At 31.1% G+C, this 71409-nt stretch overlaps 6 protein-coding genes, 3 long non-coding RNA genes and 1 pseudogene across 16 annotated transcripts; 7 read left to right on the top strand and 3 right to left on the bottom strand.

Moving 5' to 3' along the window:
- The first annotated feature begins 11009 nt into the window (after nt 1-11009).
- On the top strand, nt 11010-14464 carry LOC107608125 (protein BTR1-like). The gene is made up of 4 exons (XM_016310012.3): nt 11010-11454; nt 13264-13502; nt 13599-13705; nt 13990-14464. The coding sequence occupies exons 2-4, from the start codon at nt 13434-13436 to the stop codon at nt 14114-14116; spliced, it is 303 nt and encodes a 100-aa protein (XP_016165498.1). The 5' UTR covers nt 11010-11454; nt 13264-13433; the 3' UTR covers nt 14117-14464.
- Nucleotides 14465-17738: 3274 nt separating this feature from the next.
- LOC148550402 (uncharacterized) lies at nt 17739-18619 on the top strand. The gene is made up of 5 exons (XM_088494480.1): nt 17739-17768; nt 17898-18035; nt 18127-18251; nt 18329-18398; nt 18485-18619. The coding sequence occupies exons 1-5, from the start codon at nt 17739-17741 to the stop codon at nt 18617-18619; spliced, it is 498 nt and encodes a 165-aa protein (XP_088350606.1).
- A 996-nt stretch (nt 18620-19615) lies between these two features.
- Nucleotides 19616-24036, top strand: LOC107609334 (proteasome activator subunit 4). Of its 5 annotated transcripts, none has more exons than XM_088493709.1 (8): nt 19616-19878; nt 21063-21134; nt 22354-22430; nt 22752-22783; nt 22877-22919; nt 23006-23157; nt 23404-23498; nt 23587-24036. In XM_088493709.1, the coding sequence occupies exons 4-8, from the start codon at nt 22767-22769 to the stop codon at nt 23661-23663; spliced, it is 384 nt and encodes a 127-aa protein (XP_088349835.1). In that variant the 5' UTR covers nt 19616-19878; nt 21063-21134; nt 22354-22430; nt 22752-22766; the 3' UTR covers nt 23664-24036. The 5 variants fall into 5 exon arrangements, with proteins under 5 accessions (XP_088349835.1, XP_088349834.1, XP_088349836.1 ...); XM_088493708.1 differs by having other exon boundaries at nt 22253-22430; XM_088493710.1 differs by lacking the exon at nt 22354-22430.
- LOC148550401 (uncharacterized) lies at nt 21273-21856 on the bottom strand. The gene is made up of 2 exons (XR_015892246.1): nt 21729-21856; nt 21273-21644 (listed from the first exon to the last, which is right to left on the bottom strand). It is a non-coding gene; the product is annotated as an uncharacterized LOC148550401 (long non-coding RNA).
- A 482-nt stretch (nt 24037-24518) lies between the features above and the next one.
- On the bottom strand, nt 24519-26857 carry LOC107609967 (uncharacterized). Its single transcript, XR_001613347.3, has 2 exons — nt 26383-26857; nt 24519-25096 (listed from the first exon to the last, which is right to left on the bottom strand). It is a non-coding gene; the product is annotated as an uncharacterized LOC107609967 (long non-coding RNA).
- A 13283-nt stretch (nt 26858-40140) lies between these two features.
- LOC107608750 (glucan endo-1,3-beta-glucosidase 2) lies at nt 40141-43434 on the top strand. The gene is made up of 4 exons (XM_016310474.3): nt 40141-40469; nt 41273-42526; nt 42921-42948; nt 43043-43434. The coding sequence occupies exons 1-4, from the start codon at nt 40403-40405 to the stop codon at nt 43203-43205; spliced, it is 1512 nt and encodes a 503-aa protein (XP_016165960.1). The 5' UTR covers nt 40141-40402; the 3' UTR covers nt 43206-43434.
- A 562-nt stretch (nt 43435-43996) lies between these two features.
- Nucleotides 43997-46060, top strand: LOC107608753 (uncharacterized). The gene is made up of 2 exons (XR_015892113.1): nt 43997-44105; nt 45616-46060. It is a non-coding gene; the product is annotated as an uncharacterized LOC107608753 (long non-coding RNA).
- Nucleotides 44201-47774, bottom strand: LOC107608751 (SGNH hydrolase-type esterase superfamily protein). The gene is made up of 6 exons (XM_016310475.3): nt 47513-47774; nt 46981-47108; nt 46767-46893; nt 46566-46678; nt 45909-46158; nt 44201-45798 (listed from the first exon to the last, which is right to left on the bottom strand). The coding sequence occupies exons 1-6, from the start codon at nt 47760-47762 to the stop codon at nt 45587-45589; spliced, it is 1080 nt and encodes a 359-aa protein (XP_016165961.2). The 5' UTR covers nt 47763-47774; the 3' UTR covers nt 44201-45586.
- Nucleotides 47775-50450: 2676 nt separating this feature from the next.
- Nucleotides 50451-54794, top strand: LOC107608752 (DNA-directed RNA polymerases II and IV subunit 5A). Of its 3 annotated transcripts, XM_088493303.1 has the most exons (6): nt 50451-50809; nt 51649-51871; nt 52016-52412; nt 53435-53548; nt 53657-53814; nt 54659-54794. In XM_088493303.1, the coding sequence occupies exons 3-5, from the start codon at nt 52032-52034 to the stop codon at nt 53780-53782; spliced, it is 621 nt and encodes a 206-aa protein (XP_088349429.1). In that variant the 5' UTR covers nt 50451-50809; nt 51649-51871; nt 52016-52031; the 3' UTR covers nt 53783-53814; nt 54659-54794. The 3 variants fall into 3 exon arrangements, with proteins under 3 accessions (XP_088349429.1, XP_016165963.1, XP_016165962.1); XM_016310477.3 differs by lacking the exon at nt 54659-54794 and having other exon boundaries at nt 51787-51871; nt 53657-53994; XM_016310476.3 differs by lacking the exon at nt 54659-54794 and having other exon boundaries at nt 53657-53994.
- On the top strand, nt 54665-61733 carry LOC107606761 (xanthine dehydrogenase 1-like; annotated as a pseudogene). The gene is made up of 12 exons (XR_015892150.1): nt 54665-55949; nt 56447-56688; nt 57097-57415; nt 58084-58323; nt 58554-58838; nt 58947-59165; nt 59432-59592; nt 59787-59921; nt 60244-60350; nt 60568-60697; nt 60885-61055; nt 61317-61733. The product of XR_015892150.1 is annotated as a xanthine dehydrogenase 1-like (transcript).
- Nucleotides 61734-71409: the final 9676 nt, after the last annotated feature.

Below are 71409 nucleotides of genomic sequence, written 5' to 3'. Positions count from 1 at the left end.
CACTTTTCATTTTCTCTACAAAAAGAAAGATAAACATCAACAAACAAGTCGTAGAAGCAAACGAGTTATCTGGAAAATAATGTTAAAAACTACCTAGTTCAGTAAGAACAAAACTTGGAGTCTCGAGAAGGAACTTTTTAGTGTCAAGGTGGTGCACAAAACTAGCTCCGTACATTTTGCACAGATAGACCAGGCAAGTATACCGGATCGTCCAAGTAATACCTCAGGTGAGTGAGGGTCGATCCCACAGAGATTGTTGGTTTGAGCAAGCAGTGGTTATCTTGCAGATCTTAGTTAAGCGAATAGAAAAATATAATTTGTCATGGAAAACGTATAAAACAGAATAAAGAAATAAAACGTTACTAGATAGATGAGAATTCAATGGTGATAAAATGGTTGAGGCTTTGGAGATGCTTTGTCTTTTTTAATTAACTTTTCTTACTGTCTTCTTCAATAACCTTCTGATTCCTTCAATGGCAGCCGTAAGTGATTAACTCATGTCCTCTCATGAAGTTAACCTCCTCTACTGTAGCAATCTACCACGTTGAGATGACTCATTGATGCGTGAGCATCTTTCCTATCTTTTCCTAGTGAATTTGCATCTAAATTGTTGAGTTTAATAAAGAATTAATTATCTTTTAACCACTATGGATGCTACTTTGAGTTTTGTGCAATTTTATTTATTTTAGGTAGCATTCGGCTGGATTTGATGGAGTTTCTGCAGCACAAGAATCAAAGGAGATCGCAGCGAGGAGCGACGCGTACGCGTGATTGACGCGTGTGCGTGATTTGGAGCTTTCCATGGCGACGCGTGTGCGTGACTGACGCGTACGCGTGATTTGAAGATTTGCTCAGTGACGCATATGCGTGACTGACGCGTACGCGTGACACGTAAAGAAGACCATCGACGCGTACGCGTGACATGCGCCACGTGCAGAAAACAAAGAAAATACTAGGGGCGATTTCTGGGCCCCATTTTGGCACTCAAGTAAGGTGCAGCTCTTTGCAGAATTAGGCGTGGATCCAGTGAAGCAAGTGGTCCCACCCATCAATTGAAGACTTGCTGATTGCTATAATTAATTCTGATTTAAATTCAAATTTAAATTTTAAAATAGGAAAAGATATTATTTTAATTTTAGAAATTAGATTTTAAATTAATTAGGATTAGATATAAAAGACATGGGATTCTATTCAAATTAACATTCCGTATCCCATTCCATTCCATAACATTCCACTTTACAATTTTACCCGAATCCTTATTTTCTTTCTGAACTATGAGCAACTAAACCTCCACTGTTAAGGTTAGGAGCTCTGTCTATTTGTATGGATTGATTTTATTGCTTTTTCTATTTTAATTCATGTATGGATTTATAATTTAAGAATTGTTTTTGCTCTTTATCTTATGAATTTGGGTGGAACGGAAGTATGACCCTCTTTCTATTTGAGTTCTTATATAACTTGGAAAGCTCTTTACTTGAACAACAGCTTGAAAACACATTCTCCTAAATTTTGATTATCTGGACTTAATGGGATACGTGACATATAATCCTTTTATTTTTGAGTAATTAGAGTTTTGTGGCATATAAACTGAAATTTGATCATCACCCTCTAATTGGAATTAATTGACCAAGGAATTGGCAGTTGATGAATTTTAGGGGAGACTAGAAAGGTCTAAGGAATTAGGGTCTAGTCACTTATAGTTTGCCATAAATTAAATCCTACATGATTAAAATAGTTAGTAAGAAAAGTTAATCCGGAAAAATAGATAACTCTAAAGCCTTAACGGTTTCTCAATATTTTATTTTCAACTTAATTACTCGCATGCCTGCCTTCTGATATTTTAAAGTCACTTTTTAAACCTTTTGAACATCTCAAAACCATTTTATGCTTGCCTAACTAAGTAAATCATTTAACCATTGTTGCTTAGTCCATCAATCCTCGTGGGATCGACCCTCACTCACCTGAGGTATTACTTGGTACGACCCGGTGCACTTGCCGGTTAGTTTGTGGGTTATAAATTCCCCACCATCATATCCTCTCATCAAGCCACCTCTAGGTTTCTCACTATAGTAGAAGATGAAGCTCTAAGCAATCCACTCCCCTTCACGATCCTACTCAAGGTGCCACAGACAAGGCAGGTATTCCAGATCAGGAAACGCTGCTTCTCATACTCTAGCCTTAATGCCACAAAGATCTCACGCACCCATAGTCAACGGGATTTCATGTCATGTATCCAAAGTTGCTCAGATGCTCTATTGGAATCCGCAATGCAATCTCTAGCTTTAGTTCAACGCTATCTGGGTCAGGACTCGCACGAAACCCAAGTAGAACAAGGGTGATTGTCACATGTCACCCTCAATTCATAAGATAAAGAACAAGGTTGCATAAGAGAATAGAATCAGACATATTGAGATAGAACAGTAATATTATTATTCCATGAAACTCAGCAGAGCTCCTAACCTTAACCTTAGGAGGTTAGTGACTCATACTATACACAAAACACTATGAAAGGTTCGAATGGGCAAAGATCTCTAACAAGGGTGATCTTTGTTATATATATACTAATCTAATAACTAAGGATTACAAAAACATGATAGAATGGTCTTGTAGTGCAAAAATCCACTTCTAGGTCTCACTTTGTGAGTGTTTGGGCTGAGTTAAGAGTGTCTCCCACGAGCTTGCTCCCCTTTGGGTGTCCAGCGCCAGCTTTGGACTCCTGAATGGACGTTGGACGCCAGCTACTCCCCTTTGGGCGTTGGATGCCAGTAATGGGGCTGGTGGCTGGCGTTAAACGCCAGTTTTGGGCCTTCATTTTCGAAACAAAGTATAGAATATTATCTATTTCTGGAAAGCCCTAGATGTTAGCTTTCCATAGCCGTTGAAAGTGCACCATTTAGACTTCTGTAGCTCCAAAAAAGCTCCTTCGAGTGCATGGAGGTCAGATCCTGATAGCATCTGTAGTGCTTTCTCTGTCTCTGAATCAGACTTTTGCTCAAACTCCTCAATTTCAACCAGAAAATACCTGAAATCACCATAAAACTTACAAACTCAAAGCAAAATTTAAAAATGTGAATTTTACACTAAAGAATATCAAAATAAAATAAAATAATATCCAATATATCAAAAAATAATAATCTTGAAATGATACCTTAAACAAACTAATTACAGAATTTTCAATAATAAAAAAATTTAAAAATATTATTTATTTTCAAAATTTAATTTAAAATTTATTTTTAATTAAATAATATATTTATCCTTTAATTAGAGTATATCTATTTAATTATAATACTTTTAAAATTAAAAAATAAATTATTAATTAATAATATATTAATTTAATTCTCTAATTTAAAAACAAATAGTTTTTCACAATTATAATATAATTTGTATAATTTACGTTTACTATAATTAGTAATAAATTAAAATATTATATTTTTTCTAATAATATCATCATATATATTGCAAGCATTAATTAATTTAAAATATTAATACTTTAATAACATATAAATATTATCTTTTGTATAATTATATAATAATATTCACATTCTTTTCGTAAGTATAGTTCTTTTAATATTAGAATAGAAATTATTAATTAATGGTATAATAAAATGTTAATGTTGGCCCAACATAAAAAACATCAAAATAAAATTATACCCAATAGATCAATACATTAAAAAATAAAGGTTTAATTATTCTATTAGTTTTTATAATTTTGTGAAATTTTCAATTAAGTCCCTATACTTTTTTTTCTTTTAATTGGGTCCCTGCACTATTTTTTTTTTTCACTTAAGTCCTTCTTAGTAGTAATTGACTTAATTTTATAGGGACCTAACTAAAAAAAAAGAATTGGTATAGGGACCTAAATAAAAGGAAAAAAAAGTGTAAGGACCCAATTTAAAAAAAAAATTGGTGCAAGGACTCAATTAAAAGGAAAAAAAGTATAGGGACCTAATTGAAAATTTTGCGAAACTATAAGGACCAACAGAGTAATTAAACCAAAAATAAAATCTCAAACTAATTACCTAAAACAAACTAATTCCCTTAAAAAATAAATTATGATTAATAGACTAATTCCTTTAATTAAAGTATATGTATTTAACTAATATTGTTAAAATTAAAAAATAAATTATTAATTAATGATATAATAATTTGATCTTTAGTTTAAGAACAAATAATTATGTACAATTGTAGTACTATAATAATTTGATATAATAACTTGATCGTTAGTTTAAGAACAAGAAAATTTGTCTGTAATTACTGACAAAAAATTTGTCGAAAAATTCATCTATAATTACCGACAGAAAATCCGTCGAAAAGTTCGACATTTTAAGAAAATGGAGGGAAGAATTTACCGAAGAAAAATCTGTCGGTAACTGGTAAAAATTTGTCGATAATTTTTCAACGGAAAAAAAATCCGTCGGTAAATAATTTTCGACAAGGCTTTTATAGAGGAACAAAATCCGTCGGTAATTTCGTCGGTAACCAAAAATTTATCTATAATATAGATCAAATTTATCTGTAAATCTATTTGTATTAAGCAATTTTCTAATTGTAAATATAATTTGTATTATTTATATATAATATAATTAATATAAATTAAAATATTATCTTTTTTCTAATAATATAATTATATATATTCCTGTTCTTAATTGATTTGAAATATTAATATACATATTTTAATTTTAATAATAATATAATATTATCTTTCTCATAATAATATATTAATATCTATATTTATTAAATAACATTAGTTATTAATATTATATAATATATTAATATGCGTAAAGTATTATATAGAACACTGTATTTAAAAACATTTTTTTCTTATACATGTTTATTATTATTGACAAAGAAATACTATTATTATTTTAAATGATTTAATTTTTAATTATTGGTAGATTAAAAGTGTATAAAAATTATATGACATATTATTATATTAGTAGTATTTTTCAGTAAATTATTTGGATATATTACTGATAAAATAAACTAATAAAAATATAAAATTAAAAATTAATAAATTAAGTATTATATATCTAAATTAAATAAACTTAACTAATAAAATGAGATCAACTTTCAAATTCTTTTTGAAGCTAAAATCAAGTTCTAATATTATAATTAAATTATTTTAATAATATCTATAACATTCAATTTTAGACTTTAGATTCATATACATTAAAATTATTTTTATAATAATAACTAGCAAAAATAGTTTGATCAGATTGAATATGTAATTTATGCAAATTCAGACTTTTCTCTTTTTAAATAAGTTCAATCATTTGTTAGCCATATAATACAACAAGACAAGAATAATCACATTTAGCTCAATAATAAATTCAGCTTTCCTATGAAAGATAACTTCAACATTTTATTATGTTGGTTATAATATATAAGAAGATCTAACTAGGGGCGTGCATGAGTCGGGTGAAACCGGGTTTGATGTGACACAGACCCGACCTGAAATATATACCGGGTCTATTTATCATATCCGAACCCGGCCCTAAACCCGATGAAATCTATACACTTTCGGGCCACAATTATACCGGATAAAAATCGGGTCGTTAACATTACATTACCTTAATACCTTCTTGTAAGTTAGCATGTGAAAATATCAAAATTTTCAAGACTCCAACAATTATTTGATATGGTAAAATTCACTTAGAAAAATATAATAAAAATCAACTCTTCTCTAAAATTAAAGCATAACCACAATCAATACTATATTGTCTAATAACACCCAAGTCACCAAATATTTAAATCAATACAAATAACACAGTATTATGCATTAGTCTAAAGTCTTATGCATTTTAAATATAAAACATTAACTTATAGTCTTATAATGACTAATAACACAAAATATTAAAGTTTACAATACTTAAATTCCACATAAGAATAGCCATCATTCATCACTAATAACACAAAATATTAATTGTGTATGATGACCGGACCACCGGGCCGAGTTCGGGTGACCCGAGTTATGGCCCAGACCCGACCCGAAATAATAACCGGGTCTAGTTTTTAGACCCTTACCCGACCCTAGATTCGGTGAAATCACACCAAATTAGTTCGGAATCGAGCCGAGTCTTCGGATCGGACCGGACCATATACACCCTCTAAATCTAACCATCTTTTAGCAAAATGAAGTTCATTGCTTCTACTGTATTGAAGTCTTACATCCATATATAATTAACACCCCAATCAACAAAACAACTTGAGATCGAACATGATGGGGTGATGCATTATAAATCATTACAGTAAAAGACAATTTTGTTGCAAGGACAAAAAGAAAACAAATTAAGTAAAAACACTCGTTATATAATTAAAAGAACAAAAGTAAGATTGGATTTATAAAAAATGGATAAAATTTTAATTTATACTTTAAAAAAATTAATTTCAATAAAAAAAATTAAAGAATATATTATTATTGTATGAAAATAACAAAAGAAAATTCAAAAACAAAACAAAAAATTTTGACTCTAATTAACCTATAAATTTAATTTTACAAAATTATCCCCAATTAAACGAGAGGCCAGTTTGTAAGCAGAGTTATGAAGACAAAATAATTGAAGCGAAGGAATTTGGAAATAATAAAGAATTAAGAAAGGTAAGAAGGCAGAGGAAGTTGGTTAGTTTGTTAAGCTTGGCGGGAGAGTTAGTTGGAGATATTTTATGATTGGTTATTGATGAGAATGAAGTAGTACTAGTATATAAGGTGGTAGTGGAGTCAGAGTGTGTGTATTTTGCGCTCTCTTGAAATAATTCTAATTTCTCTCTCTCTCTCTTCTCCAATTCATTCTCATTCCATTTCTTCGATCTTTCTCTGTTTCTTCAATCATGGAGGCCAAGTATGTGGCGTTTGCAGCTTTGATTCTCATTTATCTCGGCTGGTACGGCTATCAAAAATTAAAGAGTTGGGCACGGCAACGGGAAGATGACCGGCGATGGGGCGGTGGCGGTGGCGGCAACCGCAACCGAGCAGGTGATCATCCATGTGATATGAATTTGGGTGAAACGAGAGTATGATCTTTATTCTACATGAGTTCTTGTGATTTTTGAAAGAGTTATTTCGCTTGAACAACAGGTTGAAAATAAATTTCTCCTAAATTGCTAATTACATGAATTAATTGGGATATGTGACGTATATGTAATCCTGTTAGCTTTGGATAATTAGGGTTTTTGTGGCCATAAACTAGTTTTTGAACTTAACCCTCTAATAGGAATTAAGTGACCACGAGAGTAGCGGTTAAGGAAGGTTAGAGGAGGCTAAATCATTAAGAGATTAGGGTTTAGACATTTACAGTTTGCCATGGAATGAATCATGCATTGTTAAAATAGTTGGTAAGAACTTTTAATTTGGAAAAATAAACATCTCCGAAACCTTAACTGTTTTCTCTTATTATTTTTACACCAAACATTTTATTTGCTTTCTTTACTCTCTTGTCTATTGTTTTATATGAATTTCAACCATCAAAACCCCTTTTTGTTCGCCTAACTAAGCCAGTTGGATAACCATTGTTGCTTAGTCCGACAATCCTCGTAGGATCGACCCTCACTCATCTAAAGTATTACTTAGATGACCCGATGCACTTGTCGATTAAGCTGTGCGAGTTTCTAATTCGCGCACCATTTATCCACTGAAAATTATTTTGAAGATAAAGCAATTCTTGCACCAACTCTAGACTGTGTCACTGATGTCAACAACAAGATGATTGCAGGGTTACCTGAAGAAGAAAAAGTATACTTAAGTTCTAACTCTATTTGTGCGGAGGATGAAAAATATAAAATTCGAGTTAGATTCCTTCTCACTAAATATTCTAAATGGAAAAAATTATTCAGATCTACCACCACACAAATTGATTATAAAAGAAGGCGCCCCTGTCATGTTACTGCAAAATATAGACCAAACTAATGGTTTGTGCAATGGAACGTGAATGCAAAACCATGTGATAAAATGCAAGACTTTAACCGATAACAAAGCTAGAAGTATTATTCTTATCCCAAGACTAAATCTAATTCCAAATAACGAAATATTACCGGTCAGATTTAAAAGAAGACAATTTTCAATTATTATATCATTTGCAATGACAATAAATAAATTTCAAGGGCAAATTCTATCAAAAGTTGAAATATACCTTTTAAGGTAAGTTTTCACCCATGGTCAATTATATGTTGCATTATTAAGAGTAAAGAGTAAAGATGGTTTACGAGTGCTATTGCAAGATCACAAACACTTGGAAGAAAACTATACGATGAATGTGGTATATAGAGAGATTTTTGAGAGCTTATAATGAAAAAGGTAATTTTTTAATTTCTTAGTCAAATTTATTAAAATTTATTAATAAAAATCTATATTATTTTATTCTCTTGATAAACTATTCTAAAATTATATTAACCATAGAATTTTATATACTAATATTGAGATATAGATATTTCAAATACATATTTTGCACACATTAAAGGGGATGTTAAGTTATTTTTTAGTGAATTTAAAATTTTTACTTTTTATTAGAGATATTTGTACATTAGAAATTCTTAAATTTATTGTTGTTTATCTTAAACTCTCTTTAATTTGTTCTTATTTCACAGTAAAATAACATACAAATATTTGTTGGTGAGTTAAATGTTACTCAAATATTTAATTTAACATTGAATATATATGTCTAGCTTATTGAACAAAGTAAATTAACAAAAAGATTAATATAACTACATTCGAGTTGATATACTTAATACCAAATTAAAAAATAAAAAAACGAACAACGTACATCATGTTACGTATTTATTAATTAAATTATTATAATTTAAATTAATTTTAATAAAATAACTTAAAACTATAATTTTAATCTTCATATGCATCGCACTTATTATTACATTTGGTGTAATATAATTATAATAAAAATAATTTTTTTAAAAATAAATTTAGAAAAAAGAGATTTGCATAGTAACACTAAAATACGTCACATCAGTAATTTTAGCGCTAGAATGCTACTTATTGTAGAATATTATAATAATTACTCTATTTAGTCATCTTAATTTTTTTTAAAAAAAAATCATGTATGTTTGTATTACAATAATGTTTAGAATACAATAGAAAATAAATTTAAACAATTAAAAAATATTTTTTAGTATTTATTAATTATTATTAAAATAATTATTTAATTTTATGAATAATAAATATATAATTACCAATATTATATATAAAATTATGAATATTATGTTATATATAATTTTAGATATGATCTCTTTTATCGTTTTTATTATATTAAATATACACTCTCATTGTGGACTTCAAAGTCCAAAACGACACATTTTTTTACTAATATGCCACTCTCTTAAACTTATTATTAACATATCATTATTTTTAAATTATTTATTTCATAATTTTAAAAACCGGACAAAACAATTTATCGAACCAATCATATGACCAATTTAACTCGGGCCAAAAAAAAAACACAAAAAATTAATTGGTCAAAAAATCAGTTATTGTCTTTCATTCAAAAAACTATATGAAAAGTGTCTTTAACTAAAATGATGTCCAAAGGCATAATTATTCAAAATGGCATAATTTATATATTATTTATATTAGTTTTGTAGTTCATTCTTTATATTTGAATATAATATATTTAATAATTTGAAAAGTTTATATAAATATTATAATAATATAAAAATATACATGTATACAAATTATAAAAATAATATCATGATAATTTTAGTTCAATTAGAGGAGCGAGAATGATGTATCTCTGCCTACTCTACTTAGTCATCTTAATTTTTAAACAAAGAAAAAAATATTATGTTTTTATTATATTAAATACACACTCTCAGTATTGACTTTAAAGTACAAAATAACACATTTTCTTTTACTAATAGTATATCACTTTCTTAAACTTATTATTAACAATTCATTATTTTCAAATTATTTATTTAAATTTTAAAAATCAGACAAGATAGTCGACCGATTCAATTGAAAATCGACGATGACCAATCCAATTTCAACCAAAAAAATAAAATATTATAAAAAATTAGTCAAAGAGTCAATTAACACCTTTCATTCTAGAGATGTTATTATAAAAAGTGTCTTTAACTAAAATTATGTCGTTTAAACGTATAATTATTAAAAATAGCATAATTTATGTATTATTCATATTACTTTTGTAATTATTTTTTATAGTTGATTAAAATATATTTATATTATTTGAAAAGTTTATATAAATATTATTTTATAATATAAAAGTATACATGTATACAAACTATAGGAAGTATAAAAATAAAAATTATAAATTGTTATAAAAACATTAAAAATAAGTTATTATGTATTATATTTTTGTATAAATATATGTATTATTTAACTCAATTTTAATTATATTTATATTTTAATATATATTATCTACCTACTTAATATACTAAAACTAAGTTTTTCCCCGGCTATTAAAGGTGACGTGTCGATCTCTCATGCCTCCGTTTTTCTCCAAAACGAATAAATTTTTTTCTATTCTAAATTATTTTATTGTAATTATATTATAATTAATACAAATAAATAATATATAATTATACTAATTTAGCAACATATCTTCATTATAATTATATCAAATCAATATTTAATGCACTATTAAACTACTTATCAATTATCAATTAAAAATACTTTTAATAATTTTAATGATAATAATAATATCAATAATAGTAATAATAATAATAATAATAAATCTTTGTTACCCGATTCACGTATATCAAATAATTTTTTTAAATTATTTTATAAAAAAGGTGTTTGCTACGGTACGATAATAAATTTATACGTATCAATACGTTTAAAATATGGACAAATAACAATAAGACATGTGGAATTTATTTTCCACGTCAGCATTTAATTTTTTTTTTTAAATATATAATATATCATCATTTTTACTAAAATAACCTTTTAATTAAATAAAAATAAAAAATATTTATTTATTTAATTTTATAAAAAAACTTAAACATCCTTCCTTTATTTGATTAGACAAAAATACCTTTTGAATACCCCTATCTTAACAGTTTCTCCCCAAATCAAAAAAGGAAATTGAAACAGAAACCCTAGCTTCTCCACCACCGCCGCAAGGACTGTCGCCGTCCGTCGCTCTCAGGCACTACCATCGTCGTCTGGTCATCCGTGCTTCCTCCTTCTTCAAGAATCGCAGCTTCTTCTTCCTCGACCTCGGCGCGTCAGTTCCTGGTATTCATCTGCTCCATCGCGCTCCTGCCGCCGTCCGTCGGGCGCTCAGTCACCATCGTCTTCGTCTGGTCGTCGCAGATTCTTCCAACCCACCACCGTCTTCTGAGTTGTGTTCGTCGCCTGGCCTCTGTCTCCGTCATGATTCTGCCCCCCTCTTCTCAGACTGCTCAGAAGAAAAACCCATCTCCATTCCAGTTTCCTTCCTTCGAGTTCAGAGAGCAGAAGCTCAACCAAGAAAAAAACCTTAGACTTCGACGGTCAGTTCACTGCTAACTTCTTCTGCGTTTTTTATTTATGCCATTTTCAATGATTATTTGATTACTGAATATTTGAATGTTTTGTGTTTTAATTTTTATTGAATGATTATTTGATTACTAATGAGCTCTAGTTCTACTGTGTTGCTATTTTTGTGTGTTGTGATATTTTTTTGAATGAGCTTCTGCTGTGGTGCTGTTTTGTGTGTTGCTGTGTTGCTTTTTTACGTGTTCTTTATTTTTTATTGACATGCATCTGAGTGATATCACCACTGTAACTTAAGTACTAAGTATTGTAGTACTTGATTTTAGTTATGATTTTTAAATTTCTTGATTCTTGGTTGGCATATTTTCTGCAGTTCTCTAATATTCTCTTGGTTGCTATTCTTGATTCTTGATTATTGTTATAATTTTTTAATGCTTCTATTTTTTCCTGTTCTGTACTTGACTTGATTCTGTTCTTTGATTTTTTATTCTTGATTCTTGATTTTTCACTGCATCTATTATGATTCACCATAGCACGCTATTTGATGTTATTTCATATACGAGTGTTTCATTTATATCATAATTAGTAATACAACTAAATCTTTGAAGTTTGGCTAATTATAATTCATAGAGCATGTTACAAATCATTTTTATAAAACTCATAAGAAAATTGAAAAGCTGCATGCCTATTGAAAGTTGAAACCAAATTAATAGTACTGTTTTAACTCTTTCCTAGTAGTCAATAGCAGAAATAGGCATTTGGTTTAAATATGCATGTAATGTTACAAAGAATTTGATCCTTGTTACTTATCTAGCTTAAATTTGTATTGTTTTTACCTTCTTGACTAAACAGATTTTTGTCTCTCTTAATGACTTTTTGTTTATCACTGTAAAATTGATGAGCAAACCAGAGAGTTTTAAGGAACTAAGACAGCGATGAAAGAAGGAAATACTTGCTATTTAATTCTTTGTTGATTGTCATTATCAATCTTATATTTGGTTTAATATTTCTTCAATGTCATTATCACATGTTCTCTTAGGTTTTGAGTGGATGTGATTTTGGGTTTTACTTATTTGTTATCTCTCTGCTTTGGTCTTTAGATTTCAGTGGATATGCTTATATTCAGTTGCATAGAAAGATAATATGCTGTTGCTTACCAACTTTTATTGATGGCAGAAACTAGGAGAGCTTATTTATTTATTTGTTTATTCATTTAATTTTTGTTCCTTTGCTCATTTTGTTTTCATTCATTTAAGTTTAAATTTCGAGGGAGCTAATGAAGGTTTCCCAAATATACTCCATTTTGGTCAAATTTGGATCTCTTTTGGTTTGAATCTAGTTAGGCCACTTTCGGCATCTCATTACCGATTTAGCACACAACTGGAACTAACTTTTACTAGGCAGTATTGTATACCCTTAACATAAGTGTTCGAAAATTCTCTGGGTTTATTCATTTATTTTTAGCTTAACTTTTTCTTTAATAAACCGGATATTCTGGTCCTGGTTGTTATTATTTTGGCTAACGTTGATTGAAGATTTGGTTTCCTTTTATTATTCTCATTATGCAAGTGGGATGTAGTTTTGAATTTTTTGCAGTGATTTTGTACATAGTGGTAGTTGAAGAGAAGAATTGTTGTTTTTTTTTTCCCTCATAAGATGAGGCAAGTTGTTTCATATATAGAATCTGGTCAATTGAAGCTTAAAATTATGTTCAATAGTTATTCTGTCTTGTTGTATCCAAAAGTTATACTCTTATTTGTAAATATGTAAATGTCTTAATTGTTTATTTATTTAATATTATATGACATTATGTTGATCACTTGCAGATTCTGCAGAGAAGCCAACATATGTTAGGTTTCTTGTATCAAACTCTGCAGCTGGTTCTGTTATTGGAAAGGGTGGTTCAACCATCACTGATTTTCAGTCACAATCTGGGGCACGAATCCAGTTATCACACAACCATGAATTCTTTCCTGGGACTACTGATAGGATTATCATGGTATCTGGTGGAATAAATGAAATCCTAAGAGCTGTTGAACTTATTCTGTCTAAGTTGCTCAGTGAGGTAATTTATGATGTCAATTTGATTGGTAATGAAGAAAATGAAAACATGTATTACAATTTCCTGTTTTCCTGAAAGTTATTTACCTTGTGTCATTAGCTTCAAAGTGAGGATGAAAATGATGCTGAGCCAAAAACAAAAGTGAGACTCATCGTTCCAAATGGTTCTTGTGGTGGTATAATTGGCAAGGGAGGTGCTACCATTAGGTACTATTGCTTTTCCTCATTAAGTTATCTATTTACAATTTTTTGAAATATGTACAGATAAAAGTAGTTGTTGATACTATCATACTACTATGTCTTAATTTATGATTCTGGGTGTATTGTGATTTCATGTGGTTCTTTGGTGTTTCAACTTTTATTTCCCCTTGCTTCCCCTAAATTATGTCAGAAAAGAGAGAGTTCTTAATTGTAGGACCCTTTCTCTTTGTTTTTAAATTACACATGATTGGTGATGAAAGCTTAGAGCATAAATTCTTGCCTTTGGTCAGGTCATTCATTGAAGAAGCTCAGGCTGGAATTAAGATATCTCCTCAGGATAATAATTATTACGGACTGAATGATAGGCTAGTGACACTGACAGGAACTCTTGATGATAACAAATGCTTCAATACGTGATGTACAGTTAGATTCTGCTCATGTTCAGTTTTATAATTCTAGTGATGCTCAGACTTTACTTGAAAAGGAAGAAGAAAATACTAATTCTAATATCCTTCCTACAAGTGTTGATAGAACTGAAGTATCGCCATCACAAGGTGAGTATGAAGATCTTGAAAGGGTGCTATCTCGAGATCTTTCAGGCCTAGATTTGTCTGACCAAAACAATGAAGTTACTGATGAAAATGGTTTTACTTTTAACCCAAGCCAATTGACTGGGAAAAACTATGCCCCTTGCTCGACTTATGTTCATGGTTTTTGATTGTATTGGCTGATATTGATCTATACAAAGTTATTCTTTTTCTTTCACTTTTCAGTTCTTGACTAGATAATTAATAAAAAAAATGACATTCTGCAAAGATGTTGAATGATTGCAATTTAAAATAGTGTTAATTGAACTGCAATTATCATATAACCATTTAAGTATCTAAATCATTGCTGATAAATTAACAGAGAATACCATAACAAATTTTGGTCAGGACAATCATTCATTGTGGGGTGGCTATAAAAGCCTAAACATAAAAGCAACTCTAGGAAGGCAAGAAATGATTATCAATGGTTAAAGAAATTGAATCATGCATGACCTGATTTGAAATAATTAACACTACTTTATGAAGGATATGACCTCAAAAGTTCCACTTCATGTCAAGGAAAGGCAAATAACAGAGAAAAAAGAATTTAACTTTCTTGGCCAAAGATATACCAAAGCAGTGTAACATTTATTTCTGGTACAAATAAAAGAAGGAAAAGCAAAGCCATTAAACCAAACCATTCTGCCACTTGGAAAGCAATTTGGAAGTAGCAGATTGGGAGTTCTGTGTTTTGATTTGCCGCAAAAGAAGACAAAAATTATGATTTGATTGTGTTTTGAGTATGCTTTTAGGTATTAGAGCATGATTAGTGAAGGCCAAGAAAATTAAGTAGCTTTTTGATTATTTTACAAGAAATTTTGTACACTATAATCTAAAATATGATATCAGAGCTTCTCTAGTTCTAAACTTTATGCCTACCTATCTAGAAAGAACTCAACACTACATAATGTCATAAGAATCAAGAAAACAATTTTTACATGAATATGAACATGAATATTTTGTATAATCTTTAATATATGCTATTTGATTTACAATGTTATATAGATATTTATGAATATTCACTTGGGATTAATTAGTTAATTAATTTAAAAAGAATTACTCTAAAAGATTGTTAAGGAGATTTAATTATTAAAATATTGATTCTTAACTATTTTTTTTATTTAGTTTTTATAATTTTTATCTTAAAAATTTTTATTTTTTCTAAAATTTTGGTAATTTTTATTATTTATTTATTACTTTATGATCCTTTGTCTTTTTTTCTCGTCAGGTAAAGATCATAAAAATAAAAAAATAAATAAAAATAAATAAATAATTAATAAAAATTACTAAAATTTTAAAAAAAATAAAATTTATCAACATAAAAATTATAAAAAATAAATAAAAAATAATTAAAGATATATTTATCTCCTTACAAAAAGATTTGATTCGTTTTGTTAAATATTATAAAAAGATTTGATTCGTTTTTTTAAATATTATAAAAAGATTTGGTCATTCTTAATAATTTTAGTATTAAAGGTCTTTTTTAATAATTAAATCTTTCTAACGGTCCTTTAGAATAATTTTTCCTTAAAAATATTACATATTTATTGTCACGTTGAATAATAAATTTAAATAATAATATCTATTATGAATAATTTCGACATAAAAATAATAAATTTACAATAATATATAATTTTAAAAATATTATATAATTATTATTAAATATTACGTATTTATTATCACATAGAATAATAAAGTTAAAATTAGCATGTTTTGGTAATGTTATGATCTTTTAAAAAAATAAATATTTATTAATAAATATTATGTATTAATAGGCAAAGCTTTCTACATTATATTATCATGGACAATATAATATCAATTTAAAATAATAAATTTAAAGAATAATATCTATTTTAAATAATTTGTAAATAAAAATAATATCCACTTTAAATAGTAAATCTTTTTAAATTACAATAATAGATACATATTCTTTATAATTATATTATATGATATATATATATATATATATATATATATAAAACAATAAAATCTTTTTAAAAGATATTTTTCGATAATAAAGAATAAACAAACAAAATTTTATTCTATATATAAAAACACTCCTCAGTATATCATTAGCAAATTATATTCACATTATAATTCTAATTGTGTTACATATATGTTTGAGTGTTTGATATGGGTAAGCGAGAATCATCCGGATCACCTCAACGTATAGTTTACAATAGAGATACAAGAGATGTTAGCATTAATGCTATTGATAACCAACTCTTATATTATTCGTACTTGAACCATATATCTCGCATGCCCCAATTTTTGTATTCTATCTACCCCGATTTTTATACTGCTGCAGTATATTCTAACCAATATCCGACAACCATGCATCCATCACTATACAACATATTCCCACCATCATTTATTGTAGGTCCAACTGTCACAAATTTTCAACCTCCTACTTTCTTATATCCTTTTCAATCTACTAATCCAAGAGATTCAGATGAAATTCTTAAACTGCTAAAGTCTCCACAACATCATTAGTCTGACTCTGGTACATAAAAAGGCATCAAAACAGACAAGTGTACGCGATAAGAAGATATCTACGGCCAAGAGAAGAATTGTCTGGAATTCACATTTGTCTGAAAATAAGGTTGATGTGAAGGCTGCCTCCATTAAAGGCAATTTTTCAAAAAATAAAAAAACTCCACCAGGGACCTCACACAAATATCTAACTGAGGAGCAAAAGGCACTCTTAAAAAAGAGTACACCAAGTGGATATTCTATTAGCATGCCTACCCTAAACCAGAAAAAAATCGAACATAATAAACGGAGAATTGAATGGCCATCAGTAAGTTCTCATATCACAGTCATTCGCATGAATCCTCTACGGTTACATAACTTATTGATCTCATCAATTTTTTTTTGCAGTGGATCCCGATTTTATTTAAGCCTCCTGCATACATGGATTTGGATGACTTAGATATTAAAATGGCAACCTATGTGTTTGCACCAAATAAACGAAGGTTAAATATCTCATTATCTATCTACTAAAAATTTTAAAAATAGTTCAATATTAATGGAATTCGTATTTGTAGTGATGAGGTATTGGCGACAATAAACAAATTTAGCAGAACTCGTGACAATTTCAAGTCATTAATTCCCAAGGAGCGGGTACATGGGGATGTAAGTGCATAATTAAGCTGCTATCTCTAGCATACTTTAATTCCTAATATATTTATTATTTACCACATAGGTGTTAGATTTGGTGGTTACTATGCTAACTATGCAGGAGAAAGAAATAGGATGTCAAACAAACTGGTATTTGCCAGTTGTGTTTTCGGTACGCAATGTCTTTTTCAGGCTTGTTACCGTTTTTATTTATTTTATCTTATTACTTAATTGGTGTCACTGACTTAGCCCCTAACTATTAAATTCAGCAATTCATACTGCAATGTGATACCAAAATTGAAGTTCTGTTTAAATATTGCCAAAAAGAATTTATGGAAAAAGTTGATGAAGGTCTAAAAAAGGTATATGATTTATTGTATTTTTAATTTTGTTTTATTATTTAATGGCATTTATCTTTATGAACTGATCTATACTTTTTTTTAAAAAAAATTGTATCTAGTAATATTCTAATACGTGAAAGTTGGTACTAGATTTTTTTACCTGTCAACGAGAACAACACACATTGGTATCTGGCTGTTTTTGATTTGTGCAATCATCAAACAATTCTGCTAGACTCCCTACCGATTGCTACAAATAAAGAGCAAAAGAGATCAAGTATAGTAAAGCTGGTAAATTAACTTTTTCCCATTTTCACTTTTATGACATTTTTTTTAGGTTTCAAATATCGTCCTTTATTTAATTTTTTTCCTATATAAATAGGCAAAATATATGGAAGATATGCTCCAGTATGACTCGTTCTATAAATACAACATTCCGTTCAGGCTAAGGATACTTGATTTTGCATTTGTGGATATGCTAGAAACAGGAGAACAAGCTCCTGGCTCGTAAGGAATATCTGTATTTGTGTTTTCCTCTTTCAAATTTTTATCTGCATAAGCTAACCGCGTCTTATTTAACATAGTAATGATTGTGGGGTATGGGTGGCAACTTGGATGACAAACTACAGGAAGACGTATAGTTATACAATAAATGTAATTTTTTTTTGCTAAAAAAAATAGTACTTCAATTGCTAATGTGTATGGTTTTATTGGTAACCTAAAATATTTATATTTTTCAGGTTAATCATGGTACAAGGATGCGACTTGCGTTGGATTTGATTCTAAGGCCCCACAACTTGATGCTGCATAATGTCATTGAATCTGCTACCAGGAATTACAATAAGTATAAACAAAATGAGTCAAACAAAAATTAAATAATCGTAATTGTCATGTAGTCATGTTTAGATTATATTAACTACTAAGACTTGTTAGTTTCATCTCTTTTACTTAAAAAATTATTATGCACTATATTTTTTATGGACTTTTGTTGAAAATTATTGTTTCTGTCTTTCGTTCGATTATAGTTGAATTTAGGTGAAGCTTAATTTTCACTCTAGCATTTTGATTCCTTGAACCACTTCTGTGTTGTAAGCTTAATTGAAAATTTGATACTAAAATATATTAAGCATTTTAAAATAAAAACAACATGAGAGAATGGTTATAATCTATCTTCTGAAAATCGGTTCGGACCGGCCAGTTGAACCGATTGAACCATGAACCGCTACAAAAAATAACTCAGACAAATGTTAAAACCCCTAATCTCAAAAACCGCAATTGAACCGTCGAACCGGCCAAGAACTGGTCGGTCGAACCGAACCGTCACCTGGCCAGATTTTTGGAATAAGGGAAAAATGCCAAGTTCTGAAAACGGTTCGAACCGACTGGTCAAACCAGTCAAATCGTGAACCGGAAGAAAAAGCTGTTCGGACCAAGATTCTGAAGACCGGTTCGAACCGGTCGGTCGAACCGTGTACTGGTATAAAAAATGAATCGGTCATATATCAAAACCGAAAGATTCAGAAACCGTCGTTGGACCGTCGAACCGGTCGAAAACCGATTGGTTGAGCCGAACCGGGACCCGACCGGTTTTCTAAAATTTGCTCAAAACAGCGCCGTTGGTTAGAGGAACCCTAACCAGCAAGGGTTTGAAAACTGGTTCGAACTGGCTGGTCAAACCGATGGTAAAAGCGATTCGGACAGATGCCAAAACCGGGGATTTAAAAAATCGCCATTGGACCGTCGAACCGGCTGGGAACCGGTCGGCCGAACCGAACCGCGACCCGGCCGGTTTTTTAAAATTTCTCCAAAACGCTGCCGTTTGGATTGAGGAACTCCTTACCCAACGTCCCACTCCCAAAACAGCCCACTTCCAACCCTGACTCTCCAAAATGCAAACACGCGCAGCACTCCCATCAGGCCATCACCCTTCCTCTCATCGTCATTGAGCTCCTCCTTCACTTCCGTCCCGCCACTGGCAAGCAACCGCCGCCGTCGCAACTTGGAGCTTTGAAGCCACTGTCGCAACGTCGTTCTCCTCCATCGTGCAGCCACGCTTGAGCTTCGAAACCACCGTCGCCGGCCTCGCCTCCTGCCTCCGTTGCGCAGCCACTGTCTTGCCGGCGCCACTGTCTAGGTATTAATTTTTTTAAACTATAATTGTTGAATAATTCTTGTTACTTGTTAGTTAGTCTGTGAACCTTGCTGTTATTACTGGTTGAATAATTGCTGAATAATTGTTGTTAGTTAATCTGTGGACTTGTTACTGAATTGAATAATTGTTGAATAATTTTGACCGTTGAGACTTGAGATTACTGGGTTGGAGTGAGTTGCTGTGGTTTACTGTGATATTGTAATTGGATTGTATTGTTGTGATATTGTATTGTTGTTGGATTTTTTTCAACTAAGAAACACCTAAGGCTATTGGATTGTTAAAATTGTGCTTAAATTTTGCTAAAATTGTGATTAGCTGAAAATCTTATTAATCTTTATTGAAATTATGCTGAAAATTTTGTTAAAAGTTTGTTAGAATTTCTATTTGTTCATTATGAGTAGGAGGGGTTTAGAATACTTCTTCTGCAAGGAGAAAAGGATCACTATCTTTTTCTATTGATAACTTCAAATACACATTCCAGTAGTTGACTTGTTGGGAGAGAAGAGAGCCATGAGAATGGATCTTACACAACAAGGATTAAAGGTAGAGAATGCAACGGTTGGGCCTTTAGGGTCTGCACTTTTTGACTCTGCTGTTTCCATTTTTTCTGCTCACAATAAGTATGCTTTGTTCAAATAGCAGAATACTGGAATTCATTGATTTGGGAGGTGAAATGAGGAGAGATGTTTGGCATGCTTTTATAAGTGAAATTATAGCGTTACACAAGTTCTCACATGAATATGGACCTTGATTATGATCAATCTTTTGTTATAGAAAAAATAATTTTTTCATCTTTGTTTTTAACAAAAAAATAGATGAATTGAATTAACTAGATAAGTAGATGATTGAATATTTATTATTGGTATGCTTGATAAATTGTGCCAATTATGCGTTTCTTGAAATTGGTATGCCTCTCCTAGATTCTGAATAGTGCGATTCATGTTTCTGATTTTGATAATTTGAGTAGTTTATGAAGCATAGATCACTGTTATTGCAAATGATTTGGGACTACTTTTGAGGTAGTTGAGACCTGAATGGCAAGAACAAGTTACTAAACCAAGCATAATAGCATCTCAGCTTGCCAGTTTGAACAGAATTCTTGAGTTTCAGTATTTCATAATTATCTATTCTTCATTAATTTTCGATGATGTCCTGGTTCATTTCAGGGTTGCAAAAGCTTTCCTTACTAAACTTGGAAGGGTGCCTTGTAACAGCTGCATGCTTGGATTCTCTTGCAGGTTTAATTGCTTGATATACTTTTATGCTTATTATGTTGCTGATCTAGAAAATTGGTCGCTTTATTATATTTCCTAGAAACAATACAACTATACAACTACTAAACCTATAAACCAACCAACATATTTAAGGATAAGAAGAGAAAAAGATGATACTTTTATTTACAAAATAAATAACTTGAGTGGTTTATACACTCTGCTGTACAAATGTTATCCTCAATTATCAATACAACCTAAGATATTATCATATTGCAAGCTCAAAATTGCTTCACCAAAATTAATAATGAATGAAAGAATGATTAGAGAGAACTCAATAAAGGCAACCTCAAGCAGGAAGATCATTCTAACATTACAATGCACCCTTGAATTCTTCCAATTTGCCCTCGAACTACAGGAAGATCAAATAGTTCTAGCAGCAGTCCCACTGCTTCCCTCCTCTCTTCTGCATCTCTTGTTAGAGACTTCACCACTGGTGATAAAAACTCAGTTTCTGCCATCTTCTCCTGCACAGTACTATTACAAAAGATAACTAAGTAATTAACAACAACAAATACAGTCAATTTCACAAGAAATATTGCCTTATTTTCAGAATTCTACCTTTGTCTCATCTTTGCCCGAAGCCATATTTCCTAACAATTGAATGATGTTAAGCTTCTCTTTTCCATAATCATATTCATAGAAAACTGGATTTTTTGTAGGAAAAAAGAAAAGAAAAGAATAATCAGTTACACAAGTAGTAAACCGTAACTGGGAAACACATGATAAAGGAATTAACTTTATAAGAAACTAATGGGAAATTGAGAGCAAAAAAGGGAAAATCAATCACACATAGAAATTCAAGAAATTCAGAAGGAAATTGAATTGAACCTGTTGAGAAAATGCAAGGGATGACTAAGAAAACTGTGAAAACACCTAGAAGTTGAGCTTAGACTTCCACATGTTTATTATAATTTTTTTAAGTATGAAAAACTGTTTTAACACTCTTATGCACTAATAGCTCTTAGGTTTCATAGAATTTGATTGACCAATAATTTTAATAAAAAAAAAAGTTTAGTTCATTTTGCCTATTCCATTCTCCTAGCATTTAGTTAGTACCTAACATGTTAAAATTTTAAGTTCAGTCATGGAGAATGATGGCAAAGAGTCATATAAGGATGGTGATCAATCTGAAGATTTAAGTGTTGAGTATGAGTACCTTGGTTATTCTTATTCTCAATGATAGGTTAATGGGGCTGCTGATCGTCTTCTACGATCCCTTCTTGGAAATCAGGTTCATTATTATCCAATAGATCAGTACAGGTATGTATATAGCTGGTTGTGTGAGTTTTGTTGTGTTTTATTAGGGTGTGTTTGCGAATTCTAGGGGAAGGAAAGTGCATGTTTGGTTGGCATTTCTGTTTCTATTTTCAGTTTTCATTTTCAATCTTCTTTATTTTTAAGATTTGTGAAGGAAAAAGTGAAATCAGAAAACAGGATTTTAGGGCCTGTTTGGTTGCAATTTCAATTCTATTTTCATTTTCTGTTACATTTTGACTACGGTGATGATCAAGCATTTTCTTTAAATTGTCTTTCTGGGTGGTTATTAGTTTCATGTTTCTTGTATGCTTTATTTGATTCCAGGATCTATCATTTATCATGGCTATTCTCTCAAGGTATTTCCATTTTCATTGTTTCCCATTGTAGTTAGAAATTGTTGTGCTATGCGTAATTTGAGAGACTAATACGTTGCTGGTTTCTCCTTGAAGTTCTCATCATGAATCCTTGAAAGCTCAGAAAGCAATTAATGAGGTAGACTTATCCCCTTCAGATGATTGTTGACTTGTATTGTAGTTTTATTGTCTTGATATAATTTAATAGTTCCTGATTTTTAACAGCTTTTTGTAAAGTACAACATCCAATTTTCTGGAGTATCTAAAAGCTTTTTTAGGATATCAGACAAAGACAACCATACTTGTGGACTGGGATTTTCAGATTTGGTTTCTCAGATTGGCTCTATGAGTTTTGATTCCACTGGCTTGCATTGGCGGTAAATGGCAACTCATTTGGCCTTCTTTCTTTTCATATTTGACTAGGTTTTAAAGTTGTTTAACACTCACTATAGATTGAGATGGCCTGACACATGCTTTAGGCTCTGTTTCTTCACTACTTTTGTTTTATCTTATTCATCTTTAGTTTGCTTTCTGCTTTACATCTTTTTGACTTGTAAATGCTTTCTATTTTATAATTTTGCACATTCAAAGCCTTGGCTCAATAAAATACTTTTCTCTTTCAGGTATAATTTAATGGCTAACAGAGTTTTGCTCTTGCTAGCTTTGGCTTCTCGGAACCACCCAAATTCATCAACTAGAATCCTGAGTGAAACAACTGGTTTGTATTGCTTGTTATATACTTTTGAATCCTCCTTTGTGCTATCTTTTGTGCATTGTGTTTACTATCTATGCTTTTGCTCGTATAGGCCACTTTTTGAAGAATTTGAAAAGTCAACTTCCTCAGACAAGGATACTTGCAATTTCGGCTTTGAATACACCTTAAAGAAATCACCGTACAAGCTGTCACCTGGTGAGAAATCTGCTGTACTCGAGGATTTGCAAGGCAATGCCAAGTCATCCCTTGAAGAAGCTTTAACTCGCACCTTTAATGGCTGATATGGCTAGAACAATTTTGAGAGATTCTGACAAACACCAAAAAAAAGTGTGTTGCATGTCAGTGGTTTTTCTTTTTCTTTTTCCCCAACCTTGTTTTTGTTTTAGTCTATTCTTTACAGTTCATTTTTGGTGCTTGACCCTGGTGCCATTTAATTCTCTGGGGCCAGTCCCTTGTACTTTTAGGTAACAAATAATGGGAAAAATTTTCCTTCTTTGTATGCTACCATTTTTGTTGTATGGAATACAATTTTTTTTCTCCTTCTCTGTGGCAAGAACAAGGTTTCCCCATTTATGTGTGGGATTGATTTTAATTAAATGTTGTTATGACCTTTGGTTGTAAGTTTCAAGCTTGTTCACATCAATACAACAATAAAGTTACAAGCCATGATTTTTAAATTAGTTACATGCTCATTGTAATGTTCATTGAGAAGACTGTGCATTAAAATATGCAACTAAACAAACAAATTTAAGGGAAAATATTTAATGGAATAGCTTCATATGAAAAACCATTATATGTAAATCAAATTCAGCTAGCTAACTTAAGAGTTCAAACTTGTTATGCATAATAGTAATAATAATATACAAAATTATTGCTAAAGTAGAAATGGTAGAGCCTCTTAGTGTCATCATCCTTTACCATGTCTTCCCTCCTTTTGATTGAAGAAGTCCATGCATGCGACCTAGATATATAATAATCTTACATAATACAGTTCCACATTTCCATGCATACACCATTAAAATAGTTGGTTGACATCTCTAATAATATATATTTTGGTTGTAATTTTTGTTACAAAGAGAAGTTACAAAATGTAACATAAATAACCAATCACAGAGTAACACGTCAGCAACTAAAAAAAAAAATTGTTTTTGCCATTTTTATGTGAGTCTCCCCCTCCTGAAAATTAAAGTTCCTCCACTCATTTTACAAAGGATAGCTAGATAGTGACATAAAGTTTTACTTGAGTTCTTATATTCTGTGCAATCTGTACAGGGAGTATAATCACTTCCAAGATAACTTATAAACAACTAGGAACTTGGCTTTTTTTAAATAAACAACTTTAAGAGTTGTATACAAGAAAATTGCCAACCAAAAACCAGGAAGCAAACAGTGGATACCAGGAAAGTTGTATACAGTAAGTAAAAGAGAACAGGACCTATTCATTATAGAGCTCAAAACCGGTAATGCTAAATTGGTACTGAGAAGTGGCACTTGAATCTGAGTTGGCTAAATTAAACAGCTCCTCAAATCAACAAGAAAGTTTGCTGTATGAGTTTTCACCGGTGATCAAATTGTTATGAAATATGTGTATTGTGACAATCCTGAAAATGAAGGCATATTAGAGAAAGGCACTTGTCTAAATTAGTGAACAGTACCAAGGAAAAAAACCAGGACAGATGAACATAAAATTGCATGGTAATCTTTCACTTACTTTTTACCCCAGAATATTATCATGGTAATAAATTTGAAGAAACCTAAGGCAAACTAATGGATCTTGTTGCTTAATTAGGCCATTATTTTATTAGGATTCATGCATTACATACTTCCTTCTTCTATTGTTACTTAACCGAGTCAACCAAGTGCAAAACTATTTTTGTGAAATAAGAAAATTTGTACATATTATAATACAACCTCTTAAGTGCACTGATATCACTAACTACCTTAGTGGAAATAAGCTATCAGTTGAAGTATATCATGCAAAAACAAACTGAAATTATGAAGTAATGTACAATATGAGCATGTATGTTGTGAGCAGGGAAGTTAGACCATACAAATGAGAAACATTAATCTTTAGTTAGTATTTGATGCTTGAACATTTGGTAATCCGATTGCATTATGTTTTAGAACATAAGAAGAAAAAATATCTCTTTGCATTTTTAATGTTAAAAGTTTACATATTCATATATTCTCTTAACTGTTACTTTTATCATTATCATATTTATTAATTTCTGAATTTGTTGTTATTTACTGGCTTCCTTAAAGTTATATGAACCATTACAATTCTGAATGTCCATTTGCATTCAAGATTTTATTTTCCTTCCAATGATTGGAGTCATCTTCTATCTATATTATAAAATTTAGAGATATGTGAAATGTGAATGGAAATAAGACTGGCTGTATTTTCCTTTTGTCAATTGGGGGTTTAGCTTGTTTGCTTTTATTTGATCCAAATACCCGAATGGTGTATATGTTCAGTTTACAATTTTTTTTTAATTCATTCAGGGGAAATAAGCTATCAGTTGAAGTATATCATGCAAAAACAAACTGAAATCATGAAGCAATGTACAATATGAAAACTGTAGAGATAAATATAATAGGGGGTGTTTGAGCAAGACAGCAACAAATTGTAAGCCCGGTCATATGAAAACTGTAACATACACAAGTAGTGCATAGAAAACATAATAGGGGGTGTTTGAGCAAATTCAACTCTGATGATTTTTAGCAAAGAAAAAAAATTAAACTCGGTGATTATTCAGCAAGACAGCAACAAATTCAAGATTCAATCACTAACAAATTAATTGATTACCAATTCAACATCATCTCAAAATACAGGGAGAAGGGAATCTGGGAAAGGGAGAACAGGGAAAGTGATGATGCATGGACTTACCAACGGCGACTGGGTGACGAAGAGGACCCGACCCCAGAAGAGGACGAGCAACGAAGCAATTGACGACCCTACGATGGTCCACGATCCACGGCGACTCGCGACAGCGAGTACTTGAAACCAGAAGACGATGAGCGACGACGATCTGATGAGTGCTTCTGTCGCCGGCGAGGAGGAGCCCAGGGAAGGCCGTGAGACGTTGAAATGCCGGCGACGAGACGAGAGCAGCAACGAGACGCTGGTGAGTGTGAACGAGTAGAGAATCTAGTGAGATCGAGAGAGACTCTAGTGGCAGTGAGAGAGAAGAGACAGTTTGAGTTTCAGAATTGGGAATGAGAGAGACGTTCGTTGAGAGTGTGCTGGTGAGAAACCGGGAAGATGAAGACACGAAGCTCTGTTCTTTTATTTTTTTTTCTCAGTTTCTCAGATGACTTTTTGGTATGAACAATTATAGATGAAGGTTGCGTGAGAACTCGGTAAACAAAGAACAAAGTGATTTTGTTTAGTACTTTTTAAATTTATTTAATTTTGTTGGTATGAATAATTGATTAGAATTTATGAAAAGACAAATAATTTTGTTAAATGTATTTTTATTTTTATTTTTTAGATTATTTAAATTTTAAAATTATAAAATTAAACATTTTAATTAATTTAAAAGAATAATTTTTGTCTAATATATACAAAAAAAAGGATATTTAAGTCCTTTTATAAAATTAAATAAATAAATATTTTTTATTTTTATTTAATTAAAAGGGTGTTTTAGTAAAAGTGGTGATATACTATATATTTAAAAAAGAAAAAATTAAATGCTGACGTGGAAAATAAATTCCACATGTCTTATTGTTATTTGTCGATATCTTAAACGTATCGATACGTATTGATTTATCAACGTACCGTAGCAAACACCTATAAAAAATATCTTTAATATAATTATATTATAATTAATATTTAATGAATAATATATAATTATACTAATTTAGAAACATATCTTCATTATAATGGTATCAAATCAGAATTTAATGCATTATTAAAAAATTACCTTAATAATAGGTAATTTACATATTTATTTTTGTTTTGCTAAAGTCTATATATAGTGTTTTCCTGTGGTACATGAATCTAAATTTGATAGTCAATTCATAATTTTATATTTAGTATTTTTTTTACTACTGCATAGAATAAGAATGTATTCTTCGTTTTTTATTGAAGTTTATCCTTTTAAGGTACAATTTATAATTTTTTATAATATCATACACTCATTCTATTATATTATTCTTTTGATAATTTTTTATTTGTTGTTACTCTAAGTTATTCTTATCGTCTAATGTTCCAGTTCGATTGTCTTTTGCCACAATCATTTACAATGCATCACATCCATGAAATATCTCATCGACTTGTCTTCACTGATTCGGATTCCAACTACATGGATGTAAGCATTCAAAGAAGAGGCAATAGTCTCTACTTTACCGAAGGATGGTTGGATCTACTCACCTATTATGACCAACCCAATGGAACGTGGTTAAAGTTAGATTTTTTAGGAGGAGCTCGATTTTTTATTGAGGAATTGCATACACGGAACTTTATAGGGCAAGTTCAAGTTCCATCCCCTCCATGCTTTTTATGTCTGCCCAAAAATCTTCGAAGTGGAGCACATAATGAAATTGAATTCCCTCAATTTCAGTTCAGTTTTGCTAAATTCGTGACAAATTCAGATATGCAATTTCAATAATTGGTAATATATTTAAATTTTCTTAGTTTAAACTGTGAATTATTAGAATAACTTTTTAACATATTTTAATTTTTTTTAGAAATTACTAGCTTTCTTTTGCATGCATGCAATGCCAATGAGGGGAATAAGAGTTAGTTTGATTTCTCGGTGTGATAATTCTATATCTTGCCGCATTGCATGGATAACGGATGATGAAGCTTATCTAACAAGAGGATGGTCTGATTTTGCACGAATTCTAAATATTGAAACTTACGATGTTATTTCAGTTGGTTGTCGTTATAAGAATGATTCTATACTATACGTGACTAAGGACTAGAATAGGTTCAATATTGTTTAGATAATTTGGTTTTACTATTAGTATTTGATTAAATTATAATTATAGAATTTTAAATTATTGTCTCAATTTATATATTACGATTATTTTTTGTGGATTTGCTATTTTTAAATAATTTAATAAAATGAAGTAGTGTGAGATATTATTAAGTTTATTTTTATTTTTTATTTCTTTATTTGTATTATCATTATATTTGACAAAAAATAAACCTATACATATATTAAATCGTTGACCTAAAGATAATTTATTTGCCAATAAAAACAGATTTTATTTATAATTGGAATAAAATTTATTTGCCAATAATCGGTGGATAAAATTAAAATTACACCCGTGTCATATAATTATAATTGATTAATTGATATAAAATAAAATTATATCCGTGCCATCAGTAATAATCTAAATAATTATATCTTAACAAAATATAATTTGAAATAATTTATAAACAATTATCTTAACAAAAATAATTATTTAATAATTGATTTAAAAATTAATGCAAAAAATAATTATTAATAATAGTATTATTAACTGGGTAAATAATATAATTTCAAATTATTACTTGAAATATAAATAATATATAGAAATTTATTGAGTAAATCAATGATTTTGCACCTTAATAATTTGACAATTATTACTCAATTAACCAGTTAATTGAATTAGCAATAACAATTTCCAATTTCAAATTTTGTATATTAAGTAGTTATCAAAAACTGGGTAATAACGATTTACACGGAAAAATCATTGATAAATTCAATTAACTATATAGAAGATAATATACTAACAGTTTTAGTATATTATTTATGGCAAGCGAAGTTATTTCCTCAGATTTTCTATTAAAATTGAAATTAGTAATAGTTTAAAAAAAGGTTTATTAATAAAATTACTAATAGTCACATTTTTATGCACAAGATATATATTTTCTATATATTATTTAAAAAATATAATGAAACATGAATAATAAATGAGTATGTTATTTCTTCGACTAGCTAATTAATGCAAAATTGAGTATCCTTTTTTATTCGATTGAGGTCATATTCTGTTTGGTGAAAGTTTCAATCACCTTAATTAAATCCTGTGTTTGTGCCTTAACTTATACAGGTAGTAATATGTTACATATTATTTGATATATCTAAGTAGTTATTTCCCATAGCAGAAATTTCCCATAGCGAAAATGTAAAAAATCATATTAAGGTTTATTGCCAAATAATTAGTGGATGAATAATAGTAGATTGTATTATTTTGGAAAAGTATTTTCATTATAATTATATCAAATCAATATTTAATTATGATAAAATATATTAATTATAATTATATCATAGAATTATAATAATTATGATATTTATGTTATATATTTTAATCATTTATGTACGTAAATAATTAGAAATCAAAATATAACTTATAATTACCCGTGCCATGCAAGATTAAATAAGATATATAATAACATAGATGATTTGTTACTTATACTGATTAAATACAATAAATACATATTAATTTAGTTAAAAAAAATCACTGTCTCCTATGTTTTTCTATTTATTTTTTAATTCATTAAATCCAATCAATTATAATAAATTAATTATATCAATTAATTAATTCAATCAATTATTTTTTAATTTATTTTTTGAATTCAATAAATCAAATAAAATTAATTATACTAATTATTTGTATTGACTAATTGATTTGATTAATTCTTAAAAATATTTTTATTTTATTTATTTTATTTATTTTATAACTAATTAATTATTTAATTTTATTAGGATAAATATCAAATTCTATTTCTAATATAAAAATACAAAATTTTATTCATTTCATTTTTATTTTACCACTATAAAAGACCATATATACTAGAAGAAAATATCATTCATTTACCAATTACTCTTTCATTGGGTAGCTTTTACAACAATTCTTTTTCTTCCTATGAGGCGCCATCACAAGAAGGCAACTATCATTAACACAAATCAGCACACACTCTTCAACTCCCGTGCTCATCATTTAGAGCAATATATGATATGTTATCCATTAAGCATTTATAGACCATGGTGTTATCATGTTTGCATAAATAAATAAAAAATCCATAATTAAGCTTAAGTCATTTATCTATTTGTGTGGTATATTATAGTGTGAAATTACTTTTTATTTGTGTTGTGCAATGATATTATGGTTTAATTTAAGCTTTTATTTTAGAATTGTGTTATGATTTTATCTCATCCTTTTTTCTTAGATATTAAGTTGATGTATTTTTATTTATTATTATTGAAGCAGATGTGATATAAATTTGTAAAAAGAAAAAAACTTACATTCAATTTATTTTATTGTAGTCTTCTATTCTTCTATTTTTTATTCTTTTATTTATTTTATTTTCTTTTTAAATATCATATAATTTATTATAATTTATACCAATTAATTAATTATAATTCATTATATCAGTTAGTTTAATTCATTAATTTATAATATACATGATAAAATAGATCATTTATTATTTATACATTTATTTTTTTAAAATTTAAATCTGAATAATTATATTTTCAGTTTTTTTATGAACAAAATATTATTAATAATGAATAATAATCAACCATTCATACTTTTAATTAAAGTGTTTGGATGATTTTTATATTTATTAATATTAATTATTGATTATTTTTTCATAAATAAATTATATTATAATTTTATGTTAGTTCATAATTAATTAATGATTAATGTTTATAAAGCTATGTTACTTTAAATTTTATATTTTATAAATATTTTATTTAAATATATTTTTTTAACATAAAAATGTATTATTTTTAATAATATCATAATTTTATATTTTTTAATTATTCTAAATAAATATTTTATCAAATACTAATTAAAGCTATTCTTCCATTTGCTTTTACTAATATATTTTTTAACTATTATATAAAATTAAAATCGTATTAATGAATTTAATATTAAAGTTAATTTAGCTTTTTATTATTTAGAGTGTTTTTCAATCAATAATTTTATACTCTTTACTTTTTTTTTAGTTTCATTTTGAATTTTAATTTAGTACTCAAAGGTAGTGAAATTATATTGATACTGAAATAAAGTTACAAAAGGGTCCATAGGGTAGAATAAGTAAAATAATGTGATACCCACATTGCAACATTCAAATGAAACAACTTAGGATCTAAAATGTTTATCTTTCTCTTTCTCGCCGTCTATTATATTATCTATCCTATCATATAAAAATCGAATTTTTACCTTTAATGATAGAATCAACGTAGCATGCTTATGTATTATTTTGTTTAACTCATTAAAGTCAATTTATTATGATGAATTAATTATATCAACTAATTGATTTGAATAGATATTTAAGTATCACACAATTTAAAATTATGTATATTAATTATTTTATTTAATTTTTATGATATATAAATTTAAGGAATAAATTAAAATAAGATAATTTATTACTTATTTAAATTGTATACAACAAATATAAATTAATTTAGTTAAAAATTTACTATTTTCTAATCTTCTATACATAAAAATGTCAAAACAAAATTATAAAAATAATCTTTTTATCACTTTTGCTATTTTAATTTTATTTTCTTTGTTTTTTATGTATAATTTTATTTTATATTAACTTTATTTATTTAATAATAAAATATACTCATATTAATTATATCATATAATAATATATTTTTTTCCTATATTAATAAAAAATTTCAATAGTTATTAACTACATCTAATAGAACGACTGAGAAGTAAGAACTACGAGAAGTTAAACCCAAGTTCAAAATGCTGAAACAAAGAAAAGAAAACAGTGGATATATGATTAGAGAAAAATGTATAATAATGACAAAATATACTAAAACTGAATTTTTTCTCCAACTAATAAAAGTGAGGTGTTAATTTCTCATGAATTCATTTTTTCTCTAAAATAAAATCACTATTTTCTTTTCAAAATTTATTTTAAAAAATATATTTATTATAATTATATTACAATTAACATTTAACGAATAATGTATGATTATACTAATTTAGAGAAATATTTTTATTATAATTATATAAAATCAATATTTAATACATTATCAACTAATAAAAGTGAAGTGTCAATTCCTCATGAATTCATTTTCTCTCCAAAATGAAAGTACTATTCTCTCTTCTAAATTTATTTTAGAAAAATATCTTTATTATAATTATATTACAATCTTACAATTAGCATTTAATGAATAATGCATAATTATAATAATTTAGAAAAATAAAATAAAGTCCAGTAATTTATCTTCTGACTGCACACGTGTATAGAATAACTTTTAAGAATGAGTCATGTATAGTAAATACGGTCAATGATTGTAAAACTATATACTAACATTGATATAATATTATTTTAGGTATATGTTTTGCAGGCATCAAAGAAAAGTGTTGAGTTGTTTTTTAATAGATTTAAATTATTCATTTTCTATTAGAGAATTTTGTGCATTAGAATTCTCTAATAATTTATTATTTATTTTGAGCTAATTTTGATATGTTCTTATTTGACAGTAAAATAACATATAAAAATTTGTTGGTGGGTCTAAGTATTGTTATTTATGGTCACATTGAGTATATATGTTTGATTTATTGAAGAAAGTAGATTACTAAAACCAATTAATAACTATTTAGAGTTAATATATTTAACACTAGCTTAATAAAAAATAAATAATACATAACATGTTATATTTTTATTAATCAAATTATTATAATTTAAATTAATCTTAACAAAATAATTTAAAATTATAATTTTAATCTTATCACGTGCATGACACGGGTTAATACACTTGGAAATTACTGCATGATGAATGTGGTATATAGAGAAGTTTTTGAGAGCCTATAATAAAAAGGTAATAACAAAAAATTTATTACTATCACTTAAAAAAATTTAGAAATTCTAGGAACTAATAATAGATGAATTCTTATTGTACATTAATAGTTTGAGAATATTAAAATTATCATAAAAATTCGTATAATTTTATTCTCTTGACAAATAATTTTATAATTACGTTAATCATATAATTTTATATACAAATATTGATACAATGTTATTTCATGTATATATTTTGCAGGTATCAAATGATAGCATTGAATTGTTATTCAGTAGGTTTAAATTATTTATTGTTTATTACAAAACTTTCTGCTTTAGGATTCTTTATCAATTTGTTCTTCATTTTGAGCTGATTTTGATATTTTTTTACTTCACAGTATACCAATCTATAAAACTTTGTTGATAGATTTAAGTATTACTAGATTATTTATGGTCATATTGAGTATATATGCCTGATTTATTGAAAAAAGTAGATTAAATAACTATTTTATAGTTAATACAATTAACACTATATTAAGAAAAGAAAAATAACGCATACAAGTTATTTTTTTATTAATTAAATTATTATAATTAAAATAAAATTTAACATAACAACTTAAAATTATAATTTCAATTTTATCACGTGCATGACACGGGTGATTAAACTTGTATTATATATAAATCTAACATAATTAATAAAAGTATATATGGAGAGACAAAAATCACTCAATCTATCAAAACACAACCATAAAAAAAAGTTTTTACATTCATAATAATATTGCAGTAAAATCTAATAGAAATCACAATCACGGTTCAATATTGCAGTAAAGAGTTATGAATACAAAAATAATTGAAGTGAGGAATTTGGAAATAATAAAGAATTAAGAAAAGAAAGAAGACAGAGGAAGTTGGTTAGTTTGTTAAGCTTGGCGGGAAAGTTAGTTGGAGATATTTTATGATTGGTTATTGATGAGAATGAAGTAGTACTAGTATATAAGTTGGTAGTGGAGTGTGTGTATTTTGCGCTCTCTTGAAATCATTCTGATTTCTCTCTCTCTCTCTCTTCTCCAATTCATTCTCATTCCATTTCTTCGATCTTTCTCTGTTTCTTCAATCATGGAGGACAAGTATGTGGCGTTTGCAGCTTTGATGCTCGTTTATCTCGGCTGGTACGGCTATAAAAAATTAAAGAGTTGGTATCGGCGACGGGAAGATGAGCGGCGATGGGGCGGTGGCGGTGGCGGTGGCGGCAACCGCAACCGAGCAGGTGATCATCCACGCGGTGGCCGTGGCAACGGAGCAGGTCGAGGTCGAGGTGGCGATGGCAACGGAGAAGGTCGAGGTCGAGGTCGAGGTGGCGATGGCAACGGAGAAGGTCGAGGTCGAGGTGGCGATGGCAACGGAGGTGGCGATGGTAACGGAGAAGGTCGAGGTCGAGGTGGCGATGGCAACGGAGAAGGTCGAGGTCGAGGTGGCGATGGCAACGGAGGTGGCGATGGTAACGGAGAAGGTCGAGGTCGAGGTGGTAATGGCAACGGAGAAGGTCGAGGTCGAGGTGGCGATGGGAACGGAGAAGGTCGAGGTCGAGGTGGCGATGGTAACGGAGAAGGTCGAGGTCGAGGTGGCGATGGCAACGGAGAAGGTCGAGGTCGAGGTGGCGATGGCAACGGAGAAGGTCGCGGTCGAGGTGGCGATGGCAACGGAGAAGGTCGAGGTCGAGGTGGCGATGGCAACGGAGAAGGTCGAGGTCGAGGTGGCGATGGCAACGGAGCAGGTCGAGGTGGCGATGGCAACGGAGAAGGTCGAGGTGGCGATGGCAACGGAGCAGGTCATCATCCAGACGGTGCTGATCCTGAGCGGGCAGGCCAAGGTGGCGATGGCATTCAAGAAGCTGACTTATGCCACCATGAACATGTTCCACTCCTTCCCGATAGTGAGTGAATTTTTGCATGAAATTCTTGATTCAATTTAAGTTGCTACGTACATTGTGATGATAATTCTTGATTCAATAGGATCCTCAAATGAAGCTCCAAGAACTGCTCAAGTAAAAGAAAGCGATGCAGAAGAAGAGTAAGTTGTTGGTCATATCAATTGACATGCTTCATGTTATTCCCTTGTGCCATAATGTACCAATTCCATATTCAATTCCTTTTATGTTACTGTTAATGCAGATACGAAGTGAGCGGCAAATTGAACTCTAAGAGTGCTCTATACAATTTGACTGTTGTCCTTCTCAAGCTTTTGGCACGAAAGAAACCAAGTGATGAGCAGCAGGGCGTGTCTTCTGAGCCTTTGTTGAATGCTGCTGTTTAATCCCCCAACTACGTACATTCTTTTAGTCTCTACTCTTTCTATCTCTCTACGTGCGTGCACATTTAATTTCTTGCAAGAACTCGTCGTAAATAAGCACGCCTCCCATTATTGTTTACATACATTTTCTTCATAATACATGACGGTTTTTTTGAGCTATACTTGCTTCTTTTATATTTCTTTCATTTATTTACTGCTTCTTTGGTCTTTACATATGATGGATTATTATTGCCTTCTTACTTGAAAGTTGAAACACATGCATAAATGAGATTGTGTACATCAAATAGAATGTGATTATTGGCGTATTTATTCTTTGTAAATTAATTCTATCTTATGTATGTTGGTGGGTTATCTCTCTGGGATACGTGGTTTTAGCTTTCGTTTTGTGTCGACATTGGACAGAGTTATTTTCTTCTTTCAAATCGATATGGATAAAAAAAAGGGACACAATTATTTACTACGTCTAAGATGAGCAAGTAAAAAAGGCAACACACAAAAAATGAAATCCTGTATTGTATCTAATTAATCAGTAGCAACTACTAATTAGTAGGTACAAAACCCTGGAATAGCGGGTAGATAGATTGGATTGATGCTGTTCAATCCCAATCCATAACTATCTGCTAATGTGCCTCTTGGCCAGTCACAATGGGTAGGGAAAATGTTTTAGGTAGATAAATTAAAGGTGTCAGACACCCTCTCAATTTTTTTTTTTAAATTAAATTTGATATGAACTTCATCAATTTTAATTGTCTTACATATATTTTTTTATTTTTTTAAACTCGTTTTCTTTACTTTTATGTCTAAGTATACAAAAGATATGCATTAAAAAGTGATGCAAATAATACATCTCTAATTTTCCCCTCCTCTTATGCGAAGCTAAATCACTATATAATATTGGATGAATTACAGATTTATATCATATCATACATCATATATCCCATTATTCTTGTTTCGGTTTTGCGAGAGTACAATTTGAATTAATAATGGTAATTTAGTAATGGTGCACAAAAGTAGCTGCACCTTAAAAAAAAGGGAGTGCTAAGGTGAGGTACATTATTTTTTTTTACACATAAAGGAACTTAGTTGGCATTTTTTATCAAGTGCCATCTGTTTCACTGAAGGATAGCAGCTTTTAACTTTTTACATACTACAATACAAAATTTGTAAGCATTTAATGTGGTGTCAGTAAATTACAGTAAATTTAAAAATGTAATTAAATCTTTTTTATTCTCTAATATTTTGAATTATTATTTAAGTTGTGGGCCTTTTTTTTTAACCCGCTTATGTTTGGATTTTGGAAAAATAATTAATTGCACTCATTTTTTTATGATATAGGATTAATAATTTAATATTAACACAAACACCTTGGGAGGAGTTTAAAAATAGTCTTAAACGGGACTGTCTCTCTTTTTAGACAATTCCTTGTTTTGTTTATTTTGTTTTTCTTTGTTTAATTTATTTCAGTCACCAAAAAAATATTAGCACAAACATAAAACCTTATTAATTAATATGTCCATTTGAGATAATATTTAATAATGTCTTTTTTAACAGATGTTCACATTTTTTTTTGTTTTTTTTATGTAAATGATTTATAATTTTTACTAGTTTTTTATTTTGAATATTAAAGTAAGTAATTTTGTATTGGCCTATTAATATTAGATGTGATTATATTCAATGTGAAATGATTTAAGATTTAAAGAATTTTTTTTCAAGAGTTAAAATTTGATCAGATGCTAAAGATAACTTTGATATAAAAAATGTTAAAATATTTTATTGTTAATAAAACTTAGTGTGTTTTGCATAATAAATACACAATTGATGAAAGACAATTTTTTTTTATAAACAAATCTCAATATATTTATTGTCCTCTATTGTATTACAAGTAGAAAAAGGATAAATTTTATATATTAAAAATGACATATAATAATAACAATAGTGAGTGTTAATAATGCAAACAAAAACAAATAATTAATATAAAATTAGTCAAATTATCAAATATTTAGATTTCTTGATTAAAGATTATAAATTGAAGTTGAAAAGATTTTAAAAATATATATTTAATGAAAAGAAATTAATCTTCTATAAAATTTTCAAATGATATATAATTCTCAAAAGATATATAGTTCAGTTGATCATTTGACAATAGCGATAAAATTAAATTTGTACATAACAAGTATATTTATATATAATTTGAAAATTTTATAGAAGATTAATTTTTTTTCATTAAATATATATTTTTAAAATCTTTTCAGCTTAAATTTATAATCTTCAATAAAAAAATCTAAATATTTGATAATTTAACTAATTTTACATTGATTATTTGATTTTACTTACATCGTTAACACTCACTATTATTATTATTATTATTATTATTATTATTATTATTATTATTATTATTATTATTATTATTATTATTATTATATGTCAATTTTAATATAAAATTTATCTTTTTTCTCAGAATACAATAGATGACAATAAATATATTGAGATTTGTTAGTTAAAAAAATTTGTCTTTCATCAACTCTGTATTTAACTATTTATTATGCAAAACACACTAAGTATTACCAACAATAAAATATTTCAACATTTTTTATACCAAACTTATCTTTAGCATCGGATCAAATTTTAACTCTTAAAAAAAATCTTTAGACCTTAAATCATTTCACATTGAATATAATCACATTTAATATTAATAGGCCAATACAAAATTACTTACTTTAATATTCAAAATAAAAAACAAGTAAAAATTGCAAATCATTTAGATAAAACAAAAAGAAACAAAAAAAGGTGAGTGTGTAAAAAAGATAAATTTTTAAATATTATCTCAAATGGACATATTAATTAATAAAACTTTTTGTTTGTGTCTAATATCAATTTTGTATTATAAAAAAAAGTGAGTGCAATTAATTATTCTTTCAAAGTCCAAACATAAGCCAATTAAAAAAAAATCCACAACTTAAATAATAATTCAAAGTATTAGAGAGTTAAAAAAGGTTTAATTATATTTTTTAATTAACTGCAATTTATTGACACCACATTAAATACTTTGCAGATTTTACATTGTGGTCTGTAAACGATTAAAAGTTGCCCTCCTACAGATGTCACTTAATAGAAAATGCCAACTAAGTTCCTCATGTGCAGAAAAAAATAATGTTCCTCACCAGAAAATACCAACTAAGTTCCTCATGTGTAGAAAAAAATAATGTTCTTCACTGTAGCATTCCCAAAAAAAAAAAGGGGAACCCACATTCAAATCACTAAAAATGTAAGATCTGTTCATAATAAATGTCATATGTAATAATAAAAGAGGAATGTTAGGGGGCAGTAATTTTAGTGTTTTGTAACCATTAATTGGTTATCAATAGTGTTTTTAATGGTGTGAGATTACATCTAATGGTGAAAAATCACTCACTTTAATTTTGATAGTTAAGTACTGGCCAGAAAACACAAAAGTTGATGGCTCCTAGACTTTTCCATAATAAAAATAGATTCATGTATGTAAAATTGTGTAAGATAGTATCCTCATATTGGAGATGAAGGAGTGAGCACATTCGTGGTTGTGGGTTAGTGAAAAAAGTCCCTCAAGCCTCAAGTAGTTTTTTTAAATATGTAAATGATAAATATTTAAAAAGGTATTAAATTACCATGTTCTACATGCACAAATAATATAATTCTAGGGGTATCTTTTCGGTGTCTTCAAGGTGTGCCGTTTTCAAAAGCTCACAAAGCATAACACAAATTCCAGGTAAGAGAGTTTGCATGCTCAGATACACAGTGAGAATGCTGCTACACAACACAACAAAACAAAACAAAGCACAAATCAACTGATTTCAAAAGAAAGAATTCACCTTATTGTAACGGCTAGGATATCACCTCCACATGCACTTACATCACATTAATCAATTATATATGAACAAAAATGTAATCATTGTTGGTTATTAACTTATTATATCAACTTATACTCCTTCGTTGCTAATTCAAGTCATTAATTCTCATTTTAGTGCATGTATACTTAACATTTAAAAATAGTTAGAATCTTTCGCTAGAAATATTAAATAATTGATGTGAACCAATTTAATTTTTATATTTTAGTGAATAAAATGAGTCTCATCAATACAACTTTATTTAACAAAAATATTATGTAATATTTGTTAAAATTAATTTATTAATATATTTTTTTTAATAATATGCATAAACATATAAAGATGTTTAGAAAAAAAATTAAATAATAACATCTTTATCACCATTTCCATTACATTATTCTACATTTTAACATTTGCAACCTTTTCACCTCCCTTTATATTAACATTTTGACAATACTTATAAATAAAAATGGATTCTTGCCCTAATTATTAATTCAAACTTAATTATATAAAAGTTAAACATACAAAAAATGCTTAACAAGTAAAGAATGTTGTCTAATTTCTACATATTCTTTTTCTCTTCTTCATATTACTATAAAATGAAAAGAACCATGGATTAAATAAATGTTGGAAAAAAAAAGTTGTTTTTGCCTTGTTCATTGGTTTTCTATTTTCTTTGCTTTGTTAACAGTGAAACTCTCTCAAACAGAGATGATTCCTTAGCCGTTGATTTGTTCTGACAAGCTTTCCACGTGTGATTTATGTCTTGATCTTCCAAACCCCATCTCTCTTATATTCTTTCTTTCTCCTACTACTTCTACAGCTTTACCCCACTTTCCTCTTTGCATTTACACCTTAATTTCCCTTCATTATTTTCTTCTTTTTTTTTTCTCTCTACAGTCCCATTTCATTTACACTCCTTGTCCTTCTCTTTCTTTCTCTCTCATTCATTATTGAGTTTTTTCCCTTTGCTCCAGATTTCTCTGTTTGAATCTATGGCCGTGCATTCCCTTCTTTTGCTGCTTTTTGCAGTGTCTGTTCTTGTTGTTGCAGCTGATGAAGGTTTGTGTGCACACTCTTTATTACATAGCTTCTCTGTTTTTGAGTTCTGTGTTAAGAGTTTCCGTTTTCTGCTTTGTAAAGTTTATGCTTGCATTATGAATCATGAATCTTCTTCCATTCTCTCCTTTGGGTTGGTGTTTCATCAAAGTAACATTGTTTTGGCATTGTTCAGAACTCAGTGTGAAAACTAATGAAGTTGGTTGGAAGTTATGAACTGCATGTAGCATATAGCTGTTTTCTGTGAGATTCAAGGTTTGTAATCAGCTATAAGCTACAGAATAGCTGTGGCAGAAGACCCTTCAATAATTATTATTGTGTATATGTTATACTTATTTTGAATGTGATTAATAAACTTTGGCCAATTTTGGGTGTAAATAAAATTAAATTATAGTATATATAAAAAACAATTAGCTAGGCTTTTATTGATTTGAGTGCGGCCCATCTATGATATATTTAGATATATAAAATGGAGTAGGATGATCATATTGCTTCTATTTCAGTCACTTTCTTTCTTTGAGGGAACTATCCTAATGTTCAGAAATCATTGCAGTTATAACTAAGTCTTCAAAAGGGAGAAGGGTTTTTCTTTTTCAAAAACTATTTTTCATTGAATCGGATTAGTCAGATTTTAGAAAAGGATTTAGATTTTAGATACTGGTGAGTGGTAATAAAGAGGGAAATGATTTTAAAAGAGAAATATTGTGCTAACTGTTAAGATTCTTTCTGCATATGCTTCTGGAGTTGTGTCATTTGAGTAGCTGAAGCTGAATCCTGTTGCTTTTCTTTTTTTCTTTTGGCTGCAGAACCATTTATTGGTGTGAATATTGGAACAGATCTATCAGATATGCCACACCCTACTCAAGTAGTAGCACTACTTAAAGCTCAGCAAATCCGACATGTTCGATTGTATGATGCTGACCAAGCTATGCTTGTCGCACTAGCAAAGACAGGCATTCAAGTTGTTATCACTGTCCCTAATGAAGAGCTCCTAGCAATCGGCCAATCGAATTCGACGGCTGCCAACTGGGTTTCACACAATGTTGTAGCCCATTATCCAGCAACCAACATCACAGCCATTTGTGTTGGTTCTGAAGTCTTAACTGCCCTTCCTAATGCAGCAAAAATACTTGTCAATGCTCTTAAGTACATTCATTCAGCTCTCATCGCATCCAATCTTGATCGCCAAATCAAAGTCTCAACGCCCCTTTCCTCTTCAATCATCCTCGATTCATTTCCACCTTCACAGGCTTTCTTTAACAAGTCACTGAATTCAGTTTTAGTCCCAATGCTTGATTTCTTGCAATCCACTGGTTCTTATCTCATGCTCAATATATACCCTTACTATGATTACATGCAGACAAATGGTGTAATTCCATTGGACTATGCACTCTTCAAGCCTTTGCCACCGAACAAAGAAGCCGTTGATTCCAATACCCTTTTGCATTACACCAATGTCTTTGATGCTATGGTTGATGCAGCATACTTTGCCATGCTTTTTCTAAATTACACTAACATTCCTGTAGTAGTAACTGAATCCGGATGGCCCTCAAAAGGTGGATCCAACGAGCCTGATGCAACGATTGACAATGCAAATACTTACAATAGCAATCTAATAAAGCATGTGCTGAACCAAACTGGAACTCCCAAGTATCCTGGAATTGCTGTTAGCACTTACATTTATGAGCTCTACAACGAGGATATGAAGCCGGGGCCATTGTCCGAGAAGAATTGGGGACTTTTTGATGCAAATGGTGCACCTATTTACATTTTACACTTGACTGGATCAGATGCACTCTTAGCAAATGATACCAGCAACCAAACTTTCTGCATTGCAAAGGAGGGTGCTGATCCGAAGATGTTGCAGGCTGCACTAGATTGGGCGTGTGGACCGGGAAAAGTGGAATGCTCTGCTATGCGGCAGGGACAACCATGCTATGAACCAGACAATGTGATTGCACATTCAACTTATGCTTTTGATAGTTACTATCATAAGATGGGAAAGACTCCTGATTCCTGTGACTTCAATGGAGTGGCTACTATCTCCACCACGGATCCAAGTAAGCTGCTATATGCATTTTTTTAGTTTAATTTAGCTTTGATTACGTTGGAAATCTCTATAGTTTAAAAGCTCTAATAAAGTTCTTTTATTGTGCACAAATTTTCAATTAGTCTCTATAGCTTAAACATGGATAGTCAACTGCTTATACTGTGCAGAACTTTTTTGTCAAAAACAGCGATTCGTCATCCAATATAGAGGGACTTGATTAGGAAACGTCTATTCAAATGAACTAGATTAAAAAACGTTTGTACTATATAGGGATTTGATTACAAATGTGTAAAACTATAGAAACCCAAATGAGAGATGAATGAATCTAGAGATCTCTAGAGTAATTTAACCTATTATTTAAGGCTTTGAAGTTTTAACATTTTGTGGTTTTTCATTTATTGTAGGTCATGGTTCTTGTATATTTCCTGGAAGGTAAAGACATTTATTTCTTTGATTCATTTTCATTATCCCTGCTTGCTTTGTAAAATTAGTATTACTTACAAGTGATTGGTTTTTGAATGTGCAGTTTGGGAAGAAATGCTACTTTTACCAATGTCACAGCACCATCAATGAATTCTACAGCTTCAGATTCCTCATCAGCCTACAATCCCCACAGCTCTGAGTTGAGAATTAGAAGCCTTCTATTAATGGTGATAGGATTCTTAATATGTGGAGTGGTTTTGCTATGAAGTGTGGTACATAATCTTGAAAATGTGTTTCTCATCCAAAAATTTTGTTATATATGAATGATGGTGCTACAAGGTTATATCATCTTTGGTAGCATTGTTCAAATTGATCCATTCAATTTTGTACAAAGAAACCGGTAAAGGGTTTGGACTAAGTGAGGATGCAAATATGCAATTGAATCATCATTGTAATTCTTTCAAATTGGTCAATTTTATCAACCATTCACGGATCCTTTAGGTTGCTTAAAATCTTGTTATTATGCATCTACAATTCTACATATCACTTAAAATCAATTCATTAGATTATTTACTTACTGTTGTATATAATTTTGAAGTTGTAGTCTCCTATCTACTATCTCCCATGGCGATAATGCCGGCGTGAGCTCCTCCAATTCTTTTTGCCACTTCCAATAAGACCGCTTAAGTAGGTTGAAAAATTATTTGTATTATTATACACACTAATTGATTAGTTAATTAAATGTCAATGAGTTATAATTAATCTTTTCATACTTACTTAAAGGTTATAAGTTCAAGTTTTACTCTTAATTTTTAAAATAAAATTAATTAAATTTTTTTTTACAACTACTATGATAAATATATAAAAGAATCAGTCAATAAATAGAACATATATTAAAATATAAAATAATAATATATATAAATATATATTAATTAATTTTTAATGTACGTGTAATATTTTTGTTTTTCTTATTCATATTATTATGAGTAAACTTTTCGGTTTGTCTTATTAGTGGGTTTTTTTTTTTCAGTGTAATTTATGGAGTAGTTGCCAAATGGCCAAAAATACTACAACTGTAAAATAAAGCTAATTCAGTTATAAATTTTCCTTTCCACTTTTCGCAATTTCCGCGGACTGCAGCTTCCACACTCCTCCACTCTGCAATGGTAAAACCGTAATTTTATCAGTGAAATTCAAAACCCTATTCGCGTCGCAAAAGGGTTATATAAACACACTACGTCCCCTGCTTTTTCGCCCCTCACACAGATTTCATTTCTGTTTTAGTCCTCACATCTAACGGATTCTTTGTAGCATTAGGTTTTTCCCTTCTTCGATTCCATTTTCGTTTTCAGTTTCTGATTCAGATTCGAAATCTGCATCCACTATGATTCTCTATGTTAATTAACCATGGCATAGAGAATACGAAAAGATGCAAAATCAAATCGGTTCCTCTGGACTGGCATTTTCCCTAATTTATAATATGGATTCTGCTATTTCTCGTAGGATCCACAATTTTCATATTTTTCAATTCTAGGTTTTGATTTTTTGAGTTTTTAAACCGTTTTAATTATGTTAATTATTGTTGTGATGCTCGATGATGCTTTTTTGCTTTAACCACACCGAATAGAAGCTAGTTTTGGGATTAGAACTCTATTAGTTAAGCTTCATGGATGTATGGTGTTTGATTTTGCCTAATGAATCCGTTCTCTAACGGACGAGGTTTCGGAATGGGACTTCTTCTTTTAGGGTTTGGAAGAAGGTCTTGTTAAGCACACAATGCATTTTGGTTTAATTGGTAGGGGGCTTTTTCCATTTCAAATCTTCTCAAGTGGAAATAAATTGTGCCTATACTACTGAGAGCAAGGAAGTTACTCCATCCCTGTTCAAATCAAATTTTCCTTGAATTCAGTAGAAACCATTTTTATTTTGGCTTTTGTTTTAATTGGTTTGTGATGCTCGATGATGATTGTTTTGCTTTAACCACACCGAATTGAAGCTGGATGGGGGTTTTAGGCTTCTTTTCATTTGAGCTTATAAGTGCTTCTTGATCTTGATTTTGCTTGATGATGTCTTTTTCTAATGGATGAGGTTTTGTTACCTCTCCTTTTAGAGATTGAAAGAGGGCTGTGTCAAGATCATGAAGCAGTTTGGGTTTAAATGGGAGAGGCCTTATCCATCTCATGTCTTCTTATGTGGAAAAAATTTGGCCTTTCAACTGAGAGCAATCTATAACTTCTTTATATTTAAATCAAATGTGTTCCCAGAATCTTTAAATGTCTTTGTTTATATTGGAAATTGAATGGATGATGGTGTTTGTAGTACTGATATACAAGTTACTATCTCTGTATTATGAATTTGTGTTTGTGTAACTATGACATTTAACCAACATTTCATTGGAAAAATCTGATAATTTCTGTTGTTAAATTTATCAAAAATTGGATATGCATATGCCTATTATGTCATAGACAGATAGACTCATAGGTAACATATTTCTAACATTTTCATGATTATTGCAATGATTCCTTGATTGCACGTTGCTAATCTATGTTACAATGGACTATCTAATTGACTTAGACATATAGGGTAAAGTCTTGGTATAAAGGTGTGGTTCAATTCTGATATTAATGATGACTGATTGTAATGAGATTTAGTTTGATGGTGCTGGTGCTGCTGCAGGAGCTGATGAAAAAAGAGTAGAGAAAAATTTTTCTGCAAGAACTACATTTGCTGCATCAGATGGATGGAATGCATCCCAAAATACGAAATCATTGCGGTTGCTGCACAGCTTTGAGTTTGGCAAGCATAATCCCCCAATGCTTGTGTCTACATTGCAACATGATGTATTTGAAACCTTAAAACCTGTGTGATGATATAGTATTAGACCATGTCTACCGAAAGTTGAATGAAAGAATTTGCTTAGTATGAATGAGTATGTCTTAAGGATTTGATTTTAAGCTCTTAAAAATTACCATAGGTAGTGGGATTATTGATCAAGTCAAGAACTAATGGATAGGTGTCTGCAAATATGAGCTTTGAATTTGGAAGACGATGGTTGAGTGTGTTCAGTAGCTTTTGTACTTTAGAGTTGAATTCAAGGATCCATTCATTAACTCTCTTTAAACATTGACCTTTTCTGGATTTTACCCTCTGTGATGGAATGCAACCTAGTGGACCAACTCCATGGAAGACCATTTTTCTTGCTCCCAGTTGATACAGTCTCTAGAAATAAGCAAATAAAATCTCAATTAGCAAATTTATTTGACTATATTACAGGTTTTCACTAATATTGATGGGGTTTGATGGGGTTGTTAAAAAATATCAGTAAACTGAAACTGAAAATATTTTAAATAAACTGAACTGAAATTATAGTTTAGTTTTTATAAAACCCAGTTAAAAACCTAGGTTTTGTGGTTCAGTTTAATTTAGAATGGTTTAGTGCAGTTCAGTTTATGAAAAACTAAACTATGAACACCCTTAAATATTGATTATAAACAAGATTTTAGTACAGATTTGAGGAGAGTATCCCATCATTAATTACAGTTTACACTTGACCTATTAACTGCATTTTCCAATTGAGAAGGATCTATAACTTAAATTAACAAAGTATTATGCAGTGTTTTTATTACCGAAAGTTGTTGATCCAAGGTTGAAATTAAGAGTGCTACAAATTCATCATGTGTGTATTGCTGGCCATCTGCTAGGAAAGGCTGTAAGAAATTATTTACGTAGTCATTGCTTCCTGGAAAAGTGCAATTCATCATCTTTAGTATATGAAGTGGATAATTGAAGTTTTAAACATTGAAATCAATATTTAAGCAAAAATATACCAATTCCAATGAAATACATGGCATCATTGCAATGCTTGATTGCTGCTGCTTCACCTACTCTTGCCGTGATTACATCTTTGGTTCTCTTGAAGCTGTTTATTTGATCATCAAAGGATAATCTCTGAATCTAGAAATAGAGGAAAAATGTTAGATAAGAAGCTACTAAGCTGTAAGATAATAAGAATCATGTAGGTTTAAAAATGTCTTTGCTTACAAAATAGAGTCCAGTATCATTGAGAATTCCTGCACCACCAGATGCATAATTTACTCCTTTGAGGAGGGCATCACTGTTTTGAGACACTGCAAGATAAGCTGGTGGTGATGGTATTCCAAGCTTTGCAGCTGCAAAATACCATAAAACAGAACAATTAAAAGAAATAAAATCCTGTATTTACTATTAGTTTTTTTCAATATCCTGTTTGATAATTGTTTCTGAGTAAAAAGATACTAGAAAAAGAGAAAAATATAAAAACAAACAAAATTCTCGATTCTAAAATAAATTTGTTTTATGTCCATTCAAAAATTAGAAATACATTTAATTTTTATATACTCACAGTATAAAAGAGTTTTACCATATCCAATTATATATTGGCATGTTAGTAAAAATATTCATCACTTAAAAAATCACCTAAACATAATATACTGACTTACTGTGCATTATAATTAAATTCTTGTCTATAAACACATACTCAGGCATAAGCGAACGAAAATAACACTAAACAAAAGCATTAAGATGAAGAAAATACATATTATATCGCCAATAGTCCTTCCATTTGTGAATCTTCCAGTGGCTTGGCCACCACTATAGTCAATCCCATACCATGGATAGTTAGACTTAGCTAATGAATATTGGAGGAAATTATTGTTACCAACATCTGTTAAGGAATCACCAAAAACATAAGTAACAAGTTGTGTTGTTGCTGAAGAACCCATTGCTGCCAATGATGAGAAAACAAAGACAGCAAAAACCACCCTTAGCATTATCATTATCTTCATCTGTTTCCAACTTTATGTCCTGAAAAGTGTGATTGTGCATCATCGGATTTTATAGTATTAGCATTACCATATTTCATTATATGAACTACTGTTTCACTCCTCCAAGTTTGCATGTTTGGTGATTATTTTCCAACCCATATAGATTCTTGAGGAAATGATGGAGCCTCTCATAAGGAGTTGGCCAACTCAGAAGCTTGAGTCAGCAATATTATTATCTAATGGTCCACCTGTTCCATAAATTGTTGATTACTAGTAATAAATATTGGATAAGAATCTTACATCACGTGTGTTAAGAAAAATAAATAACTACTACACACGATTCTAGAGTTTAATTAGTACGTATTAACAGTGTATAAAAAAATTATTATCACCTAATTAAATATTTTTGTTTATATTATGTATAGAATAATAAATTGTTAACTCGAATATTTTCATGGATGGGATATATGATAAATTATTAGATATTTGTGTAAGATTATTTACAACTAACCAAAAATGCACAGAAATTAAATCTTATGACCTATTGAACGCTGAATATTTCAATGAGCAGAAGATTTTATATTTACTGTTTTTTTGGGGGGTTCAAAATTCACAGTGATAGTATGAAGTTTGAACAAATAAAATACTGGGGAAATCTTTGGTGGTTTGTCATTATGCGAATTGTGGTTGGTGAAGACAACTTGTGTTGTAAATTGTAATTTTGTTTTTATTCGGTTTGTAGAACTGTTTTAATTAACGGTTATAGTTTTTGCTTTGTTAAACATTTTATTTTGATAGAAAGTTAAAAGAAGAAAAAATGGTTTTTTTTTTTTAATTTGTCAAAAGAAGAAAAACTTTTTATGTTATGACTACCTAAGTACCTATAGTTTTCGGTCCAAAAAAAAAAAAAGAATTCATTACCATAGTTTATTAGTTTTTTTCCCCACAAAAAAAAAAAAAAGAAAGATAAATAGGTTGATAATAAATTTTCAAACGGTAATAAATCTTGTTAAAGTAAGCAAAAAGTTAAACACCCATATTAGGTGCATCTATCGTGATTGTGAAACCTTTGCTAGTTCCTTCACTCCAGCTGTGCTTGTGCTTATACTTTTGTTGTGATTTTTTCCCCAATTACTATACTTTTTCTGTGCAGTAAGTTAATTAAATTGACAAATAAAACGACAATATTGTTCACCAACTATAAATTTCATAAAATTAGGCTTGACCTCCAAAGTTTTATACAAGACGGGGTTGCTAAAATTGAATTTTATCGAGAGGCCACACAGTAGCTAGTAGTATTGAACTACTAAGGTGGTTGTCGGAAATTGGTTTTAATCCAAAATAAAGGAGCTTTCCTATAGGAAATATAGGCTGCTTGTTGCGTGAGGTGAAGATATTTGTAAATTGAAAGAAAAATCGTAGTTGAGTAAGAGATAAAATGTCATGGTAAAGAAAACTTGTTTATGCCCCACTAGGGAGCACAATGAGGTACATCAGGATCAAGCAATCTAATTGATAATTGAATTTGACAAATTGTACATGTCACATCCACTTTATAGGTCGTTGTGCAGGCAAACTACATTGTCAAAAAGAGCCAAAGCAGTGGCCCTTCATACTTGTTTGGCATCAAATTTGGCCATGGAGTAAGGCCCCTCCATGTGATAAATTCTAAGAGCTCACAAAGCTTAAACACAGTGCTAGCTTTTATACCACAACTCTAATTAGTCTCGACTGAAATTCATGACTGTGAACATTTTTGGACTTATGGTCTTACTGTGGGATAATGTGGACCAATTGGTCTAGGCGTCGTTTATTTACCAATTTATATAATTTGGGCTTTATTCTCAGGTTCTTCCCTTTATGTTTTTTTTTTTTTAATCTTCATTTATGAGTACATTCAACATTCGTAATCATTTTAAGCTTGAAGGCTAAAAAACGTTTAAGGAAAACATTTTGGAATAAACACAAGGGCAGTAGAACTGTAGAAGTGCTCATTCACCAAAAGCAAACTAGTATAATTTCAATTCAATCCAATGCCGAAAAAAAAAAAACTTTCAATTCAATCTATGGTACTATGGTAGATACTAATATTATCAACAAATCAGTATAAAATTGAAGCTCTTCACGTCGCAATGTACAAAAACGGGATTTAACTCCAAGTGACTTCAGTTGCTTCAGAAAATAAAAGTAAAGGTAAAAGCACTTCATACATTCTCAAGAATATATATTATAAATTTAATTCATTAAAAGGAATTTATAAATATAATTTATAGCAAGGTATTTAATATTAAACAAATAAGTTAATGTATCATATTTTAACTCAATAAAATGGATATGATAAAATATTCGGTTTGGTCAACTAATTATAACTCAAATAGTATCATTTTTCCATCCTTATCTAAAGATTTTGATTTTGAGTCTCAATCTTAACTTTTAAAAAAAAATCGGATTGGGTTCGAATATATTTTTACTCATAGTCATTAAACTCGATTCAATCTTGTCGGTTCGACTGAAAATTCAGTTACTTAGTTGGGCCAAGCCACCTTTCAAACTGTCGAGCATTGAACTCGGCAAAACCGGTTCGACCCGCTTGATTTTTATTAAAATAAGTGGACCGGTCGGTTTTCAAAACTCGGACTGGGTCCTGTTTAATTTTTTTTTTATTTTGGAAACGACGTCGTTTCCCATTCATCAAAAACCCTTTTGCCCTAGCCCCTCGATGTCTCCCTCCTCTGGTCACTCTCACTAAAGCACGAGCGCTCTCATCTCTCTCCCTGTGGTTCTTTGGATCTCCCACAGTCGCACTCAAGCTCTCTCCCTCTCTCGTCTCCGGTCTCTCTCACTGCCTTCGGTCTCGCACTGAAGCTGGTCGTCGCACTCTGTGTGAGTCATCACTGTCTCGCACTCAATCGCGCTCGCGCGCCTTCCCTGCGCTCGTCATCGCCGGCAGCAGAAGCTGCAGGTCCCGGGCTGGTCGTGGTTGTTGTCTTCTTGCTTCGAGTCTTGCCGTCAGCTTCCTCCCCGCTGTCAGCTTCCTTCCTGGAACCAGAAGCCCTAAACCCGATTTGGTGAGTTCCAACAAATTCTCATGTTCTTTCTTTTTCTGTTTTGTTGCTGTAATTCATCAATGCACTTTGATTTTGTTGCTGAAAATATCACTGAACTAATTTTTTTGTTGCTAAAAATCATCCTCATGAATTTGTTATCTTGAATAATTTGTTACTGAAATTTGTAGCTGAAAATATAACGAGCTAGTTTCTTTTGTTGAAAATAATCACGATGAATTTGTTACTTATTGTCGTAACTGGATCTTGAATTTGTTGCTGTCTTCCTCAAATAATTAATTAGCTAAATATTTTTGTTGCTGAAAATCATGGCTGAGTTTAATTTGTTAGCGATTGAACCTTGAATTTGTTGCTGTGTTGCTGAATAATCATTTAGTTAAATTTTTTTGTTGCTAAACATCATCAAAGTTGAATTTGTTACTGATTATCATAGTTGAATCTTGAATTTGTTTGTCTTTTTGAAATAATCAGTTAACAAAATTTTTGTTGTTAGAAAATCATTAGAGTTGAATTTTTTGTTGAAAATTGTTGCTGAGATGAATTTTTCTGTTTGTTCTTTTTTTGGACTAGAATTTCAAAAATATCTTCCTCACAAAAGCCATCAGAAATACCACTATCTCAAGAACAAGCATCATCAAATGAATTTTGTTCTCTCTTGATTATTTAAATTGAGAAAGTATTCTGTATTAGATTATTAGTGACTAATTCATTATTAATTTTTGCATCATTAGTTATGTCTAAAAATTGATACTTGATTTTTATTATGTTTATGAAGGCATATATTTTAACTTTTAATTTTAATTTTATTTTTATAATTTTGTATTTTTATTTTCTTATGACAGGGTCAATCGGATGAATTCGTGATCCACCGGTTGAACCACGATTGGGTCAATTATCGGTTTGGTTTTGATAACTATGTATATACCTGGTCTGGCCTGGCCTGTGTATACGCTTTTATAAATCCTTTCCTTCAAATGCAGAAGACAGGCAGCGGCTACTCTGTGTGAAGAACATCTCTTCGAGGATCGCCTTTCTTCCAACCTTTTCAACCCTTTATTATTTATCGTGAGTTTTGTTCTCAGAATCATAATTTTGAAGTGCGAAGTTTTTCTTATATCGTAAACGTGCATGTCTTCCGAATCAATCTGCCATTTGTTCACATTATAATATGCCCTATATTTTGTTGTTTGTTTGGTTTCTGGTGAATAGAGAAAGAAGAAGAAGGATGGTTCTATCGGAGGAGGAAATCAACAGGCTGTATAGAATTAGGAAGACGGTGATGCAGATGCTGAGGGATAGGGATTACCTTGTTGGGGACTTCGAGATCAAGATGAGTAGAGAAGAATTTAGAAGAAAATATGGCGAGAACATGAAGAGGGAAGACCTTGTCATCAACAAATCCAAGAAGGATAATTCTTCTGACCAGATCTATGTCTTCTTCCCCGAAGACGCTAAGGTTGGTGTCAAGACCTTGAAGACCTACACCAATCGAATGAACTCCGAGAATGTTTTCAGGGCTATCTTGGTTTGTCAACAGAATTTAACACCATTTGCCCGCACTTGTATCAGTGAAGTTGCTGCAAAATTTCACTTGGAGGTTTTCCAGGTCTGTCTTTTCCTATATGTTTATAATGTACCTCTTGAGTCATATATTCAATTTCTACAATAGCTTGAAACATCTATGTAGATTCAATTTCTATTGATTGTAGGTATTAGGAGAGTGTAGTGAGCTTAAAGAAATGGAATGGAATGAGTTAGGGTTTAGGGTATTCATATGTGAAGAGATTGAGGGTGGAAGTGGGATTTGATTATAAGATAAATGTATAGTAACTTAGTTTCATCAAAGACCTAGTTTTCATCAATTGGACTATTATACCCTAGCATTCACTATTGACTATTGAGCCCAAGTTTAATAATGCATGATGGTTCAAGAATCGAAGCTATCCGTTCAACCAATTTTAGCAACAAAATAACCCACAATCAATAGAAACCCAATATTAATTAAAATAATTTCCAACATTCCATTCTCTTTTTTTTTTTTTATAAAATATGGTTCCATCACTAACCCCAAATTGAGAAAACAGAATTGAAAGTTTGATGGAGTAGGATGGAATCTTCTCTGTTATTTTATTACTAACCATTCCACTCTATTTCATTTTGTCAAACCAAACAATGAAAACCAATTAAATCCCTTGGACTCTATTCCACTTCCCCTCAAATCACTAATCCAAACATTATTTATAAAAATAAAATTTGTTAGTTTTGGTGTTGAATTTAGAACATACTACTCATTAATAAACAACAGGATTTTATAGGGAGTCAGAGACTATTGTCCTTGTGTTTAGTCTTGCAAGCTTAGAGATAATTAATACAGTTCATAATGGTGGGAGCTGCTTAAGCTTCACATTTACCCGTATTCTTTTACCTTTTTTTTTTTTGTGATTGGAAATTTTCACCAAGAGATATATGTGCAAAGGAAATAGTGTATTAATTATTTCTTTAGGTTATCCTTTCAATGGTTAAGATTTTCTTTTTTTTCATTTCCTTTTGTATTATATTAGTTTTGCTGCTAGAAATATGGTTGCTTCTCTTTGTCAATTACAACTTGTAAGAAACCTATTGATGCAGGAAGCAGAATTGCTGATCAACATAAAAGAACATGTTCTTGTCCCTGAGCATCAAGTACTTACTGATGCAGAGAAGAAAACTTTGATTGAGAGATATACTGTGAAAGAAACTCAAGTATGTTTAATTTTGACTTATATATTTAATTCTAGAATTGTACTACAAATCTTGCAACATATTAACATGTTACTTCAACCCTAATATTTATGATGGGGTTTTCCTCAGCTTCCTAGGATTCAAGTTACTGATCCTGTTGCAAGATATTATGGATTGAAGCGTGGACAAGTTGTTAAGATAATCCGGCCAAGTGAGACTGCAGGCAGATATGTTACCTACCGATTTGTTGTATAAGAATTTCCTAAAACGTCCTGACTATATTTATGGTACGATATGCCCTCTATCGATAGATATTTATGAGAGCTTGAAGCATGGACAAGGATAAAGAACCGTGTTTTTCTTTTGGGTGTACTCTTTTTGCTATCACTTAGAAGTTATTGTTGAACCTTAGTAGTCAAACTAAGACATTCTATACTGCGGTGGTTAGTTTCCAATGTTCCGCAAAACCTGTCTTTAACTGCACGAATTCTTTTGGTTGTGCGCTCTCGGTGGATTATTCTGAATATCGGAAAATATGGTCACTCGGATTCCGCATAAAATGGCATCAGAATAGGATCTACTATTAACTTTTTTTAATTAAAATATTTTCTTTCAATTCATTATGTTTGTCATTTTAACTTGATCTTGTCATTATAACTTGGCTGTTAGGTAAAAAAAATTAGGATTTTCATGACTCAAACAATTATCACTTAGGTTATTGCGCATAATCTGGTCTATACCTGTAAATGATTAAAGTTACTAGACCAGGATAAGAATGGTTGACAGGTGTCAATACTATTTTTTGTCATGTATTTTTTAAATTCTTAGGAAACATAATATTAATTTGTTTTGGGAGTAAATTATTATTTTTATCCACAATAATTTACAATGTTGATAAATTTATCTACGAAAAAATAAAATTGATTTTATACCCCCAAAAAATGTGTCAAACCTCAAAGTGGTCTTCAGATTCGAAGTGCATCAATTTCGTTTTTGATTTTTCAATTGCATTATTTATATTCCTAAATTGGTAAAAATACACTTATTTAAGATAGCCATGTAACAACAATTGATTTAGAACATATGCATAATTTATTAATTTTTAATTCCAAACTATTTATTCATGTACAGGTTGTTATGTCCATGTATGTATTATTGTGGTAAAGTCAAAGCCCGCCTAGTAAAGAGCAAATCGAAGAATGTCTTGCTGGAAATTTGTGCCGGTGCACTGGTTACTGACCAATAGTTGATGCATTCCGTGTCTTTGCCAAAACTAGCGATATGTTATATACTGGCATTTCTTCTGTGAGCCCTGAAGAAGCTAAGTCTAGTTGCCCTTCAACTGGAAAGCCCTGCTCTTGCAATTCAAACAATGTGAATGATAAATGTGTAGTGAGTGATAATAGATATAAAGCTATTTCCTATGATGAAGTAGATGGGACCAAATATACAGAAAAGGAACTTATTTTTCCACCTGAACTCCTGTTAAGGACAATGACCTCTGAGTTTGACTGGATTTGGTGGGTTAATGTGGTATAGGCCAGAACTAAATGTTTTGAATGTAAAGGATGACGGGCTAGTGATAGGTGCTGCAGTAAGCCTATCTGATCTCTTGAGTGTTTTAAGAAAGGTTGTAACGGAGTGAGATGCTCATGAAACATCGTCGTGTAGGGCCTTTATTGACAAACTGAAATGGTTTGCTGGAACACATAAGAAATGCTGCATCAGTTGGTGGGAATATATGTACTGCGAGTTTAATATCAGACTTAAATCCTCTCTGGATGGCAGTTGGAGCAAAGTTTCTAATTATTGATTCCAAAGGAAACAGCAGGACAACATTGGCTGAAAATTTCTTCCTGGGATATCGTAAGGTGGATTTGGCAAGTGGTGAAATCTTGCTGTCAGTATTCCTACCATGGAATAAGAGATTCGAATATGTGAAGGAATTTAAGCAGTCTCATAGAAAGGATGATGATATTGCAATTGTAAATGCAGGTATGTGCATTCAGCTGCAAGAAACTAGCGAAAGCTGGGTGGTTGCTGATGCATCAATTGCTTATGGTGGGGTAGCTCCATGTTCGCTTTCTGCTAAAAAAGCTAAGGGATTTCTCGTTGGAAAGGTCTGGGATCAAAATCTATTACAAGATGCATTGAAAGTCCTACAAAATGATATATTACTTAAGGATGATGCTCCTGGTGGAATGGTTGAGTTCCGGAAATCTTTGACTCTAAGTTTCCTTTTTAAATTTTTTCTGTGGGTGTCTCATCAACTGGATGGGGTGAAAGAGTCGATACCGGCATCTCATCTGTCTGCCGTGCACCCAGTGCACCACCCAACAATTACAGGATCTCAAGACTATGAAATCATGAAACATGGACATCTGTGGGTTCTCCTGAGGTTCATCTATCTGCAAAACCTCAGGTTTGTTGAACTTACATGGTAAAATGACAAGCCAATTTTTTACGGATTATGCATTCTTCCTTATATCAGTTGTGAAGTGTTATGATTGGTCAAGCATGCTTGCATATTCCTTCTTCCTGTTCCTGTAGCTATTTAACTTTCAGACACATGATCTCATGAAGTACTTGTTTACCTATTGTAGTGGTATCTAAAAAGTCACTCTATAAAAACATCACATAATAAGTCATAACATAATTCTTTTTGTGGAATATTTATTCTATATTGAGTTTCTGGGATCATTATTTTAGGGTTTAAAAGAAAATTTTCTTATCATGCAAATCTTTCCTAAACATATTGCTTGTATCTTTTGGTACCTTAATATTTTTACTTTTCCTTTCTAATCTCACTTTGTATTCTCTTAGCGCTTTTGTTATGTTTGGTGTATTTCTACTCTTTAGGCAAACTATCTACTTATTGGTAGAATGCTTGATTACATGTTTAACATATTGTATACTCAGGTTACAGGAGAAGCAGAATATGCTGATGACATACAATTGCCTTCGAATGGATTCCATGCAGCCTTAGTTTTGAGCAGAAAACCCCATGCCCGGATACTTTCAATTGATGATGGTTCAGAGGCCATGTCTTCACATGGATTTGTGGGCTTGTTTCTGGCCAAAGATGTACTAGCTCATAATAAAATTGAGCCTGTTGTTTATGATGAGGAACTTTTTGCCACAGAATATGTAACCTGTGTGGGTCAGATATATAGCCTACTGAATAATATCTAACTTTTGACTATTTTATTATGATTTGAACTTGAAGAGTAAAAGGAAAAGGAACTCTCCTACTTCCTTCTTATGGTGTGCTTAGTCTATAATATTTTCTACACCATAGCCTACTGTCTAGCCATACAACAAATATCTCCTTTAAAATCTCACTTAAAATTGATATGAATTGACCACTTCTCTGCGCTTTCCCCTTCCCAATCATACTAGGATGCTCATTCATCTACCTGTTGATGGTTTCTTTTCAATTTAAGTGTAGGTTTTACCAGATCTTGAAGTCGGTGGCTGACCCTTTATAGAGTTGATGATGCATTCTTATGGAATATTTAGTCTTGGGTTAGCCTTTTCCATTATTAGTCTGTGGGATTGATATAAGTTTTCCAGGTTATTGGAGTAGTGGTGGCTGATACACATGAAAATGCAAAGGCAGCAGCAAGAAAAGTTAATGTCAAGTATGAAGATCTACCGGCCATCCTGTCAATAAAAGAGGCCATCAATGCTGGAAGTTTTCATCCCAATGCAGAGAAGTGTTTGATTAAAGGTGATGTAGATTAATGTTTTCAGTCGGGTCAGTGTGACAGAATAATTGAAGGGGAAGTTCACATTGGAGGTCAGGAACTCTTCTATCTTGAGCCACATAGCAGTTTGGTGTGGACATTGGATGGTGGAAATGAAGTTCATATGATATCATCTACTCAGGTCTTACATTTCTTTTAACCGAGCCTAAAGTTTGTAATGTTTATCTTTTTGAAGTCTCAATTTGTCTGAAATATTTAGCATGTTTTTGATATATCAAATTCTTTATGGAAACATTAGGCAATATATGATTGGACAATTGATGATAAGAGACTCAAACACTGGAAGGAAAAAAGGATGGAAAATGGTTGATAATCTATTTGTGGTTCTTCTGTTACAAAAATGATTGTGGGAGGTGGTGTTTTCTTCACTTTTTGGTCTTCTACTCTTTCTGTTGTGTTTAGCCAAGACTTTTACGATGAAGTTTTTGTTATTATCAAATTATCATTGGAACAAGCTTCAACTAGGTATGGTGAATGGTGTGGGCTTGTGTGGCCTGTAATGTATAGCTTGAACTTTGAAATAAGTAACTGAGTTGTGAAAATATCAGTGTTATTGCTTGGGACGGATCCAGGTTAGGAGGTTTGGGGGGTCCATTTGCCCCTCTAAAGAGTTTAATTTAATCTTTTTACATCTATATTCTTATGTATAAACTTTTCCCCATTATTAATTAAGTGATCCCACACTAAAGGAAAATTTAAACTTAAGTATAACTATATAAGTACTTGTTGTAGTTATGTATTATCTTTGCCACATTTACATAAATTTTCTGGTTTGGTCAGTTATTGCAGGCCCCGCAGAAGCACCAGAAATATGTTTCTCATGTTCTTGGTCTCCCCATGTCAAAGATAGTCTGCAAAACAAAGAGAATTGGTGGTGGATTTGGGGGGAAGGAGACAAGGTCAGCCTTTATTGCTGCTGCAGCTTCACTTCCAGCATATCTGTTAAATTGGCCTGTGAAGCTCACACTTGATCGAGATGTTGACATGATGATAACTGGGCAACGCCATAGTTTTCTTGGGAAGTACAAGGTATTGCTAATATCAAATACATTGGTAAAACAACTGTGGTTCTTTGAAGGTGAAGATTTTATTGTAAAATTTATTTTTTCTTAAAGATGTATTTTAGGCAGAAAATGACTATGAACTATTGTATTAAGTACTTTTGATTGCTTCTACCTGGCTTAAATTCTGAGAGACATCACTGGTTCTTCTGTTTTTAATGTGGTTGAATAATCAAATAGAGATATTATCTGATATAGGTTAGATTTACAAATGAAGGGAGTGTACTTGCATTGGATCTCGAAATTTATAACAATGCTGGAAATTCACTGGATCCGTCACTTGCTATCCTTGAACGTGCTATGTTTCATTCAGATAATGTGTATTATATTCCAAATATGAGGATAACTGGAAAGGTCTGCTTCACTAATTTCCCTAGCCACACTGCTTTCCGTGGATTTGGTGGTCCGCAAGGCATGCTCATCACTGAAAACTGGATTCATAGGATTGCTGATGAACTCAAGATGAGCTCAGAAGAGATAAAGGTAAGATATAAAACTTTGGTTTATTCTCTAATAGGTTTGTGCATTCCTCATTTCCTCACTTGATGTTGGATTTTTACTGTCATTTTTACTAAATAAGTTTCTTTCCAGCAAATTAATTTTCAGCAAGGATATATTTCACATTACGGCCAGCAACTTGAGCACTGCACACTACATCAGCTGTGGAATGAACTCAAGTTATCCTGTGACTTTGTGAAGGCATGTGAACAAGTTGACTTATTCAATAGTCATAACTGCTGGAAGAAGCGTGCCATTGCTATGGTTCCAACTAAGTTTGGCATATCCTTTACAACAAAGCTTATGAACCAGGTAATTACCATCTACAATCATGGTACTAGAAAAGCTGCAAAGAAGAGGAGAGGGAAGAGGAAAGAGAGAGAGGGGGGGGGGGGGGGAATTGATCTCAACTAAAGTTGAAGGAATTCTGGGGAGTAATCAAATTGATCGCATTTTGTGGTTCTTTATGATTTTCTTTAAAACCATTATTTTCCTTTATATTCCTATGTTATTTATGATAGCATTGCATTATCAAATTAGTGATGATGATTAAATTAATATGTTGTTAATTACTGTAGGCAGGTGCTCTGGTTCATGTCTATACAGATGGAACTGTTTTAGTTACCAATGGGGTGTAGAAATGGGGCAAGGTTTGCATACAAAAGTTGCTCAGATTGCTGCATCAGCCTTCAACATCCCCCTAAGTTCTGTCTTCATATCAGATACAAGTACTGACAAGGTAATAAGTTAACTAATTTCAGAGGATACCAACTAAAGATCCTGGCAAACTTGTGTAGATTTTTTTGCAACCTTTCTGTTGATAAACATGTTGAATATAATATCCTGAGGTTCTTTTCTTGGTTCATTTGGATTATTCTTTCTTGTGTCTAGAAGTATTGTTTCTGATTCAACTCATGCTTGCTACAAAATCAGGTTCCTAATTCTTCTCCAACAGCAGCTTCTGCCAGTTCTGATATGTATGGAGCAGCGGTTTTAGATGCATGTGAGCAAATAAAGGCACGCATGGAACCTGTTGCTTCACGGAACAACTTCAACTCATTTGCTGAGGTACAGATTTTGCTTCAGCATGATTCATTCAGAATAAAGGACTAAGCACATTGATTAACAGCATTTATGGAAATTTTACTTTAACATAAATGTTATGTGAATGCTGGCATGGCAAGTTTAACATTTCTAATAAACAAAATAAATAGTTCACAAGATCCTATTGAAACTGTTTAAAATTTCTAATAAACAAAGTAACATCTATATTTAAATCCTTCTTAATATGTATGCTGTATAGGTATTGTCAACAATTATTGTACGGTTACAAGGTGGCTTGTGCTTGAAAGATATCTTCTGAACATTTTCTTGCTTTTATTGTTTTCAGCTAGCTGTTGTGTGCTTTGCAGAGAGAATAGACCTTTCTGGTCATGGATTTTTTATTACACCTGATATTGGCTTTGATTGGAAGATGGGTAAAGGAAAACCTTTTGGGTGTGTGTGGTTTATAAATAATTCCTAAGAATTTTAAGATGGGAATAGCATATTCCCATGTTTGGTTCAAAGTTTGAAAAACTATTCCCAAGCAAGTTTGATTCCAGGGAATCAAAATTACCATCGTTTCATTTTCATCTTCCCCTGGGTATGTTTGATTCCCATAAGAATGGAATCTGAGTAACAAAGTAATACTTGAACCACACACACCCTTTAGGTATTTCACTTATGGGGCTGCATTTTCTGAGGTGGAAATTGACACCTTGACTGGAGATTTTCACACTAGAGTGGCAAGCAGAATTATGGTTCTTGTTTTGTCTCGAAACCCTGCAATAGATGTCGGTCAGGTACTCATCTTCTGCAGTTGGATTTATTATTTTTATTCTTAATTTTCATAATAAAGAAGAATGTTTGCTAAATATACATTCCTTAGACTTGCAACTTCCTGACTTTTCTTCTATGTTCTTGAAAAATCCTATTTGATATGTTTTTCATGCTATATATATATATTGTTCATCCTGTTTATTTTCACAGACTGAAGGAGCTTTTATTCAAGGTTTGGGCTGGTTAGCTTTAGAACTTAAATGGGGAGATGCAGCACATAAATGGATTTCCCCTGGCTGCCTTTACACATGTGGCCCTGGAGCTTACAAAATTCCTTCTATCAATGATGTTCCATTGAAATTCAACGTCTCACTTCTAAAGGTGTGTTCTTGATTCCTGAAAAGTTATTTAGTTCTTCTTTTTTCCCTAAAGCTCCCCTTCCAGTTTTAAATAACTGCCTGTTAGATGACTGCTCACATGAAGATGTCTAATGGTTTGATATATTTGTCTAAAATGCTTTAATATAATAAGTGTTAATATCTTAACTATTATTGAAGACATTTTCATGAGTAGCCAAAAAAATTGAAGTTAACTCCATGGTTACTTACGTTGTTCATTGTTGTGTGCCATCCAAATGTTAAGGCCATCCACTCATCTAAAGCTGTTGGCGAGCCTCCGTTTTTCCTAGCATCGGCAGTGTTCTTCGCCATCAAGGACGCGATCAGAGCTGCACGACTTGAAGTGGGATGGAGTGATTGGTTTCCTCTTGATAATCCAGCAACTCCTGAGAGAATTCGGATGGCTTGTTTAGATGACATTGCATCCTCACTTATTAACTCAGATTTTCATCCCACACTTCGTGTTTGACACTGCACTTATTCGCTTGTTCATTTTCTTATTCACAGCATGTCAACATACAAAGAATGGAGCAGGAAATGTATATGTACGCTTAATTTGTTACATTAAATAAATGCCACTTCCCCTTTATTATACACACATCTGAGATCTTCAAAGTTAAATCATGTGCTCAAATCAAAGTATGTCTCAACTATCACTTCATACATTATGATGCATCAATTGTGGCATGACATCAAGGACTCTCATGTATTGCTTATTATAAATCTCTCATATATTGCTTAATTTAGGGAATGCTGTATTTTACAAATCTTTATAAATAATATATAGGGCTATAAAAAATTTTGTATGTTTACGTCGGATTTAATTAGCGTTTAATATTGATTCAATAATTAAAGGCTAATGTTACGGGTTTAATACTTTTAGTGAAAAAAAATGGGAAGTTAGCTAGTAAGTCCCATTTAACAATTTTTTGTTGTAAACAAGGAAATTGAGTCATCGTTTGGAGAGAGGAGAAAGGTTAACTTTATATTTCAAAATTTGCAACGGTTCATATATTAACGAGACTGAAGTCATAGTTCTTTGACAAAAGAACATAATGTAAAATAAAATATTTTTTTTTCGAAGTATTACCTCACGAATTATATAAGAATATCATGCAAATAAGTAAATGGATATTTAACACGAGCGAATTACAATAGTTGAACATTGTTAGTTAATCAAAAGCGTACACAAGAAGGTTACATTTAACGACAATTTTCTTTAGTGTAGATTGTATAACCCGTTAATAACGAATTCATAGTTTCGAACCGCAAGACATGCATGCCATAATAGTACTGAAGCAACTTAAGATAGCTTATAATTAAAAGCAAGCTTAATAGTCTTCTGGAGGAAGTGGGGGCGAGTTATAGAGGTATGGTGGATGATTGGGAACATGAGGAGGTGGAAACTTATAAACATGTGGATGGAGTAGTGGAGGTGAATGGACTGGAGGAGGTAGGGATTTGTAGATATTGGTGGAGGTGGTGGAGAATTGTAAATATATGGTGGGAGTGGTGAGTAGACTTGAGGAAGTGGAGAATGGACTGGTAGTGGTGGAGACTTATAGTTATATGGTGGTGGTGGTGAGTGGACTAGAAGTGGTGGAGACTTGTAAAAATATGGTGGAGATGGTGAATTAACTGGTGGAGTCCGTCTCTGTCTTCAAGCCCTCTCTTTTTTCGGTGCCGAGCTCACGGCGAAGTGCGAATGTCTATCCATGAAAAATTACCTGATTTGATTATGTTATTCTTTCTCTTTCTAGAATGTTTCATATTTTTTATTTAAATTAAATAAATATAAAATTTACAAAAATATATAAAATTCAACACAATTACCTAAATACATAATGCATCACATTTCGAATATTGAAGATATTGTTAAAAAATAGTAGATTTTAGATATTTAAATCCGTCACAACAGGCAAATAGGTACTAAATACTGAGATATATGTAAAATGTATAAAGATGTTTAATATCTGAGATATACACAAATCCTTAATTGAAGATTGAGTACCCAAGATATGTTCAGTAGCTACAAAAGTATTTATGATTTTTAATTTTGATATTCAGTTGTCAGTTAATTGATTTTATTGTATTTTCTATTTTTAAATTTTTTACATAAAAACTAAAAATAGTATCGAAAAATATATAATTTGTTATTAATTTTTTATAAAATTCTAAAATAAAAAACTACAAAATAAAAATATATGTTGTGATAAACTTAAGTTACGTGGATGCCCATTTATGTTGGGCGGTTTAGTTTTTCCAAAAAAAAATACATTTAATGATAATTTGGAAAAGCTACCTCATGACCACTATAAATAGAGGCTTAAGCCCCTGTAGGTAATACACAACAACAACAATTGAATATTATTCTCTCTCTCTTTATACATATAGCAATAATAAAAGTAAATGCTATTATCTCTCTCTTTACTTTTTATACTCATTTCTATCTTTATATATATATTTATGCAATTCTCTCTCTCTTTACTTTTTATACTCATTTCTATCTTTGTATATATATATATAAATTATTATTGAGCTAATTATTTTAATACTAGAGTCTTCTATTTATACATCTTTATTTTATATATCTTTTATTTTACAACACGTTATCAGCACGAGACTCTGATCAAATTTTTAGGAAGACTCAGGTAACAAATTTTTCATTATGTCGAATCTCTCTAATCTTGAATTCAATGCTCTTGATATATCTGGAAACAATTATTTATCATGGATATTAGATGCTTAAATCCATCTTGATTCAATGGATCTTGGAGATACCATTAAGGCTGAAAATAATGCATCCCAGAAGGATAAAGCCAAAGTCATGATTTTTCTTTGTCGTCACCTTGACGAAGGATTGAAAAATGAATATCTTACATTAAAAGATCCTGCAGATCTTTGGAAAGACCTTGAAGAAAGGTATAATCATCAGAAAACGGTAATACTTCCTCAAGCCCCGATATGAATGGACGCATTTGCGTTTACAAGATTTTAAATCTATAAATGAATATAATTCTACAATGTTTCAAATCACCTCACGAATGAAATTGTGTGGGGAAAAAATAACTGATCATGATATGTTGGAGAAAACTTTCTCAACCTTCCATGCCTCGAATGTGCTCCTGCAGCAGCAGTATCGAGAGAAAGGGTTTAAAAAATATTCTGAGTTAATTTCTTGCCTTCTTGTTGCTGAACGCAACAATGAGTTGTTATTGAAAAATCATGAAGCGCGCCCAGCTGGCGCTGCCCCATTTCCTGAAGTAAATGTGGCAAATTACCCCAGAAGAGGTAAATGGCAAGGTTTTAATAATAAGAAAAATTATGGAAGGAAAAAGAATTATGTTCAAAAGAGAGGATCTCACCAGAAGTGGGATAAAGAAAGGAATATCGGGCAGAATAAATCAACCGAGGAGAAGTGTTTCCGCTGTGGTGGAAAGGGTCATTGGTCTCGTACCTGTCGTACCCCAAGGCACCTAGTCGATCTTTACCAGGCATCTTTGAAAAAGAACGACAAAGGAAAGGAAACAAATTTTGTTTCAAATGATGCTGAGAACTCCACCACTCATTATGATGTATCTGATTTCTTTGAGGATCCTGAAGGAAATATTGGTCATTTGATCAATGATGGAATAGTTTAATATGTGGGATTGTGAAGTATATATGTAAATAAATAATGTAAAGAACCTATTGTTAAGTTTTATTTTCTATGTATTTAAGTTTCAAATATGATGTACATAAATAATGAAATATTAATGTTTATGAATTTTGAAATTATTAAATGTGTCAAATTTTAAAATAAAATTTCAGTATATGACATTATTTTATGTACAGTGTTTCTTAGAAAAATAATTCTGATCAAGTATTCAATTTAACTGTGCATACTACTCATTTTATTATTATTTGTTTTTGAAGAGAATGGCAAGGATATGTAATGAAGATGTATGCCTTGCGGATAGTGCAAGTTCACACACTATTCTCAAAAGTGATATATATTTTACCTATCTTGTGCCAAAAGAGGAATATGTTAATACTATTATTGGCTCAGGCAATGTGATAGAAGGCTCCGGAAGAGCTATAATTTTGTTTCCTGGAGGAACAAAATTTATAATAAATAATGCATTGTTGTCTACCAAGTCTCGAAGAAACTTGTTGAGCTTTAAAGATATTCGCCGAAATGGATATCATATTGAGACTATGAATGAGGAAAATCATGAGTATTTATGTATCACAACTCATGATTCAAATAAGAAAGTTATATTAGAAAAATTACCCTCACTTTCATCTGGGTTGTATTATACAAAGATTAGTGCAATTGAATCACATGCCACCGTAAACCAGAAGTTTACTAGCCCAAATGAATTCATAACTTGGCACGACCGATTGGGTCATCCGGAAACAACCATGATGAGGAGAATTATTGAAAACTCTCATGGACATTCACTAAAGAACCAGAAGATTCTTAAATCTAGTGAATTTTGTTGTGCTGCATGTTCTCAAGGGAAGTTAATTTTAAGGCCATCACCAGTAAAGATTGGATTTGAGTCCCCTGAATTCCTAGAAAGGATTCAAGGTGATATATGTGGACCTATTCATCCACCATGTGGATCTTTTAGATATTTTATGGTCCTAATAGACGCATCTTCGAGATGGTCACATGTGTGCTTATTATCTTCTCGCAACCTGGCGTTTGCGAGATTACTGGCTCAAATTATTCGATTAAAAGCACAATTTCCAGAAAATCCAATCAAAGCAATTCGTCTTGATAATGCTGGTGAATTTACTTCCCAAGCTTTTGATGCTTATTGTATGGCTAATGGAATAAGTGTTGAACATCCAGTAGCTTATGTTCACACACAAAATGGGTTAGCAGAATCACTTATTAAACGCCTCCAATTAATTGCTAGACCCTTACTTATGAGAACAAATCTCCCAACCTCGGTTTGGGGGCATGCAGTTTTACATGCCGTAGCACTTATTCGTTGAGGCCAACGAGTTACCATCAGTTCTCTCCTATGCAATTAGCTTTTGGCCAGCAGCCAAATGTTTCCCATTTAAGAATATTTGGGTGTGCGATATATGTTCCCATTGCACCACCTAATCGCACCAAAATGGGACCCCAAAAAAAATTGGGGATATATGTTGGATATGATTCTCCCTCTATAGTGAGGTATCTTGAGATACAAACTGGTGATGTGTTTAAAGCCCGGTTTGCGGATTGTCATTTTGATGAATCAAAATTTCCAACATTAGGGGGAGAGAATAAGCTTCCTGAAAAGGAACTTAACTGGAATGCATCATCGTTGATGCATTTAGATCCTCGATCAGGGCAATGTGAACTGGAAGTTCAAAAGATTATACATTTGCAAAGAATAGCAAATGAATTGCCTAATGTATTTTCCGATACAAAGAGGATTACCAAATCTTATATACCAGCGGAAAATGTCCCAATTCGAATTGATGTCCCAGTAGGACAAGTAGCCACTGAAGCAAATTCACGCCAGAAGCATGGTAGGGCGGAAAATGCCCCAATTCGAATTGATGTCCCAGTAGGACAAATAGCCACTGAAGCAAATACACGCCAGAAGCGTGGAAGGCCTGTCGGTTCCAAAGACAAAAATTCTCGAAAGAGAAAAGAGGTAAATACGATTCCTGTTGAAAAAGACATAGTAAAGACACCTGCAGTTGTCCAAAATTCTGATATAACACCAGAAGACGTTCAGGTACCTGAAAATTGTAAAAATAACGAGATCTCGATAAATTATGTCTTTACAGGAGAGAAATGGGACCGAAATAAGACAATTGTCAATGAAATATTTGCATATAATGTGACATTAAATATCATGCATGAAAGTAAGGATCTTGAGCCAAGATCAGTTGAAGAATGTCGACAAAGAAATGATTGGCCAAAATGGGAAGCAGCCATGAAGGCTGAATTAGACTCACTTGCAAAACGTGAAGTCTTTGGACCTGTAGTTCGTACACCAGAAGATGTAAAACCTGTTGGATACAAATAGGTATTTGTGAGAAAACGAAATGAGAAAAATGAAGTTGTGCGCTACAAAGCCCGACTTGTGGCACAAAGTTTTTCACAAAGACCCGGTATAGATTATGAAGAAACGTATTCCCCGTAGTGGATGCGATAACATTGCGTTATTTGGTCAGCTTATCTGCATATCATAAACTGCATATGCATTTAATGGATGTGGTAACAGCCTATTTATACGGCTCATTAGATCGTGATATCTATATGAAAGTCCCTGAAGGACTAAAGATATCTAAACCATCCAATGAATATTCGCAAGAGTTATACTCAGTCAAATTGCAAAGATTTTTATATGGTCTAAAGCAATCTGGACGAATGTGGTATAATCGTCTTACTGAGTATCTGGCCAAAAACGGATTCAAGAATGATGATATCTGCCCATGTGTTTTCATAAAGAAAACTACATCTGGGTTCATTATAATTGCTGTGTACATTGATGATTTAAATATCATTGAGACTCCTGAAGAGATTCCAACAATTATAAAAACTCTAAAAGAAGAGTTTGAGATGAAAGATCTTGGAAAGACTAAGTTTTGTCTCGGCCTGCAGATCGAGCATATAAAAGGTGGGATCTTTATTCATCAAACAACATACACAGAAAGGATCTTGAAAAGATTTTATATGGATAAGTCACATCCATTAAGTACACCAATGATCGTAAGATCTTTGGATGTGAAAAAGGATCAATTCCGTCCTAAAGAAGAAAATGAAGATATCCTTGGTCCTGAAGTACCATATCTTAGTGCCATTGGAGCGCTAATGTATCTTGCTAATAATACGTGACCTGACATATCATTTGCTGTGAATTTACTAGCAAGATATAGTTCCTCTCCAACCAGAAGACATTGGAGTGGAATCAAACAAATCTTTCGATATCTTCATGGGACGGTTGATATGGATTTGTTTTATCCCTATGGATCCAAGTCACAATTAGTTGGCTATGCAGATGCTGGATACTTGTCTGATTCACATAAAGGGAGATCTCAAACAGGATACATGTTCACATATGGTGGTACAGCCATATCATGGAGGTCCACAAAACAGACGATAGCAGCAACCTCCTCTAATCATGCTGAAATACTGGCGATTCATGAAGCTAGTCGTGAGTGTTTTTGGCTGAGGAGTCTGATTCAATATATTCTGTCATCATGTGGACTGATTGATCATAAAATAGCTCCAACTGTCCTGTTTGAAGATAATACAGCATGCATTGCTCAACTTAAGGGTGGATACATCAAAGGTGATAGAACAAAGCATATTTCTCCCAAATTCTTCTTCACTCATGACCTTCAAAATCAAGGGACAATTGATGTCCAACAGATCCGTTCAAGTGACAATCTGGCAGATTTATTTACAAAGTCACTTCCAAAATCCTCCTTTGAAAGATTGGTACATGAGATTGGGATGCGTTGATTTCGAGACATTAAATGATGTCGGCAAGAGGGGGAGACTGTACTCTTTTTCCCTTGGTCAAGTTTTTTTCCCATTGGGTTTTTCTTGACAAGGTTTTTAATGAGGCAGTTCTCATCACTAAAGGATTTTGTACTCTTTTTCCTTCACTAAGGTTTTTTTTCCCATTGGGTTTTTCTTTAGTAAGGTTTTAACGAGGCATAATTCTAAATGGTCATCCAAGGAGGAGTGTTGTGATAAGCTTAAGTTACGTGGATGCCCATTTATGTTGGGCGGTTTAGTTTTTCCAAGGAAAAATACATTTAATGATAATTTGGAAAAGCTACCTCATGACCACTATAAATAGAGGCTTAAGCCCCTGTACGTAATACACAACAACAACAATTGAATATTATTCTCTCTCTCTCTTTATACATATAGCAATAATAAAAGCAAATGCTATTATCTCTCTCTTTACTTTTTATACTCCTTTCTATCTTTATATATATATATTTATGCAATTTTCTCTCTCTTTACTTTTTATACTCCTTTCTATCTTTGTATATATATATACATTACAACATATAATTTTATTATATATATATATATTATTATTGAGCTAATTATTTTAATATTAGAGTCTTCTATTTATACATCTTTATTTTATATATCTTTTATTTTACAACAATATAAACCAATTATACTTATATATCGAGGTATATTTCTACTTGCCATGTCATATACTATTTAACATATCACATTATTTTTATAGTGTACTCAAAAGATGGGCTCAATTTTTCGATATGTATATTGTGTGTGTTGTGTCTTGTTATAGAGATTGGTGGTGCTAGACCTGAATGTGGTGGCAGCTTTTTCTGAAAAATAAGTAGAAGAAATCGAACAATTCGATTTCTTTGTTAGAGAAAGTAAGTACACAAATCGGACAGTTCGATTTATATGGGAGGAAAAATTTGAATTTGAGTTTTGTGATCAGACCGTCCGATTTCAATGTAGTTTTTTTTTTATTTCGGGAGAGAACAAATCGGACCGTCCGATTATATATATATATATATATATATATATTTGAATGTGGCAATAGAAATTGGACCAACCGATTTGTTTTATATATGTGTGTGCGCGCGTGTGTGTGCAACTCATACTCGAGTTGGCAAATCTCTTCTTCCCTCAGCCCCTCTAGAACTATCGTTTTCGTTTGTGCTTGAAAAAAATTACAGTGAAGTTCATGTTTATGTGAAGAAAAAAATAGATGATAGAGTCATATTAAAAGTATATTATTTTGGTAAAATTTTGTTACAAAAATCTGAATGAGTAAAATTTGTTTGTAAAAATCCGTTAGATATTGTTATTCTATTCACAATCTCATTTGAAGAAAAATGTGTGATTTGTGAGAAGATAGATTTTGAAATATCAAAAAGAATATCATGTATTTTATACAGGTATCCTACACCGGTATTTGGTGGATTCGTTCAATTTCAAACCAAATATGTAACTGATGAAGCGAGCATGCAAGAGATGTTTTCAATGTATATTGAAAGTCACTCTCGGATGTCGTTCATTGAGTTGTATATTGAGTTCAAACAATCTAAAGCCGACCAAAATATTGAACGGAAAGATTACAATAGTGACAGTGAGGAAGAGTTTGAAAGCAATTATGAGGTCATTGATTCACATGGAGACGAAGATCAAGCTGATGGCACTATAGAGGTAAATGTGACAGAAGTGGCAAATGCATTGGTAAACCAACATCCGTTTAAGGAGCCATCTTTCATGCGCACTTTGGATTTGGAGGCCATGCATGCTCCGGAGTTTTTTGAATATATGAATGCAGGTACGTAATTGCCTATATTTATACGAAAGATTAGAATTTTGTTATAATTTATATTGATTAGTGAGATTAATTAATTACGTGACATGTGAAAATATAATTAATTAACATTTGTTTATATCTTTATTTAGTTAAATTTAAGATAATACTTTTTTTATTTAGTTATTGATTTGGTTAAATATTAATTAGTATTTATTTATGTGTTTATGTTTTTATTTGGTGAGATAATTACTTGATGTAAATTTTATTTATATTAATATTGATGTAGTGAATATTAATTTTTTATATTAATATTAATATAGTGAATGTTGATTTTTGATATGAAAATTTATTATACTAATATTAATTACTTGATATGATTTATAAGTTATAGGTAGATTTTACTTTTAATTTCACTTATTAAATATTTTTTTATTAAATATTTATTATATAACTGTCATCGTAGTAGAAATTCTTATTATGGCAGATGATGAATTTGTCGTGAGAATGAAATTCACTTTCAGAAAAGTTGTCATTATGGTGATGAAAGATTATATCATCTATAGAGGTGTAGACTATTGGGTATATAAGTTGGAATCATTGACATTTTATACCAAGTGTACACTGTAACAACTTAATTTTTGCACTAACGCGAATTTTTCTTAAAATAATATTTTAAAGAGATTAGTTTTATTTTGACGAGTCGACATGGAACCCTGAAGTAAAATAAATGGTAATATTATGTTATTTATTTATTTATTTTACTCGCTCTAATTATAATGGAGCCTAGATAATAATATTAATATTATTATCAAGTCCGACTTTTGTCGATAAAAGTAATTATTGGTATTTTTTGATGAGTTTAGAATTGTTAAAGTTTCATCAAATATCTTTATATTCGTAAATTATTAATGTCATTTATATTAGTAACTCATATATATTTAACCTTATATTATTATTATTGTTGTTGTTGTTGTTGTTGTTGTTGTTGTTGTTGTTGTTCGGTAGGTCGGTTACCGGACGGTTCTGGGTTGTTTGTTGGGTGTGAAGGTGGGTCCCTACCTCGGCCTGGGTCTT

Source organism: Arachis ipaensis, chromosome B7 (genome assembly GCF_059453495.1).
Source record: "Arachis ipaensis isolate K30076 ecotype BB chromosome B7, ASM5945349v1, whole genome shotgun sequence".
NCBI lineage: Eukaryota > Viridiplantae > Streptophyta > Magnoliopsida > Fabales > Fabaceae > Arachis > Arachis ipaensis.
This window is presented reverse-complemented; position numbering and strand designations above follow the sequence as displayed.

Coding starts and splice junctions, on each gene's coding strand:
- LOC107608125 (XM_016310012.3), top strand. CDS start 13,434: ATGGTATCTGGTGGAATAAATGAAATCCTAAGAGCTGTTGAACTTATT. Junction 13,503..13,598: donor TGTCTAAGTTGCTCAGTGAG/GTAATTTATGAT, acceptor TTGTGTCATTAG/CTTCAAAGTGAGGATGAAAA. Junction 13,706..13,989: donor AAGGGAGGTGCTACCATTAG/GTACTATTGCTT, acceptor GCCTTTGGTCAG/GTCATTCATTGAAGAAGCTC.
- LOC107608751 (XM_016310475.3), bottom strand. CDS start 47,762: ATGAAGATAATGATAATGCTAAGGGTGGTTTTTGCTGTCTTTGTTTTC. Junction 46,894..46,980: donor ATGATACTGGACTCTATTTT/GTAAGCAAAGAC, acceptor CTCTATTTCTAG/ATTCAGAGATTATCCTTTGA. Junction 46,159..46,565: donor CCTTGGATCAACAACTTTCG/GTAATAAAAACA, acceptor GCTTATTTCTAG/AGACTGTATCAACTGGGAGC.
- LOC148550402 (XM_088494480.1), top strand. CDS start 17,739: ATGGAAAAAGTTGATGAAGGTCTAAAAAAG. Junction 18,036..18,126: donor GATCAAGTATAGTAAAGCTG/GTAAATTAACTT, acceptor CTATATAAATAG/GCAAAATATATGGAAGATAT. Junction 18,399..18,484: donor CGTATAGTTATACAATAAAT/GTAATTTTTTTT, acceptor TATATTTTTCAG/GTTAATCATGGTACAAGGAT.
- LOC107608750 (XM_016310474.3), top strand. CDS start 40,403: ATGGCCGTGCATTCCCTTCTTTTGCTGCTTTTTGCAGTGTCTGTTCTT. Junction 40,470..41,272: donor TGTTGTTGCAGCTGATGAAG/GTTTGTGTGCAC, acceptor TTTTGGCTGCAG/AACCATTTATTGGTGTGAAT. Junction 42,527..42,920: donor TATCTCCACCACGGATCCAA/GTAAGCTGCTAT, acceptor CATTTATTGTAG/GTCATGGTTCTTGTATATTT.
- LOC107608752 (XM_088493303.1), top strand. CDS start 52,032: ATGGTTCTATCGGAGGAGGAAATCAACAGGCTGTATAGAATTAGGAAG. Junction 52,413..53,434: donor TTCACTTGGAGGTTTTCCAG/GTCTGTCTTTTC, acceptor CTATTGATGCAG/GAAGCAGAATTGCTGATCAA. Junction 53,549..53,656: donor ATACTGTGAAAGAAACTCAA/GTATGTTTAATT, acceptor GGTTTTCCTCAG/CTTCCTAGGATTCAAGTTAC.
- LOC107609334 (XM_088493710.1), top strand. Junction 23,158..23,403: donor TCCACTGGCTTGCATTGGCG/GTAAATGGCAAC, acceptor TTTCTCTTTCAG/GTATAATTTAATGGCTAACA. Junction 23,499..23,586: donor AATCCTGAGTGAAACAACTG/GTTTGTATTGCT, acceptor TTGCTCGTATAG/GCCACTTTTTGAAGAATTTG.